Source organism: Uranotaenia lowii, chromosome 2, assembly GCF_029784155.1.
Source record: "Uranotaenia lowii strain MFRU-FL chromosome 2, ASM2978415v1, whole genome shotgun sequence".
In the NCBI taxonomy this organism is placed as follows: domain Eukaryota; kingdom Metazoa; phylum Arthropoda; class Insecta; order Diptera; family Culicidae; genus Uranotaenia; species Uranotaenia lowii.
Window position 1 is genome coordinate 407,335,621 of NC_073692.1, and position 72,089 is coordinate 407,407,709.

The 72,089-nt window shown below is 37.4% G+C and overlaps 1 protein-coding gene across 1 annotated transcript; it reads left to right on the forward strand.

Moving 5' to 3' along the window:
• Positions 1-22,566: 22,566 nt before the first annotated feature.
• Positions 22,567-42,503, forward strand: LOC129746402 (homeobox protein vnd-like). Its single transcript, XM_055740042.1, has 3 exons — positions 22,567-23,341; positions 29,464-30,065; positions 41,175-42,503. Exons 1-3 carry the CDS (start codon positions 23,211-23,213, stop codon positions 41,879-41,881), a joined length of 1,440 nt encoding a protein of 479 aa, XP_055596017.1. The 5' UTR covers positions 22,567-23,210; the 3' UTR covers positions 41,882-42,503.
• The last annotated feature ends 29,586 nt before the right edge of the window (positions 42,504-72,089 follow it).

Below are 72,089 nucleotides of genomic sequence, written 5' to 3' on the forward strand. Positions count from 1 at the left end.
ACAAAAATGACAAAAATGACAAAAATGACAAAAATGACAAAAATGACAAAAATGACAAAAATGACAAAAATGACAAAAATGACAAAAATGACAAAAATGACAAAAATGACAAAAATGACAAAAATGACAAAAATGACAAAAATGACAAAAATGACAAAAATGACAAAAATGACAAAAATGACAAAAATGACAAAAATGACAAAAATGACAAAAATGACAAAAATGACAAAAATGACAAAAATGACAAAAATGACAAAAATGACAAAAATGACAAAAATGACAAAAATGACAAAAATGACAAAAATGACAAAAATGACAAAAATGACAAAAATGACAAAAATGACAAAAATGACAAAAATGACAAAAATGACAAAAATGACAAAAATGACAAAAATGACAAAAATGACAAAAATGACAAAAATGACAAAAATGACAAAAATGACAAAAATGACAAAAATGACAAAAATGACAAAAATGACAAAAATGACAAAAATGACAAAAATGACAAAAATGACAAAAATAACAAAAATGACAAAAATGACAAAAATGACAAAAATGACAAAAATGACAAAAATGACAAAAATGACAAAAATGACAAAAATGACAAAAATGACAAAAATGACAGAAATGACAGAAATGACAGAAATGACAAAAATGACAAAAATGACAAAAATGACAAAAATGACAAAAATGGCAAAAATGACAAAAATGACAAAAATGACAAAAATGATAAAAATGACAAAAATGACAAAAATGACAAAAATGACAAAAATGACAAAAAGGACAAAAATGACAAAAATGACAAAAATGACAAAAATGACAAAAATGACAAAAATGACAAAAATGACAAAAATGACAAAAATGACAAAAATGACAAAAGTGACAAAAATGACAAAAATGATAAAAATGACAAAAATGACAAAAATGACAAAAATGACAAAAATGACAAAAATGACAAAAATGACAAAAATGACAAAAATGACAAAAATAACAAAAATGACAAAAATGACAAAAATGACAAAAATGACAAAAATGACAAAAATGACAAAAATGACAAAAATGACAAAAATGACAAAAATGACAAAAATGACAAAAATGACAAAAATGACAAAAATGACAAAAATGACAAAAATGACAAAAATGACAAAAATGACAAAAATGACTAAAATGACAAAAATGACAAAAATGACAAAAATGACAAAAATGGCAAAAATGACAAAAATGACAAAAATGACAAAAATGACAAAAATGACAAAAATGACAAAAATGACAAAAATGACAAAAATGACAAAAATGACAAAAATGACAAAAATGACAAAAATGACAAAAATGACAAAAATGACAAAAATGACAAAAATGACAAAAATGACAAAAATGACAAAAATGACAAAAATAGCAAAAATGACAAAAATGACAGAAATGATAAAAATGACAAAAATGACAAAAATGACAAAAATGACAAAAATGACAAAAATGACAAAAATGACAAAAATGACAAAAATGACAAAAATGACAAAAATGACAAAAATTACAAAAATTACAAAAATGACAGAAATGACAGAAATGATAAAAATGACAAAAATGACAAAAATGACAAAAATGACAAAAATGACAAAAATGACAAAAATGACAAAAATGACAAAAATGACAAAAATGACAAAAATGACAAAAATGACAAAAATGACAAAAATGACAAAAATGACAAAAATGACAAAAATGACAAAAATGACAAAAATGACAAAAATGACAAAAATGACAAAAATGACAAAAATGACAAAAATGACAAAAATGACAAAAATGACAAAAATGACAAAAATGACAAAAATGACAAAAATGACAAAAATGACAAAAATGACAAAAATGACAAAAATGACAAAAATGACAAAAATGACAAAAATGACAAAAATGACAAAAATGACAAAAATGACAAAAATGACAAAAATGACAAAAATGACAAAAATGACAAAAATGACAAAAATGACAAAAATGACAAAAATGACAAAAATGACAAAAATGACAAAAATGACAAAAATGACAAAAATGACAAAAATGACAAAAATGACAAAAATGACAAAAATGACAAAAATGGCAAAAATGACAAAAATGACAAAAATGGCAAAAATGGCAAAAATGACAAAAATGACAAAAATGACAAAAATGACAAAAATGACAAAAATGACAAAAATGACAAAAATGACAAAAATGACAAAAATGACAAAAATGACAAAAATGACAAAAATGACAAAAATGACAAAAATGACAAAAATGACAAAAATGACAAAAATGACAAAAATGACAAAAATGACAAAAATGACAAAAATGACAAAAATGACAAAAATGACAAAAATGACAAAAATGACAAAAATGACAAAAATGACAAAAATGACAAAAATTGCAAAAATTACAAAAACTACAAAAATGACAAAAGTGACAAAAATGACAAAAATGACAAAAATGACAAAATGACAGATCGTCGATGTTTTTTCGTGATAGTTAGAACTTTTTATTTTTTGAAGAGTGAGGTTTATTGGTTTTATTACTATATTTGGTGCCAGCTTAGAGTGGGTTGGTTGGATAATACATACATACATTGATGTCTTCATAAAAGTTGTATGTATATCTTATTATTTTAAGAGTTACGAGCGTTGTAAAAATAATACAAGTAATCTTAAGTTTTTATTTATATATTTTTTGTATACGATTAAGAAACTTGGTATTTTCTAAAGAGTTGTTTAAATGATAAAACTCACAATTTTGCCGAACATGTCAAATATATATATTCAACTATGAAATGGGATAGGTAGGGGAGAGTGGGGTATCGTGGGCCATGGGGAAACGTGGGCCACTTTTAATATCTCAGATGTGTGTTGAGATAAAAATCTCAAACCAACTGTCATCGATGTCGCTTTGCGTGAGCATATATTCCTATATGTTGTTGACTGAAATACGCATCATATGCTTTTTTTTATTTATCAAGCTTAAAAAAGTTAGAAAAATTTACTTATATAATTGAAAAAACATCCGCTAATTTCATCGATGGGGAACCTAAAGTGCATAACAAAAATATGCTCATACGCTTATGATCTTAGTTTTGTCATGATCTTTCACGTGGAAAAGGAATTTTTGATGAAACATCAATAAGTCACACAAAAGCAACCAATTTGCAAATCATAGCTTGTGGGGAATCGTGGGCCATACATCTTGAATCACCTATATTTTTGTTTTTATACACATTCAGAACTTAAAATACGTTTTACCTACACAGCAAAAATTATTTCCTGTAAAATTACGCAAATATCCTGTAACAAAAAGGAGCAGGACATTTACCGTAATTTTATAGGTCGAAAAACAAATTACGTGACATTTTATTTTCAGTGTACAACTTTTTTACGGGACATTTGCTGTAATAAGAAATGAATCTTCGTTAACTTTTAAGGAAAACAATTTAAAATTACAGGTTTTGTTAATAACAGTTTGATTTATTTTGATTCAGTGACACGTAATAGTCAGAATTTTTTTCTGTGTATCTGCAAAGTTTTGTTATGCCAAATGATGAGTTATGAAAAATATTTTGTTCATCCTGTATAAGAAATTTTGCCAAAACGTTCGCGAGCCAGGTTTTGGAATCTATGCGATCATACACAGCTCTATTTTTTATTTCATCATCTGAAGTTGCTTTTAAATAACGAAATGAATTAGGAAATCACAGTTTAGGGTCAACTCATAATCTGTGCATGTTATCTGGTCAATTTGGATTTGATGGCCCACGTTTCCCCACCATTTTTCAAAATCCAAAAAATATTGCTTTTTTTCAAACAGTCAGAATTAGGGGAAAATAACTTATTAAAAAATTTAAAAAAATACATTATGATACCTTGAAAATGTAGAAAACCATACCATTTTTTATTTTTATTTTATCTTTTATAATAAAGAAGTTATGGAACAACGAAAAAAAGTGATTGCCATGATTCCCACTCTCCCATATATTCAAAAATATCCTAAATAATGCCCTTCTTCAGCAAATTATGATTTTAAGAGTTCGGCCGAGTTCGTATAATTTTTTGGATGATACGAGTTTTATTGGTCAAGTTATTGACTTTCCAGTGATATAGATACAGTTGCGTTGAAAAAAGAATGAAATCGTGCAGAGCAACGCACAAACTTCAAAACTTTGACAGAATGCCATTTCTATCACAGTTGATAATTTTTAAAAAATTTCATGAAACTTTCCCACAAACTAGATAAACTTATAAACTCTTCATTCAATGAGTTCCGATCATTTTGCGGGCACTAGGAAGAGAAATTCAGCTGTTATAGTAAAAGTAGGGAGAATTTAGATTTCCTAACGAAATTAGTTGTAATTTTGTCAAATTTTACGTTTTCATCTCAAAACTTTGTGAGATTATGTAATAAAGTACATTCTAGAACATTCAAACTTTATGAATATAAAATAAACATTCCACCGTTTAAAATGGTATGGGAGAGTGGGGAATCATGGGCCACTTTTTTTCGTTGTTCCATAACTTCTTTATTATAAAAGATGAAATGAAAATAAAAAATGGAATGGTTTTCTACATTTTCAAGGTATCATAAGGTATTTTTTAAAAAATTTTAATAAGTTATTTTTCCCAAATTCTGACTGTTTTAAAAAAAGCTATATTTTTTGGATTTTGAAAAATGGTGGGGAATCGTGGGCCACTAAATCCCAATTGACCAAATAACATGCAATCTTTATGAGTTGACCCAAAACTGTGATTTCATGATTCATTTCATTATTTTAAAGCAATTTCAGATGATGAAATAAAAAATAGAGCTGTGTATGATCGAATAGATTCGCGAATAGGCTCGCGAACGTTTTGGCAAAATTTCATGTATAGTATGGACAAAACATTTTTCATAACTCTTCATTTGGCTTAAGAAAACTTTACAGATAAGAAAAACGTTTTTTAAGTTCTGAATGTGTATAAAAACATAAAAATATAGGTGGTTCAAGATGTGTGGCCCACGATTCCCCAAAAGCTATGATTTGCAAATTGGTTGCGTTTGTGTGACTTATTGATGTTTCATCAAAAATTCGTTTTCCACGTGAAAGATCATGACAAAACTAAAATCATAAGCGTATGAGCATATTTTTGTTATGCACTTTAGGTTCTCCATCGATGCAATTAGCGGGTGTTTTTTTTAATTATGAAAGTAAATTTTTCAAACTTTTTTTAGCTTGATAAATTAAAGAAGCATATGATGCGTATTTGAGTCAACAACATATAGAAATATATGCTCACGCAAAGCGACGACGATGACAGATGGTTTGAGATTTTTATCTCAACAAACATCTGAGATATTAAAAGTGGCCCACGTTTCCCCATGGCCCACGATACCCCACTCTCCCCTACTATTTTCCTAGTAGAGAAAATTACATCAAATGGTGCATCCTCAAAATTTTTGTTTTTTTTTTGGTAAACTATTACGAGACCTTCTGCATGACGAAGACAATCTTATGAGCGATAAGAGCAAGTTCACTAGTGTTGGGAGAAAGTGGTAGAGATTTTGACACATTTAGCACATTTTGAAAACTTTACCATGCGAAAACATTTCAAGATCTGTGGCTTCGAGAGTTTTTACAACACGTGTTGTATTCTCGCATGCTGTGATGCAAAAATAACAATATTTCTATCACATACGGCTGGAATAGAAACATTGCTGAAAAAACAATACAACGCCCAAAGACCTTGAAAATATTTTTGCATGGTAAATTTCCAAAATGTGCTACAAGTGTCAAAATTTCTACCACTTTCCCCGAACACCGAACTTGCTCTAAGTGGCCCTAGATTTCCGTTTTAAGAAATAATTCATTCTTTTTATATTACTTCCCTTTTTTTCTTTTATCGTAGATCTTTAAGAAAAATAAAATTGCGAAAGAAAATTATAATAACTATAATGAAATATTGTAATTTTCTCGGATAACTAAATTCGCTTGCAAAATATTTCTTGAAGGGGTATGACCCCGATTGCAAATTATTTCATTTGTCAAAAATATACATAAATCTTTTTTTCACCTTAGTTTGGACGTTCTTGAGTTATTTGTTTACAGCTTTATATTTATCAGCTGACAACTTTGCAATGTTTGCATTACAAAATTTCCTCCACGATGTAAGCCGCATCTGCGCTAGACTGCAAAATATTGAATATAAAAAAATTAGTCCTAGTTTGGAAGAAACGGTCTTGAACTGAATCAAGAAACACACAAATATTTGACCGCCCTGCTGAAACATTTTACCAGACGATGATACGATTAGTGGTAAGAATAAGGTTCAGCAATTGCTTCGGTGACTTTTACTTAGCTCGAAATCAAGCAAAGGAAAAGCTCAAAGCATTTGCTTAGTTTGGTATGAATGAACATTTGCTTAGCGGAACTGAGAACGGAGAAAACTTTAGAACATAGCTTTTACTTTCAAAAATAGAGCTATCCAACAAGTATAATCTGTAGTTTTCTTAAGTAAATTAAAATAAAACGATCAGGAAATTGAAAATTACGTCTAAAACAGCCACGATATCAGCAGTTCGGGTGGTGGGCGTAAGAGCGATCAGAAAGTATTTTAGGTATAGGAAAGTATGAAAATTGTTAAAACACTGTTTTAACTAAGTTCAATTCAAACTTACAACACTCAAAAAGAAAATTTATTGGTGGGTCGATTTCTGACAGTCTTTCACGAAAGACTCGTGGCAAATTAAAACCTCTTGATCTAGAAAAAAAAATTATAAGCAAATTTTACAATTGAATACTTAACCTTCCAAAGCCGTTCGCAAAATATCCGTTTCGGGGAAATTTGAGTTGTTGTTTGATTTTGTTCTCCTGGCTGTAAATGTTAACCGATTTTAATGATATTATATTCATTGAGTAGGTAATTTAGTCTTCTTACTCAACATTCCAAAATAAAGTCGAAAACTATTACCAGGTTATCAGAAACTGGTTCAGAAAGTAAAAAGTCCGGAAAATCAATTTTCTTTTTAAAATACTCATAACTCTTGATATCTTCTCTGTATTCAAGTGTTTTTTTGATGTTTGAAATCGTGAAGAATCCATCTATCCGACAATGTATAGATATGTTGGGGTCCAATGAAAGTTTTGACCGTTATCTCAGATCTTCCAATAGAAAAAAAACTTTTCTTAAAAAAACGACATTTAGTTTTGGCTTTGCTTAGCTGTATGTCACTTACCAATGAATCGATTTTCAAAACTGAAATTTTATTTTCTTGTCGTTAATTTGATCATTATTTTCATAGAACATACTTGGTTTGTCAAAATTCCCAGTTCTTCAGTATATTGGAATGATGATAAAGAGGTTTGAAATGTGCGCTTCGGGTCATTTGACCCGAACAGCTTTGGAGGGTTAAAAAAATACCTTAAAATTGCGCTGGGAAGTTCCATGATTTGTTTATTAATTATTTTGTTTATTTTGGTTGTTAATAATCTGATTGCTGTGATTAGTTGATTATCGTATTCATGAGGTGTACGGATATGACGGTGAGCGAAAAAAAGCGAAATCGTAGAGCGAAATTTGAGATTGGCGAAGTTTTTGTGCGCAAAGTCTAGCGCGAGAAAAAAATTTCAATAGTTCTGTTATAACAAGTTCACTGGTGTTGGGAAAAAGTGGTAGAAATTTTGACATTTTGAAAATTTTACCATGCAAAAATGTTTTCAAGATCTTTGGGCGTTGTATTTTTTTTACAGCACTGTTTCTATTTCAGCCGTATGTGATAGAAAAAGTGCTATTTTTGCATCACAGCATGCGAAACTACAACACGTGTTGTTCAAAAACTTGAAGGCCACAGATCTTGAAAATGTTTTTGCATGGCAAAATTTTCAAAATGTGCTAAAAGTGACAAAATTTTTACCACTTTTTCCCAATACCAGTGAACTTGCTCTTAAAACATCTCCACCGCCAACTATGTACATTTTTATTGAACATTTTCAATGCCAACCAACATCATAACCAAACTTCTTTACTTAAGTCTCATCAAATCAAACTCATAGATATTTTCGACGCATATGAAAAAGGCAAAAACATTAATACGTTTTTACAAGGCAGGCGTTGGATCAATATATGTTTGCAAAGTCGCATTTTAAGATTAAGAGTAAGAGCCAAGAGCTCTGTAAATAAACAAATAAATATGTACATAGACAGAAGACGTGTTGAAAGCTTGTGTCTCAAAAAATTCCTTCAACATACCCATGGTTGGTAGAATCCTAAAACATTATTTTTTCCTACAAAAAGGAAACATTGTATCTACAAAGTGCTCTTCCAAGTGTACTAGAACAAAAGTCACGAACGAAATGTTCCATAAATATGTAATACATGTAGGAACCGTACCCATCATCTATCTAATCTTGTCAACTCGATCTCGCTCGTTATTGTCGTTCGTAGTCGAAAAAAGCGGATATCGCGTCGCATTTCAATAGAGTGCGCTTTACTACACGACACGACACAAGAAGAAGCGTAATCGAAATTGTTTCGATGTTGCTTTTTTTTGTTGTGTTCGTTATTATTAAATTTCCCCCTGCTCGTTCATGCAATAAAAACCTCTAATGGAGTCCCAGGGCCACAACTTGCTTTCGATTTTAGCTTGTCAGCTGTAAAGCATCATCGTACCAACTTCAGTCGGTCGGCCATCGGAAAACTGCGCTGGTGCCAAGCTTCCTCACAACCCTGGAAAAGTCGCGAACCGATACAGCTCTACCTACAAGGGACCGACGGCAGGATCGCGTCATCAATTTACTTTATATGAAAAGCAAAGCAATTTCAGTCATCCAGTCTGGGATGATGGTTGTTGGAACTTTTTTTTTCTTCGTTCGTTCGTTGTTTCCAAGCTCTTCTTGCTGAAGAGACCAAACGAGAAAGGTGATTATCGTAAATGGAATCGAAAAGTGAGTGGGTCTTTCATATAAAACACATCGGATGGACGGCTGGCTCGATGAAAAGAACACAAAAAACAGTCCTGCTACTTATGGCAACTACAAAGCTGAAGAGAAAAACGCTTATAACATTGTTGGGTATAAAAAAAAGGGAGGAAGCAATCGACGTTGGGTGGAAAATCATTTCCACCACTCCTTCCGGTTCTTCTTTACTGTGATACTTCTGGTGCGCTTGTGCTCTGCACAGCTTCGAACACACATGCACAAGGGCCACTCACGACGAGTACTCTCTCACTCACACACCAAAGTAAGGAACTCTCACCAGACCTTTACATAAGTTTTAATAACGATGGTTTCGAGCAGTATCCTTATGGTACAGCTACAGCCCACAGCTACTTACACCGAACCGGCTTGAAGGACCCTTTTGTGGCACGAACAGCGGAATACCTACTTAAGCAGAGGTATACTTGAGTGTCGACGAATATTCGGAGGGGTGCGCACGAGAGGCCATGCTTGAGTTTCAGCTGTGTCGTGCGCGTGTACTTATGCTGGGCACAGTTAGTGCAGTTCAAGCTTTAGAAAATAATTTAATTTGACTTCATTACTTATCCTTTCTGAAGTTTCATCACCTTTTACTCTGTTGATATGTTATTTTCATTATTTTCTACTAACGACCACGAGAAAACTATCACACAAGAGAACCTGTATTCTTATGTTATCGCGCCAGCACTAAATACTTCGGAAGTCCGGACTTCCGACACAGTCCGTCAGTTCCGACAGCTCACCGAGGACGTTTCTAAAAAATTTATTAAAATGCACAATAAGAGAAACGACATCTGAAGCCCAAAATTCCATTCGATACAAAAAAAAACTGTCAAAATCGATTCCAATAGATCCAAACTTTCCCAGCAGAGCTTTTAGCTTTCAAGTCGGGACTTCAACCAAGGAGAGTATTGTGATTGCATTTGTGGTTCGGATGACTATTTTCGAAACTCCTAGTTAGAAAACCATCTTCATTTCTACAAAATTCAAATCATTAATACCGTTTACTGCGACCCACCGAGTATCAAATTAAATGTCTTTTCGTTTTATTTATTGTGTGTTCACTTTAGAAATTGAACATTGAGCCAGAGAACAGTGCTGAGGATTTTTTTATCCAAGTCGCCAGCGCTCAATTTTTCTTCGGAAGTCGAGACTTAACCGTACAAACTGAAATATCTATGAAATTAACAAGAAATCTAAGTCGGAAAATACCAAAATTCGGCATTCAATATCTCCGCAACCAATAAACCAAATTCTACAAATAAAATATTTTTCAGCTCCCTAAAATGTTGTAATTCATTTTGTAGAATATAGTTACATTATTAAATTTATAACATTTAATGTTATCTTTTTATGTTTAACACTCTCATGGTAACGAAAAAAACGAGATATCTCGTAGTTGGTCCGCAAAGTGTTAAGCATTGCATATAATTGAAATTTTGCAGAATGATTTTAGAAATACAAAAAAAAAGATGTGTAAAGTTTTGGACAATTTCTATCGGGTTATCAAAAGCTACGCGACCCGATCCGGAGAGCATATCAAAATTGTTGCACAAACCCATCTCAACGGAATATTATTTACTTATTCAGATAACATAGCTTCGATATAAAAATCTTCGTTTTGATTGTTTGAATAAATATATATCTCTTTTGATACAATCAGTTGTTTTTTCTGCCGGACAAGCAAATGCTTCGAAAACTTTTATTGGGAGTTTGAAGGACGCATTCCATGGTTCCCAACCTGCAGGTCGAGGTTCGAATCCTCCCGGCTGGTACCCAAACTATTCAAGAATTGTTCATGTTGGAAACAATGCATGAAAGTTTGAGTACAAGTCAGTAGGTAGTCTAACATTGCATAGAAGTGAATGCGTATGAGACAAACATTGAACACAAGATTGCATGCATTTTTGGTGGTGTCGATCCTATCTGATTGAGATATAATCTTGATATAATACCACTAATAAGCTGATATAATTCTCCTTACGTAGGAGAAAAATATTCATCGCCCAGAGTTCCTGGCGCCAACTAGCTCATCATTCCCTAAGCTTATTTTCCCGATCATGTAATGATACCAATAGCTAAATTTCGACTTTTTCGTAAATCATTCAATTTTTATTTGATAATTCGAAAATATTTTTATGAAGAGTTATGTAACTCAGTTAGTTTAAATTTTAGTTTCAATGTATCGGATCAATTCTATTCTTGTTGATAAAGAGTGTAAGATCTTTTAAAAATTTTATCCAAGAGGAAATTTGAAGAAATTACAGATGATCTAAAATGTATATTCTCTAATAAAATGCCTACACTCACAAAATCGTTCACCAGAAGATCCTTTTCTGCGATTTTTTCCTCAATAAGATAAAGAGCGTTTTGATTTGAAAGTCTTTAAATTTATAACTTTTATTTATTTGCTCAAATTAATTCTGAAAAACTGTTTAACTATAATTTTAATTTTATTATGATTTTTTTTTAATTTCACTATCCTAATAATTTGAATAGTTTCAAATTTTGTTCCTCAAATTTCAAAGCTCAATGAATCTACACGCTCTTTTTTTTAACTCAAAATTAAGTATGACCGGGGTTCAAAACATAGTTCGATTCTGTGAACTTAAAGTTAAGTACCATTTTTCCTCCTTGCGATGGATCAAAACGGAGTACTGTAGTATCGTAGCTTAAAGCCACAGTGCATTTTATACCCAATTGCCCTTTGATATTATTCATGGCGTATGTGTGTGTGTACATGTTCAAGCTTCTCTCCCAAACGAACGTAGCCCGACCGAGCCACGCACGAGGACCATTGGTAGCCAGACACCCGAGAGTAGCAGACGGTCTGTGTAGGAGCTGGTTGAGCGACATTACATTGACGACGAGGATGTTAAAACAGAATCCAAATTAGGTAAGTTTTCTAAAAACTGGACGAAATAAGAAAATTGAATGCGCTTGAATGCGGATATCGCTTAAATGCGGGTGTCGCTTAAATGCGGGTGTCGCTTAAATGCGGGTGTCGCTTAAATGCGGTTTTCGCTTAAATGCGGTTGAAGTACACATTTCTTAAATGCAGAGAAGAAAAGATTGTGTTTGTTGTAGCTTTAATGCTGAAAGTGAAGATGGCGGATTTGAGTAAAATGAAGAGAACTGTGTGAATAGAAATGGGTCAGTCGCTTAAATGCGGAAAATACTAGTCTGATTCCATTCTGCGTGAGAGCAGGGATGTTTCTTGAAATAGATCAGTCGCTTAAATGCGGACGACGAAAAGGTTCTGATCTATTCTGCGGTAGAGCAGGTGTTATCGCTTTATTGCGGAAGGCTAACCAGTTTGATTTGCGGGTGCCGTATAGTAGATGGAAAATGGAATTGCTTGAATGCAGTTAACCTTACTCAAACATGGACAAATGTAACCAAGAGAACAGGTGTTGGAAGAACAAGGAAAACGGAAGGTTCAGTTATCCAATTCTATTTGTTTTGGTTTACATGTACCTAAAGGGAGGGAACGAGAAAAAAGGCAAACGGTGTTGATTTGTTACGAGCGTACATCGAGGTAGGCTTTGGAAAAAATGCAAGAGAAGAGTTATTTCTCCGTAATATGTATTTGCAATGGCATTGCAGAAGAGTTTTGACGATGGTCTTGCATTCGCGAGTGGGAAACAGATTTCACTCAACTTTGCTCATGGAATTCTCTTCCGAAGTGTGAGATATTTGAAGTATTTGGGTCTGTGTCATTTGACGGATGAGAGTGAATATTGAGAGGAGTGAAAACCCAAATATGTATAATGTTTGACAGGATGATCTTGTCCAGCATAAGTGAGCATGAGAATGAATTATCGTTGCATTTTACATACAATCAGTTAGCGAACGTTGACATGTAGTCCCCTGGCAAATAGAGGGGTATGTTCGCCAAACATGATGTGGTTGTTGGCAAATCGGGCACTACCTGAGGAATGTTTAAGTTTACTTACGAAAGGGAACTGCTTTTCAAACAAACAATGGATTAATTGTATTGTTTTCTGATTGCGGCGTGTTGCATCAATAATTAGTAAGAATTAGAGAAGAACTATCTAACGTTCAAAGATTGACTCAATTTTGGAAGGTGTGAAGTCGAAGCAGGGATGCCATGTGTTAAAAAAAAAATCAGGGCTAATTATGAGCAATCTGGAGTAATATCTGGAAGATTGGTCAAAAGTCCGTGTTTTACTGACAAATAAGAGCACCTGGCAATCTAGAGTCGTAGGACAAGTCTTGGAAGTTGAAAGAGAGGTGAAAGCACAGAGTGGATTAAATGTTTCGAACTGGAACTTCTCACGTTGTCGATGGCAGTACGGTTGGAATATGATAGCTGCGTTTGTATCAGTAATTAAGATTGACGACAAAGTCTCGACTCAAAAAAAAAAATACGTTGGTTAAGGCGAATTTTGCACGAATAGCCTCATAGGTGTAAAGTATTACTAATAAAGACAAAAAGCGAGTTTTGGCATTTTTCTGAGCGAAATATGCGATTGAGGGTGACGAATTGTTGACAAACACTGAAGAAGAGCGCAGTAGGTTGATCCTCGAAGCTAGCCCTATCATTCTTTTAAGACCTACGACGATTGGATTAGGCGGGGAATACGTAGTATTGCAGTAATAGTGATGAGTTGGATAGATTTTTTTTGTGAGAATCTGTTTGCAGGCTTAAATGGTTGCAAAGAGTGATTTATGGTGGTCAGAGGTTTTGAAGTACTGGAGATCTATTGATATGATGAGTTGTTAGTTTCGGGATCTTTTACTTCTGTAATCAAACAAGGTGATCGAAGTGCTACATTAAGGTTGTTGTGGTCCATTTTATTGAAAAAGTAGAAGCTGCATCTGCAGTCTTAGAAGTATAGAAATTGAATGACGCGGGATATTTTGGATTATGGATTATTCTAAGGACTTTTTCTGGCAGGCAAATTAGGTTTGTGTGAAATCTGACAAGATTTGAATCGTTAACTATACACCACTAGAATGATTCAACAATAATCAATTCAAACTCATTATTGATAGCAGCCTTTATCGCCTAGTGAGTGTTTTTTATGAAGATCTAAGCACGAGTTAGTTGCCTAACTGAAGATACGTTTATACATAAAAAGGAACTGTAGAATAAGTTAAGGTGACAGAGTATTTTCAGTTTTGTTCGTATGAAAATCTATTTGAATCGACAGAAACGAATGGTGAACGCTGAGAGGTATCAGTGGACATTTTGAGTATTGGATATTTGCTAGAGCCTGAATGGTCATGAGATGAAGATTACAAATCAATAAAACCCGGCACACCGATTAAAAAAGATATCTAAGGACTGTCAAGAAGTTGTAGCAGTAGTGCTACGAATCCAATGAAACGTTGAGAAGTAACTCGGACAGCTTAAAACGAAGAACTGTTTGGGTTAGTTTATTGTAATGGCAGCATATTATTGGCAGCACCAATAATGGTGATGAAATGTTAATACCAATCAAATATTTTTCAAATAAAATAAAGGGAAGTTAACGTTCTTAGGCGAAACATAGAAACACTAATTGCGTTACTCGTTTACAACACAGTAACGCTTTTTAACGACAGCTAGAAAAACGTCTCAAATAAACATCAAAACTTGAAAAAACGGAAACGATACTATCCATATTAAAAAAAAAAAGAGTGGAAAAATAGAGTGTTTTTTAGTACGAATTATAAATTAAATTAATCGTTCTGCTCGACAATTGATGTTTTCAAGTACAGTTGCTTGTATTTGGTAGTATGAAAGATAATGCATCGATTGAATATGAAAATCGTGTTGAATAAAATCAAGAAACTAGCTTCAAGTAATACTGACGATTATCTTATCGCAGTTCGACATACAGCTTGTCAACGGTTATTAATGAGGAATTAAAATCAGTCGAAGAGAGTAACATTTTACTGGCATTCTGGCATAAGTGTCGAATGAGTAATCAAATATGTATCGGACATCTTCATAGACAACTGCAAAACAACAATTGTTTCGAAGATGCTGTTGGTGGTATCCAAGACAAATTTAATCCATATATAACTCCAACAGTGTTTAGGATGATGAGCTGAAGACCTGGTTCAATATAACAGGAGTGGCAATGAAATTAAGAGAGAGATGGATAAGATACGCAACACTTAACGAAGTCTGATACCTGAAAAAGATATACACCCAAATCAGAAAAAAAGAAGACGAATGAGTAGGCCACAATTTGAACCTGATATGAGTATGAGAAGAACAAGTGGAGATCGAGTTTGGTTTCATCAATAAAAACGATAAACGTGATGCTGCTCCCAAATCTGAGAGCACCTTATATTTAAGGAGTTATTTAAGTGACAATGGAACTTGAGACTAAGTTGGGAATAAACTAAAAAAAAAAAGAAAAGAAAAAAGTAAATGTAGTATCGTAGCTTAAAGCCACAGTGCATTTTATACCCAATTGCCCTTTGATATTATTCATGGCGTATGTGTGTGTGTACATGTTCAAGCTTCTCTCCCAAACGAACGTAGCCCGACCGAGCCACGCACGAGGACCATTGGTAGCCAGACACCCGAGAGTAGCAGACGGTCTGTGTAGGAGCTGGTTGAGCGACATTACAAGTACGAACAGCGAACTCAAAATTGACCCCTTTTTTTTTCCTTCGGCGAGGGATCAAAGCTGAGTTCGACCTTATGAACTAAAAATTGAACTCTCTTTGTTGGACTGAAAACACTTAGCGAGTTCAGTCCGAACCGGAACAGCAACCAACGAACACGTCGCAAAATTTTGTCGTTCCGGAACAATTACCGGAAGACTATGAAGGAACTTCATAATGAAATGCATGTTCACCGTGTCAGCGTAAAATTCTGCTCGTCATTGTCATCATTGTGAGCGGCTTGGAATGTCCGGAAACTTCCGGATGTTGTTTACTTCCAGTGGGAAGTAACATCCGGAAGTTTTCTTTGACCAGGATTGTCAAAACTTTCCACCGCTCTGTAATTGCAATGCAATGTACCGGAACAGCAACATCCGGGTACAACAAATTTTAATCATCCTTTAATTTCCTGAAAATCAGCTACCCTCGACAAAAAAAGAATAAATTCGAGTTCGGCTGCCGAACTTAGTATTGAGTATGCCTATCAGAACTTAGTTTTGCTATTGCCCAGTCAAACTCAAAGTTGAGGGATGCCACCGAAGTGCTGTTTTGAACCAAAACTACTTAATTTTGAGTTTAAAAAAAAGAGCGTGTAGTACATTTCAACCATCGGGACCTTTTTTTCACTGGGAGGAAAACATAACAAAAATTGAACACCATAGCAACTTATACTTTTGCACGCAGAAAAATTGAAGCAGGCTAAAAATGCTTGGAAGATATGGAAATTTCTATACATTTTTCTACGTGTCATTAGAACACGTGGAGTAATTTTTGAATGCTAGCGCCCCATCACAACCAGTGTATTAATCACTTACTAAAGGGTGATACGGTCAAAATTTGATCAATATTAACTTGACGCATTTCTTTCAATTTTGCATTTAAAAAACCTGAACACCCCTCATTTTGAAGGTGTGTGTGTGCAGAATGTTGCTCCTATTTTGATTTTGGAATTCACTCTTCAGTTGTCAAAATGCCGTCCAAGGAAGAAGGGCGTATCAAAATTTTGCTCGCGCATCGCGAAAATCCGAGCTACTCACACGCAAAGCTGGCAAAATCGCTAAAAATTGCCAAATCAACCGTTACAAATGTAATTAAACCGGTTGGGAAACGTTTGTCGACAGCCAGGAAGTCTGGATCTGGGGGGAATTGAAAACCGGAAGCCGCTGAGACGACAAAGAGAGTTGCCGGTAGTTTCAAGTGAAACCCTAACCTCTCTCTCCGAGATGCCACAAATAAGCTGGGTGTATCGTCTACAACCGTGCATCGAGCCAAAAAATACGACGGCCAAAGCGCGATCCCGGAGGCTGTACATGACGATGCTGACGAAGTTTGACTGCGTGGTAATGGACGACGAAACCTACGTCAAAGCTCGATCGGAGCTATGATCGGGGTTTTATACGGCAAAAGGAAGGGGAAAGGTAGCAGATATTTTCAAGCACATGAAACTGTCAAAGTTCGCGAAGAAATATCTGGTTTGGCAAGCCATCTGTACCTGTGGCTTGAAAAGCAGCATTTACAGCAGAAATTTACGGGAAAGAGTGTTTGAATAAACGTCTGCTGCCTTGCCTGAAGAAACACGGTTTTTCCGTACTGTTTTGGCCGGATTTGGCATCTTGCCATTACGGTAAAAAGGCATTGGAGTGGTACGCCGCCAACTACGTGCAGTTGGTTCCCAAGGACAAGAACCCTCCCAACACGCCAGAGCTCCGCCCAATTGAGAAATACTGGGCTATTGTCAAGCGGAACCTAAAAAAGACCAAAAAAAACTGCTAAGGACGAGCAGCAATTCAAGGCAAACTGGCTTCCTGCGGCGAAGAAGGTTAAGCGTAAGGCCCGGCAATTCGGATTTGGAAAAGCGGAAGCCTAACTGAATATTTTTTCTGAATTTTATACTAATTAAACTTGAAAAAGAAATTTAATTTGATTTTCTAAATAATCGATTTCACCGATTTACACGCGTTTTCCCTTGACCAAATTTTGACCGTATCACCCTTTACATATAGTTGATGAGAGCAACAAAATTTAGCTTTTTATCAATTTTTACTCCCAGATATTTGACTTGACGTACGCTTTCGATTGCACAATCATCAATCGATAGGTTTAAACAGACTCCGATTTTGCGATTTCCAATAATCATCAAGCTGGTTTTATTAAGGTTCGGACACAACTTTTGATGTTTTGAAAAATTTACAATATTTTTCAAATCAGCATTTGCTTCTTGTATGACGTGCTTTTAATCGTTGCCACTCCAATAGGAGACTGAATCATCCGCAAATAACTTTAGGCAACCATACTGTAAACATTTTTCATATCATTGATGTGTAAAGTAACAAAGGACCCAATACACTACCTTGTGGGACGCATAAGTTATTTTCTCTGTATCGCGAGTAAGATGAATCAAATTTGGTTCTGTTACCCAAATAGTCCTTGAACCAGTTAAGAACTTACTATTTTCGATCTTGATCTTCCAATGACGAAGTATCAAATTCATTGCAGATTCTGTTGAATGTTGCTTCCTGAACCCAGACTGCTCGGCAATTAGTATTTCTTCGCTCTCAATAAAGCGTAAAAACTGCCTTTTAAACTGCTTTTTCTAGCACTTATTCTTGAATTTCCATCATGTTTTTAGGGTTACGGACTTATTTTGGACCAGGGGACATATTTTGGGTCACCTTGATTATCTCTCAACTAATAATGAAAAAACACGCTTTCAAATTAATGTGTTTGGCCCTTTTCAATACACTTTTCTAGAATTTGTATTTTTCTATCAAATGTTAAAGTTATAGAAAACACAAAAAAATCGGAAAAATCATCAAATATAGTTTGAAATATGTATAATCGTTTGGCATCATAAACTCACAATCGATCATTTTATCACTTAAACCCCTTTGGTTCTAGCCTACATATGGTTCAGCCTCATCATATGTAGTTTTTAACATCTAAATTGAAAAGCTTGTACTTTCAATTAATGATTCTTCCAAGGTTATTCTATCTCTGCTTCGATTTTTTTTGTTTTTCTGATAAACAAATGGGGAAGAAGATAGGAAAATGCTTTGAAGTATTAAAAAAGACAAACTGCGTCTCATCGCGCAGGAATAAATTGGCGACTTGTGTGTCGTTTCGTAAATTCCTAAATTCATTTAAGTCGTTGAACGCTTAAAAAAGAGTTCCTTCGAACTTCAGGGACAAAAAAAAACTACATGATTTGGATGGCTTCCTCCCTTGTACCTCGATACAATCTTATGTGTTGAGCTAATTTTGAGTAATTTTCCTGTGATTTGAACCGAACGAGTTCTTTGAAATACTCCCAGCAAAACTAAAAACTCATATAATTTTGGTTGAAGTAAAATGTACTGTGAGAAGAACGTTATCTTAATGTGCCACCAGACAGTTTCAAAACCTTCAAACTTTTCACAAAATTCTCCCTTGAGTGTTCTGTATAAAGAAACTTTTTAAGTTTCAATTCTGCTGTTCAAAATTTTTATCCAAAAAACCAAAAATTTTCGCGTTTGCTAAAATATTGAAACAATGATATAGAATGTACTGAAGAAGGTTCTCGGTCTAAAGGCTCTGATTATCGTGTTGTATCTGAATCGAAGAAAGTTTAAACAGTGCTTGGGAAAAGTGGTTTGGTGTAAAGTTTATCGAAAAAAACCAATTCGATTTTTGAATCTTTTCATTCAACTTGAAGCTGCTAAAGACGAAAACTTTGAAAAGTTTGGTGGAATTACGGACGGAACGGAATGGCCCGACGTGTGATTTACTCTAACTAATTTCCGCAATTAATATGCTTTTTCAGGCTTTTTAGACTCAAGCTTTCAAAAACATTCATTGCTTTTTAAGAATTATTTACCTTTTCAAGTGATTATATTAAGGAAAATAATGGCAAACCAAATGAAAGGCAAATAAACGAGAAAAAGTAAACATTCAAATTAAAACAAATGAAACGAATGAAGTTTTTATATCGAAATAGAACGGTTTGGTTAAGATGGCCTGCATTTTTTTTCGCACCCATCCGGGTCGGACAAATCCGATCAATTTTATTAACAACCTGACAAAATTTGGGGCATATGATTTCAAAATTTTCAACCCAAAATCAGGGCAATATCCGGGCAAATTTGGTCAAAACGGAGCTATAATTCAACAAAAATTAAGAAAAACAAAACACTTGAAACATTTTTTTTTATCAAAACGCATCGGCGGAGTTAAAGTCATTCTTTAGGTTTTCAAACAACCGTTCATAATCACATTGATGAAATTTGCTTAGAAAAATTCTGATTTCGGACGCAATTACAAACATTATAATATTCCAATTAGAATTTTTTGTTTGATTTTGCAAATAATGTTAATAAATCCGGGTATTTAAAAAAAAATCCGGGCAACCGGGCTGGACCGAATATTGCCCAAATTTAGCATAAAATATCCGGATAAGTCCGACTAAATCCGGGAAATCTGGCAAGCCTAGGTTAGGTCATCTAAACTACATATGACACATTCCACCGTGACGTGAAATCGCTTTTCCGGACTTTTCTGCACTGTTATCATTCTAGAAGTCAACCAATTTACTTGAAAATACAAAAAAATTGTAGCAAACGGTCGCAAATTGAATTTCCTTCAAAATGAATATCATTTGGACATTTTAAAATTTAAGTTGTTTTTGTTGTGATAAATTACATTTGTGACGTGAATTCACGCTGGAATTACCCATTTCGGACTTTAGTACATACATCTTTGATTTCCTGTTCTCCCTGTGGAAATAGATTATCGGTGTCTTCGAATGAGTTGTAAAGAAAACAATTACCCATAATTCGATGTACGCTTTCCGATTGAACAACAACGAACGAAGTTATGCTTATTTGAAGTTGTGACGTGAATTCACTCAGTTCAAACAGAACAGGGTAGTTGACTGAATTCACGTCACGAAATATAAAGTTATACTGTGGTTATACTGAACCATTCTATGGAGTCTTCAAATTTTATGTACACTTTCAAAAACGATATTTTGTTGTTCCGACTTTTACAATCATAAATTTTCAGTATTTGCACCTAACGTTTTCCTTATTTTGGTTGGCACTTAAATAGCAACATATTGAGGGATCATATGTTAAAATTACTACTGTCTTCATTTAAAGATTGTCCAAAAAAAAATTTTTATTTTTTTTTCAATCGTTTTGTATTTTTATTTCAAAATAATGAACTCATTAAAAAAATCAACTAAATTATGCTCGATTTGTAAAAATCCGACCATCTGGAGGGTCAAAACAGCTTTCAGAGCACATTTTTCATATAGAATTTAACAAAAAATCAAATTTTGTGACGTGAATTCACTCATTCGCGCTGTTGTAACTCAGCTAGATTTCAATCGATTTCTATAAATTTTAGAGTTTTAGAATCGTCTTATCATTTTCAAAGAAAATCTCATTTTTTAATTAAAAAAAAGTCAGAGTTTTCTCGTAAAATTAAAAACTTCCCTTTTTTTGTGACGTGAATTCACTCATTTGCGACTGTTTTTGTTCGCTTTTCAAACCAACTTCATTAAATATAAACAAATTCTTTTTTCTACAAAATGAAGCCGTGTTTTTTGGCTTCTGAACATACTAAAAATATTTCCAAAAAAAAATCATCCATATATTAAAATTAATGATTTTGTAAAAGTTGTCAAAAACACCACTTTTTTCAACAAAAAAACTGATTTTCAAAATCATCTAAAACATGTGTAAAAACCCTTTTTTCACTTTTTTCCGTTTGTTTTGTGTGATTTGAATTATCAAAATTATAGACAATTATGAGATTTTTTGATATGCGAACGGATAAAAATCACTTTTGAGCGGTACAAGCGCGTGGAATGTGTCATATACAGACATACAGAGTTCTAGAGATATTTTTGACATCCAAAAAAGAAGTCCGTTCAAACGTAAGATTTTCAAAGCCTTCTTATAGAGATGGGTTTTTCTCGATAATTGTAAATATCAAAAATATATATAAGTGTTTCAAACTAACTAACCTACAGTTCACTTTCTAGAAATGATATTGTGAATTGGGTCCTGCTTTGAAGCTGCCAATCGCCGCATCGCTGTCGTTCTAATTATACTTTGAAAATGAAAACGCTCCTGTTAAAAATTGTAATCAGTACCTATGTTTTTTTTTTAATAAGTTTTTAATAAATCGCTATCCTAAACAAAATGTTTTCAAAGCCACAGCTCTGAAGGGCTCATTTGAGAGCTATGTGTAAAACTTGTTATCACAGCCTTTTATCGCAGCCGACCGCTGAGCAGAAAACAAGCCAAAAAAATCATCATTCGAAAAGAGCCCTCGAAAGGAGGGCACTCACTTTTCCTTCTATGCAACAAACGAACACACACACACTCACCCAAGAGTAAAGTACCTCTTGGGTTGGGTGTCAAAAAACCGGAATTTCCCAATCGAGTGCTCTCTTGCAGCAGCTCTTACAACACCACCCAGTCCGATTGCAGTAGTGTGCGAAAGAAAATGGGTTCGAAGCCACGCCTCCTCTTCGATTGTCGACCACTTTGAGTGAGCCGGTGGCTGGCTGGTTGCGCTAGCTATGATATGATATGGTTCGTTCTTTCGTTCCACGCTCTTGTTACTCGATGATGGGCGCTTCCGATTGGCCTACTGCTTCAGCTCACGCTTTTGTGTCCCAGGATGGATGGTTGAGGATTTCGTTCGAAGCTTGAGTGCGTCGCGTGCTTTTTCCTGTTTTTCTTCGGTGCTGTCGCTTTTCAAGTTGAGAGGAGCACTCTCGACATCCTGTGTTTGTGTCATACATTCTCATAAACTGGAAAGGAAAACGGGCACCAGCAGCTGGCTGGCTGGTTGGCCTATGAGTATGACAGGCAATGGAAGATGAGGAGCGGACGGGAGGGACCGGTTTTATGATTTGGGAAAAGTGAAAACCTAGTATGAGTGAGAGCGAGACGCAGCGATGGGTGTGAAAAAGGACGAACACGAGAACTCAGGCTCTCGTCGTCGTCGAGTCGAGTGGCTCGAGGAGGCCCGGTCTGGCTGTGGAGTGCCCACTTACCTTCAAGTGAAAACATAATTTAGTTACAGTCAAGAACTAGCTATCAACGGTTGAAGAGCATGTGTGAATATGCGCGCTTAGAAGTACTTGATAATAATAACATTAGTGTTTGATTAAGGCGATATCGTTCGAGTGTCGTCGTCGTCATCAGGTTATCGGAAAGCGATCGCCGCGAGTTGTGAAGAAGTGAATAGTTGAAAAGTTAACAAAACAGTGTCGGGTGTGTTACATTGGAAAATCGCGCCGGAAGTTGACGCAATTTGAATCAAACGGTGTGAAAAGTTTGAACGCGCCGAAGTAGGCTGTGAACCAAACCAAAAAGAAAAGTGGAAAGCAAAATTGTTTTGGGATTGTAGTTCAGGAAAATCATTCAAAGTGGCCGCGGAAAAGAAAGAAGCTGGTGGTCCTCGTGCCAGCAGCCCGGACCAAAAGTCCACACCCCAGAAGCGGGATTCAGTGACACCGCCGCCGTCTAGACGCGGATCACCGATCCCGAAAGCGGTGGCCACTTCGACGCCTTTATCGGCGTCCAACAACCACAACAACAATCGGATACCAGCACCCGGCTGCTTGGACAGCAACATGGCACCGACGGCGACCAACACGGCGCCGACGCCCCAGATGCTGAACTGGGCCCCAATTCTGTTTCCTTCGGCCTGGAATCCCGCTCTGCTTCCGGCTTTCTATCCAGCTGCGCTGCGATCGCTACCGGGGTAAGTTCCGGGACATGACATTAATCATTGTCGGGTTTTTATTTCGGTTCCAATCCTGAAGAACTTTGATCCAAGAGCGGTCAACGGAAATACAGGCTTTACTATAGGTCGATCATTCGGTCATAAATAACGCGATTATTATTAAATTTTGTTCACCTTTCTTTGGAGGATCTTCTCTCTTGGATGGACGAATAGAAAAATAAAGGTGAACTTGAATGGCTCGCGGCAGAAGCGATTGTCGCCAGAATCCGGAAGAAGTGCATCGGTTCTAATAGGCGATTAGTTGCTATTATGTTAGAACCAAGCATCTTCTCCATGGCAACATTCTAGTTTTGCCCCCAGATGCTCACACTGTGAGCGAAGGGTGCCATAAAAAGGCACATAGTTTAATTTTCGACAAACAACATCCAAGTCGGCGGGTGATGACGCTAATCTGTCCATTTGGAGTCGGCTGGAAGTGGAATCATTTTTTTTTTTTTCGTTTTTTCCTTTTCTAATAAGCTTATGCCGGAAGTTCGGTTGAATCGACGACGACTGAACCACCGAAGCGATTGATTGTCCCTTTTTATTAGCACAGTTGGTGGTCAGGAAGCGCTGTCGTTTTCTCCTCATAACTTACACAATTCCACGTGGATCAGAATTCTTGCCCAACCAATAATCAAAGTTTCATAATTTTGAAAAAGTTTTTGTAAAATTCAACATTTTTTAAACGTTTGAAGAGTTTTAAAGACGTTAAATGTGCCTTCTAAAACCAATAGAACTCAAAAAGCTAAGCGGTTTTGAAATTGCATTTATAGAATCAAAAAGACCTATATAATTTTCCTAACACATTAGGGACCGCGAAGAAATCTAAGCCGACTAACACCGATATTCGGCAGTCTCTATCTTAGAAATCAATGAAAATTCTCAAATTCTAAAAATTCAGTATTTTTGAGTTACGAAGAGTGTTTTCAATTTTGTCAAATAAAGTTTCATTGTTAAATTGATAACATTTGAATTATGTTTCTAAATGTATAGCACACGCGCTGAGCGATAAAACGAGAAATCTCGTATTTGGTCCGCGATTTGTTATTTGGTTTCTGGAAAAAATTGTCGAATATATCTTTAAAATTGATATTGACTTTTTCCAGACTAGATGCAAGTTTGACCCAGCCAAAACTAAAACAAAATTCCTTTGTGATTACATTCAATGGAAAAAACTAAAATTAACTCCATTGACATCGTGAATGCAACTTTTTGGAACTTCTATCGATTTCTATCTTTTTTCTTCAAAATAGTTCTAATATATGTTGTGAGCCTACTTGATTGAACAGTTTTGCTGAATCAAAGCAATCGAAAGATTTTTTTCATTCATAAAGTGCTTATAAGAAACTTCTTCTAAAGTGGATTAAAGTAGCTGCTTTGCAGCGATATTCAAAACAAAAATTCAAAAAACAAAAAAAAATCTGGAATTTTTATCCTTTCGGATGATTTTTCCCTAAAATTTATGTAAAAGTTTAAAGTTAATATTGTGGTTTAACAGCTTTCCCGAAAAAAACTGTATATAATGGGCTTTTCAAAATACTCGTACACAAATTTATGCTTTTTTTTGGGTAAAATCAGTATTTTTGTTATAACAGCATTTGCAAACAAAAAAGTTCCATTGGTTAAAATGATTTGGCAGCAAACTTTTGAGATTTTTTCCCTTATCATCTTACAAAATTGTTTGATTTTGATTCCTTAATCCATGTCCGATCAAACAATTTGTCGGATCCACCTGGCTATTAGTATCAACAAATCCAATCTCTCGAATCCAAGCAATCATTTTCGGTACAGCCCACCTATTCGTAGTTCCAAATTTCAAAGCCTACTCCACACCTTAAAATCTACCTGTCTCCTCGCATTCGATTTCGATGGTCACATCCTTCTGTTTGTATTGGCAGGAAATCCCCAAATTTCCGAATTTCCCGAAAAAATCTATTACCTTCTTTTTACGGGGGGCACTAAACGTTCGTTTCCTTAACGCCGTTGTATTTCTTGCTTCTCCTACCCGTCGACGTTTTCTTCGACGCACAAAGCTGACAATCTGGATCCTAGTAATGTAAACAAAAGTAGTGTCACCACCACACACCGGGGCAAGGTGTGAAAAATGTCCACCGCACACACGGACCCCGGCACTTGTGATCGGATTTTATGGCTGTCAATTCGAGACTCTCCAGGACTGGTGTACTTTATGTTAATGACATTTGCAAATACGCACGGGTCCCAGCTGGAGTTACCATTGGCAACTCAGGGCCAGCCTACTGTGACGGCTTGAAGGGAAAGCAAAAACGAGAAAAAAACACCTTTCCCGAAAAGGGACCCCAAGATTTGCATATTTTACATGACCATATTGCTTCGAATGTTTTCGACAAGTTCTCTCAATTATACCATCCGTTTGGGTGACACAGGTTATCGAGATCACAACATCAGGTATCGCTATATGCTCTCTTCGAGAAGTAATCAGCTCAGCTAGCAAGAGGATTTTTGGGGAAATACGCTACTTTTTCGCTTGTAGGAGAAGATCGATCCAACGGCTGACTGTCAAGTGAAACCTGCAGTAGGCATTCGAAATTGAGCGTACTTTCCGGTTGTAAAATCGGCAAATCTTGAGGATGAGGGGTTTTCTCGGGAAACCTGCACCGGAGAACTTCTGTTACAGCTTGGCGTGATTATCCAAATCCTTGTTTTGTCAAAAAGGCTGTTGGGCTTTGCTGCTTCAACCGAGGTTTGTGGCAATTTTTGTTACAAGAATTGGGGTAGCTGATTTTATCGGTCAACTTCTGAAAGGAAATCGGAGACAATGTTTAGCGAATCAGCTCTTAACGATGTTCTTCTAAGTTCTTATGGCTTTTAAAAAAGCAATAAAAGGAACACATACAATTTGATGAAATTTTGTACCCATGCTTAGAGAAATAAAAATAATATGTTAAAAAACAAAATTGAAATCAAATATAAAACCAACAAGTTTTAAAATAGGTTTAAAAGCGATTACGACCTGTTAGTATGTTTAGTTTACTAGTAGGTACGAAATGTAAGAAAAGAAAAAAACACTTTGGTAGATGGTTTTTGCGAAGATCGTTAGAAACGTTATCTTCTCTGAAAAACTCCTTCTAGCTTTTTGAAAGCCTTGTAGCTTTCGTAATAACACTTACAATGTGTTAAGGGTGAGAAGAATTTTCCAAAACCGACCACAAACGTAACAGCAAAAAACATGAATTTTTACTGTTTTTTAGCTGCGATCACATTCCTCCTTTTTATCGACTAGACATATAAGCTAAAGAAAGTGGAAAGCTCAAAATAATATGTTTATTGCTGTCTGACAAAAAACACATTTATAAATTTCAAGTATCCCAACAAAATTTAAAAACACTGGGGCTTATTCTGCAACTCGAGTGACGTCTTCATCCTGACTCCAGAAAATGCTCCTAAAATAAATTTGTGTATTGATGAGCTCTGAAGACTTATAACAGCTCATCCGAACGAAAATTTCGAGGCTAGAGAGGCTATATGAGCCATCAAAACGATATGGCCATCTTCAGAAAAGTTAAGGCGCATTAAAATGTTTTATGTAATTTCAAACATTACAAACAGTACAGGAAATGTGATTGATTCTGTAACATTGGTAGGTTGCATTGAATCTGACTATATTCAATGTTTTTGATGTATTTATTGAAAAAAGAAAACTATTGTTCCTCTTAAAATAAATTGTGATAATTTATTTACATTTTTCATCTCAAAAGTGAGATACCTCTTATTGAAAAATCACAATAAAATCATCGACTTAGCACCTTCTTTCAAACGTTTGAACACTCCATTTCAAAAGCCATTTCCACCGAAAATGGGAAACCATTATTACCAGCTTCAAAAATTTATGACCCACTCGAGTCGAGCCCAACGACAATGATCAAAGCGACTTCGTCGTCGCCTTAGTCGTGCGTGTCGGAAGCCACTTTTCGAAGATTACATTCGCGGCTCACAAAAGCGAACCTCTTCATCATCCATAATTCTCCCATTTGATTGGGGTAAGAGCGACGACGTGCGTGCTCCAGCTGTAAAACGTCTCAATTTTCAGCACCACTTCAGACTTTGTACGGCGTCGTCGCATAAGGCGGTAACTTTCGGCCGGTGTTATTCTACCTAGTAGTTTCCCGAAACCGGTGTCAGTTTCCTTATACTTGAAGGCGAATAAACAAATCTATCGGCATGAAAATTATGCTAATTTTTGATTGACTGCTTGAATCAAGGCATCAGAGAATTTCGCATGAAATTTCCACAGAATTTTGGCTGTACGTGACCCAACAATGAGAAACGGAGAAATCCTCCCGATTTCGACACCTGGAATTCCCGACAGTAAAAACACTACGAAACACGGATGAGCCCAAGTGTTTGGGAATTTCCCCGTACTTGTCCGGAGAGTTTTTGAATATTTTAGCAGCTACAGAAATTGTGTTCGGAAGGTGTAAGAGCAAGTAGATTCGAGATGTGACCAAAACCGAACTTACTAATTTGCATTTATTATTGTTTTTACTTGTTGCCTCGGTATGTTTCTGGAGGAATAAATTATCCCTCCGGTCCGGGGTTGCAGCATTTCTCAAATGTGGAACTCCTAAGCAGGTTCCGGGCGTTGTTGTTGATGTGATGCGCAGAATGTGCGCAGGTGTGTGTTTATGTTAAACGCTTTTTTTCTCTCGTCTGTATCTCATCTATAGATAGAATAAATTTTTAATAAGTTTTACTACTTGCTTCCTTCCATCCGAAGTACTGCACAAATGTTGCCTCTTTTGTGTTGCCTCAAAGTCCTGGGATCGATGGGAGTTCTGCTTTGTTCGAAGGTGTTAAAAGAGGAACTACGGGAAATTCCGGACTTTCCTGGATTGCTTTTTGCCTCAATCCTTCAAGGTTGTGGGCTGCCTGTCTTTGCCTTTTTTTCTATCTTCGCTTAACGGATTCGATCTTTAGGTGAAAAAAAAAACCCTAAGAAACAATGATTCGAAATCGGATTTTGCATTCCCGGCCAAAAGTCGGGTTAAAATGATGGAATTACGCCGACAAGCCTATCATTGGGAATGATCCGACCGATTAATGGGTCAAGCTTATGGTAATTTAAAGAAAACATTGCAGACTTTGACACCTTTTCGGCCGCCTTTAAGAAGCATCATCTTCCGGGCAATCTTATCGTGGGAGCTCGCATGCCGGAGAAAGATAAAACATGCATATTTGCGCTACTCATTAGCATTATCCGGGATCAGTAGTTTACAGACGGGAAATCCGCTTGCGGTTTTCGTCTTCGGTCCAGAATTGGTGGTCTGTCGTAATTGAGAAGTCACGTTTGACCTTCGTTTTTGTAACTTCTTCAATCATTCTCAAATGCTTCAAACTGATGTCCTGATTGGATACCTGAAATAAAATGGAATTATTAAAATCCAACTGATAATCAACGCCCTTTTTTCAATCCAATTGGTTTTGATTTGTATTAAAGAACTATCACCAGAGGCAGCCACATTCACGCCATCAACGCTCCGTCATTCAACAATATCACGGCTTTATTCCACCCACCTAAGTAGGCCCTAAATTCGACAGGGCCACAAAATGACAGACGAACGAAGGTCATGGCGTGAACCAGATTAACACGAAAGGTGTGGTAATAATCGTAGCAACCCAACCAAACTTTCATTGAAAGGAACCAGTGAAAAGGCGAGAAAAATAACAAAACAAAACTATACACCCAACCAAACTAAACCAAACCAACTTAAATTGAAACGAAGACGGAGAAAAACAAGCTCGAAACAGTGTACAACCTAAATCACGTTGTAATCCGATGAAAATGGGAGCACAGAAAGAAAAGTTTCCATACGTCGTCGCCCTACTGTTTGGCAACTTTCCGTCACCCAACTACCATTCTCGAATCTATAAATTGATTGACGCTAATCTAATCCGTTTACCAGCCAGAAAAAGGTGCAATCTCGGCCGCTGTCAGATGCAGTCCCTCGGAGAAAACTTCTTTCCGGCCCAAAACGACAAACCTAAACAACTAGCGCTCCAAACTAATCCAATCGCTTTAACAATTTTTCCTTCTATTCTTTTTTCCCCACAAACCCCAGATTCCTAGACAACATGAAGCTCCCGGCGTCGCAACGGACGACGGCCCACACCGGATCCGGATTCCACATCTCGGACATTCTCGGGCACAAGGAGAAGCATCAGAAGCTGGTTGCGGCGGCAGCAGCAGCAGCAACGGCAACCGCGACGGCCGCCGATGAGGAAAGTGCTAGCGAAGATGGTGGAATCATTCCGACGACGGTGCACCATCACAATCACAGCGCGGTAACGGATAACGATAGCAGCAGCAACCATGGCAACATCACACCCACCAACAGCGATGACGATAGCAGCAGCCACACGGATGTGCACAGTCACCATCACAGTCATCTGCATCAGCACCATCACAGTCACCATCACCTGCATCATCAGCAGTTGAGCCGGAAGTCGCAAGAGTCATCCTCGAGCGTGGGTGGCGATCGACAGTCGGAGCTGCTTTCGTCACCGGAAATGCTCGATTCGAAAGCTAGCCTCAGATCGGCGCTGGCCGAAGATTTGCATGCGCGCTTTACGGCGCTACCGGTGTACCCACATCATCCCCATCATCCACTGTTTCCGGCCGCTGCGCGACCTTGGCTGTACGAAACCTGCAATACCCTCAGTGGTAAGTGTCCTGATTTTGCTTATTAGAAATTTAATTCCAGTTCGTTCATTTGTAAAGTAATACTTGGCAGGGGAAGGGGTTTTAAAATTTCTTTTGAGACAATTATTGAAGTTGAACTGTAAAAAGTGTTCCAAGTCAAATGCAACAGTCTCCTCCACTGGTCTCGAAACTGTCAGCAATGACATAGCCGCTGAGTAGTAAAACGAAGGAAAAACTCAAAATGAGGTTTACATGTATATTTTTATCCGCCATGGCGAATGTAAACTCCATTACCTATCTGACAATTCAGGAAGAATTGATAGAGAAAACGAATTTAAAACTCAAAAACATGTCTAAATTATTGTTTTCGTCCGCCATTTTGAATTACTGGTTCGCGGACCGCAGGCCAATAAATAAGGTTAGTACGAAGTACGGAGAATGTATCCTGAAGAAAAGTAAGCGAAGATATATTTTGGACAGTATCCCGGATAAAAGTTCTTTAGAAAAAGACATACATCGTCTTAAGCCGAATTAGGCTTTAAAGGTTGCACAAACGCGGACAATTATTAGTTTTGCAACCCACTAATAGCAATAAAGTGTTTGGTCTGGCAACGTACACTTCAAGTCTTGTAGAACGAAATGGAAACACAGGTCGATTTTTGCTTACAAATAATGGGGTTGAATTATTTTTGTTCACGTGATTTTAATGTCAATACAACAAACGCCTAAATCGGCCAATCCACCCATCGGACTCCTTAGAACTTGTAATTACATATTTAGAGCACCTGTATCCGTGGTCTAAGAAAGGAGTGTATTGGAAAAATGCAAAACTTTGTTTTGCGAATAATTTTTGGATGCATGGATGGAAACTAATAAAATTTTCAGTAAAGCTGCCCAGTAATGTAACGTGCACGTGTTCAAAATTTGGTGACAGTCTTGTCCAATACTGAAGTTCGTTGATAAAATTGTTTGGGCAGAATCGAAAAAAATCCAGGAAAGTCCCAGCAGGAGATCCGAAAACAGCTGGAAATCAACTATTCGACCAAAGTTCACATAGACAATCGTTCGAGAAGGCTTAGAGGATCTAATAGTGAGCTTAAATTTGAATAAAAGTGATGAAAATTGATTATTTACCGACAGAAATTGCAGCACTAGTAATCTGAAACGTGGAGGAGATTTACTGATTGCAGTCAATAACAACATTACTGCGTCAAGGTTCTGTCGCAATTCCCGAATGTGATCATCTTGAACAAGTTGTGGTGCGAATCAAGAATCAGTGTCGATACATCTACCTGTGTTGGGTATACTTCAGGCCGAAAAGCAAAACTTCTATATATGCGTCTCACATGTCTGTTCTTGATCGGACAATGAACATTGCTACTCGCCAGGACATTATCGTCGTAGCTGGGGATTATAATCTACCCAATTTAAACTGGAGCTTTGATGAAGATTCGAATGGATTTTTGCCGATGAACGCCTCCACTGAGAAGGAGCTAGCTGTGATAGAATCAACAATAGCTTCTGGGTTGTCTGAGATGTGCTCGCTCGTCAACGCAAATGGAAGAATTCTCGACCTTATGTTTATTAATAGAGCTGATCTGGCCAAAGTTGTACACTAGACCGCTGCAAGCTTTGTATGAAAATTTCAGATTCTTAAATTTTTACACCTCCCATAACTTTTTTTGGTTGTTTTTGCTGCCAGAAATAGCAATAAAATTTTTGGAAGCGATCCATCCAGTCCTGAATTAGCGCAACGAGTTTTAACTTTGTATGGAAATTTGTATGGGAAAACAAAATTTTTCATTCAAAAATCGACAGAGATGTTCTGAAAGTTCCAAAAAATACAACTTTGGATGTAAAATGTTCCTTGATTCTTGCAGTACATTTCATGTGAACAAAGCACAAACCTAAATTGTACCCCAGGAAAGATATTCAATGTTTTACAAAATTTTTGTTTTCAAGATTCATTTTTTTAATTATATCGTTTTCCACTGCTTGTTTGAAAGCTGTATAACAGTATGACGGAAATAAAAAATCTCAAAAAACTGCTTTGCATTGCCAGAGAATTTATTGACATATAAAGCCTTTGCAAAAACATTTCATGCAATTATTAACAGCTCTAGCAAGCAAAGTCTGCCATTTTTGAATACTTTTCAATGAATTCAGATTTTTTATTTTGAAATGGTTATAACTTTTTTCATGAAGTTCTTAGCTGCTTGTCATGTAAGCAAAAAATGAAGCTTAAGAATAGTCAAAACTAAAAATTAAAGACCGACTTCATTTCAAGCTTATTTGAATTTTCTGGATGATTTAATGTGCAAAAATTTCTTCTTCCATACAAATTTCCATACAAAATTGAATCGCGTTGCGCTAACTCAGGAATCAACCAAATCATCTCAAATTTTACACTGATGCTTGGTGACCCAAAAGGCATCGAAAAAACATATGGGAGCAAAAAGTCATTTTTTGCAGCGGTCTATTGTACACCCACCTTGTGCAATTTTGTGCATTGACCGACATCCCCACCCGTGTGTAATGAAAGTGCGTTATTTATCTGATGAGTTTATAGACACCGCAACTACCCATCAGCAAAATTTGGATATTACGCATTGCGATACAGATCAAGATATTGAACTGTTGATGAACATGAACTGGCAGGCAGAGTTTGAAGATCTGAGTGTAGATGACGCGGTATCTACCTTCTACCATCATATGTGGGAGATTTTACGAGCGCACATAGACGTTTGCGCCGAAAAAGGACTTATAATGAACCTTGATGGTACTCTGAACTTTGGAGAAGGCGTAACGATACTTTCGAGACAAGACTGATGAAAACAAATTTGTAGTGATCCAGACTTTTAACTATCGTACCTCCCGTTTTTTTTTAGTTAGAAATCATAATGTTCACAACACCACAAATAGACGAAACAATCATCGTTTACTTACACTTTTACACTTTTTTTTTAACAATTTCAATCGCGTATTTTCTTTCGATTCACACTTTCGTCTTTTCAACGTCCATTCGTCACAACAAAATTCCTTTCTAGATTGGGGACTGAATATTCGGCAATTCGTAACGCGGCCTTTGATCAGTATATATTGAACATCGAACGTAACGTTAAACAAGATCCTTCTTCATTTTGGAAATATATCAATATATATATATATATATATATATATATATATATATATATATATGACTTGGAAATTCTATTCCTTCATCTATTACTTTTCAAGAACGGACATCGGAAAGCGTTAGGGATTCTGCTGGTTTATTTGCCAAATTTTTCAGTAGCGTGTACAGCTCATTCTCTCCAGACTGCACTGATGATTACTTTGGAAGACTGCAAAACCGTGACTTTAGACTCCCGCAGTCCGTATTTTCGGGCCAGGAGGTTCTAAAAGTATTGGTATTCATGGATGAATCGAAAGGTTCGGGGACTGATGAGATCCCAACGACGTTGGTCTCGAGAATAGCTGTATCACTTGCCACGCCTCTTAGCCTGATTTTCAATCTATCGATTTCGGAAGGTGTCTTTCCTGCTCTCTGGAAAATGGCATCTATTTGTCCAATTCATAAGTCTGGAAACGCACATCGTGTGGAAAATTACCGACCAATATCCATTCTTTGCTGCTTCACCAAAGTATTTGAAGTCCTGATGTACGGAAGATTGTATACTGCAGCTGTCCCGTTACTTCAGCACAGCTTTGTCAAGAAAAGGTCAACGTTGACAAACTGAATGTGCTATGCCAGCGAATTGCATACCGCAACACATAAGAAACTGCAAGTGGACTCAATATACATTGACTTCGCCAAGACCTTCGATAAAGTTCCACACGGAATCGGCATAGAAAACTTACTCGCTACGGCTTTCCTGTATGAGTAACCAAATGTTTGTCGTCGTACCTGCTCAATAGTAGAGGTTTTATCAACATTCGTGGTACTCACTCTATTGTGTTCAACATCCCGTCTGGTGTACCGCGGGGAGCCACTTAGGACTGCTTATCTTCGTGCTGTTTATAAACGATTTAGCAACATGCTTCTTCTATCACCAAAACTACTGTTTGCTGATGATTTGAAAATCTATCGAATCATAGATTCAACAGTGGATTACGTTTCGCTTCAAGATGACATCGACAGATTACTCGCGTGGTGCGTGGTGCAATAAACATGGAATGGAAGTCAATGGCGGTAAGTGTAAGTGCATAAGCTTCTTCAGGAGTAGAGCCTTAATCGTTTACGACTACGCTTTAAGTGGACGCTCACTTGAAAGGGTAACCTTCATAAAAAATCTTGGGGGTACTTTTGAACAAAAGCTCACCTTTGCCCAGCATGTCGCGACGACTACAGCCAAAGGCTTCGCTTTGCTCGGTTTTCTTCGTCGGAATACGTCAAGTTTTGAAGTCCCGTACGCATTGAAAACTTTATTCTGTTCGTTAGTACGCAGCGTCTTAGAATATGCGGTTCCAGTTTGGGCACCCTACCACTCCGTCCACAGCGACAGGATTGAAAGAATCCAGAAAAAAATTCTGCGGTACGCATTACGCCGTCTGCCCTGGCACGGCTACCTCCTTACTCTGAGAAGTGTGGCCTACTATCAATGACACCTTTGAGTCAAAGAAGAAACTATCTGTGCGAAAAATATTTGGACTGCTAGTTGGGAGATATTGGTGAAAATTTCGTAATGGACAGCAAAACGTACTTTCCGAGGTCACCTGGTAGGTTTTCAGCCAGAAAATTTCCGTTGATATGTCTCGCCTGCATTTTCCGGAGATAAACAAGAAGAAAAAATTTATGTCTAGTACTTGAGGAGGCAGCAAATTATTCAATGTTGCATAACGATTGACACGACGAATGGAAAAATATACAAAGAAAACTGCCTTCAAATGTGACTGTTTTCCCTGCAAAGCACTTCAGTAGCTTTAAAAAAGTTTATATTATGTTTAAGTTGAACCTAGAGTTGATAAAAAGTCAAATAAGTTTTACTTTGTGCCGAAGAAGAACAATCGGCTAAATTCGTTATAGCTTGACCAAATTTAAAATTTTGAGTTATTTTGAAGTTCAAGCTTCAGGGAACAGAGAACGTAATAAAAAATAGCCTAAAATTTAAGCCGAAAAACTTCATAACAACACCAAAATTTGCACATATGAACATAACAATACCAGGTAGCTTCGTTGAAAATTGAAATTCATCAATTTCCATTCATGCATTCAAAAGTTATTACAAAATAAAGTGTCGCATTTTTTTCGAATACACTATAATTATTCTTGAGTCTAATTTATACAAGTACTGGACCAACGAAATTGGATCCAATTCAGTCAAAAAATTGGCAACCCCATTCGTGCGGCATTACCTGTCAATCGGCTTAGAACTTCGGCAAATTGGGTCCAAATCTCATCAGTTTTGGAGCAATCCTTATACCGGATCTTAAAAAAAGTTGAGTTGAAACTTGTATAATGGACCACGGATGCGGTTGCTTTTGTCGGAATTTGGATCTACACCGGTTGTTTGGACCACGGATACAGTTGCTTTTATAAGTCCGTAAGCTTCGATAGTTCCGGACTTTCCGAAGGGTCCTCCGAAGACCGATTCCGGTCTATCTTTTTGTAATTGAACGACTTACATTCAATTCGATTGCTCACTCAGGAGCGGCTCAATAAAACCGGTAAGGTCTAGGACTGGTGTTTAGCATCTTTAAAAACCAATTGCTCTCACATTATCATCATAAAGATAGACTCGAAACTTGTTTTTTCCTGTAACAGACACTGGATTATCGATACCTCCATAATACAAGCAGGACTTCCATCAGTGAGTGGGTCGTGCCTGATTAGTATTCATTTGTGGCCTGCCAACACATCTGCCAATAAATCTCTGGACCGACCTCGACCGACCGGAAGCACCCTGGAGGAAAGGGGTTTCGATTGGTGGCGATGGCCAAATCTCTCTGTTGGGAAAATCTGATTATCACCCTCCTGTCCGTCAGAAAAACCGTTTATTTTCCCCTTCTCTCGAAAAACCTCCAAATCAGATCCGGAAAAACTCCTGGTTAGAGGCCTAATGTGTAGCAAGCATTGAGTGAGATCTATTACTGCATGCATCCGGGCGTTTCGGCCTAGCTGGAGCCAAGCAAAGGCTTCTCCTAGTGGTTTATTGACGGTTTTATTACGCTCGCTCGCTCGCTCGCTCGATTCGCCAATAATGGAAGCCTTTCCGGCAAGCGGAAGGATGTTTATTTTCCCTCTCGTACAAGGGGATTATCGGAATTGGAAAGGGAAATGATTCCCTCGACTCGGCGACGACTCGAAAGAAAACACAATTGAATTGGAAACACGCACTTTTTCGTGCTTCATCGTTTTTATTCCTCAATCGGAGGGAACTTAATTTTATTCAAATTAACAATCCAGCCACTTCGTCATCTGGGACGAAGCAATACGTCACAGCCATTAGTCGATTCCCGTCAATCGGTGGCCTTGAATTTGTAACTGTCAGTTCGTTTGTCTGCAAGGAGCAGCTGCACTTTTGACAGCACACCTCACGGTCAAATCGGAAGTGGGCAGTTGTATGAATGGACAAACATCTTCCCTCATTCGTGCTCGGACTTCGGCAAGACAACGAGACGACTAAAACAGGCAGCTGCCCACATTCACACCTAAAGTCAATAGGCGAACAACACCTCTCAGTCAGGGTGCGACCATTAGCCACATTACACGAAAATTAACCAGAAATCAGAAACCAATTTGTCCGGCCGGAGGTTCCGGGACCCTAAAATTTATGACATTCTCCTGCCCTTATTCCGATTCTTTTTGTATGACGCTCGAATCAATTACAATCGAATCGCGTCACACTTTTGTTATGTACCGTCTCATCCGGCAAATCACAACAATGGCGCGCAACGTGTTCTATCTCTACTCAATAAGTGTTGAGCAAAGCGCAAACCCGGCAGCTGTCCGCCCTGCCTTGCGCAATCCCAATTTTTTTTTCCTAAGGTTCTACACACGAAAATAAGGGCCCCGTAAACTTTCTCGGCAATGGAGGACGAATGAGGCGAGCACCATTTTACGTTACGCTCAAAGGTTCCGGTTGAAAGCGAAAAAGGACCCCGGGCCCAGGAGGTGTGATGATGTGCGGTAATAAATTGTTGGAAATGGATTTGATGCGTATTCACATTTTTTTCCTAAACGAGGGAAAACCGGAAAGAATATCGTTGCATCTGTCTAGTCCTAATAGTTTTTTTGTTGTTTGTAACTGAAAAGCCTAAATCCAACGCAATCGTTTAGAAAAAGAAGGGGTTCCTCACTCTAAAACGTCGTTGAGTTCGAGTTTTCCAGCTTGAGAGGGTACTTTGCTTTCGATAGTTTAATCCGCAATTCTAGCTTTTGACACACTCTTGTGTAATGCTGTAATTTTTCATCGCAGTTTTTCATTTCTGCTTTTTTTTTGTTCAAGAGGGAACTGACGACGCTGTTTGTTTAGTGTGATTGATCCTTCAGGAGGTTGACGACGACGCCATGTTTTTTTTTTTGCAAACCGTACGCATGGCGTTGCGAATTGAACCGTTAATTTAAATGAAGGATGCAGTATTTCGATAGAAAATAGATCGAATTTAGCTCATTAGTTAGCTTAAGTTTGAATTGGAATCAATTTTACGATAAATGCAACCAATTTTATATTAGTTTATGTTGTCGTTTGCCTATTTTAAGGCTTTTTTTTTTAATTTCACAGCCTGAATCTGTTTTCTAGTTTGGTGACCCATTGAATTCTCGACCTGAAATCAAAAATATGATTTAAAAAAATGATTGAAAACTGAGGCTGAAATCTGAATCTGAATCCAAAAATTTAATCTGAATCTGAAATCTGAATCTGAATCTGAAATCTGAATCTGAATCTGAAATCTGAATCTGAAATTTGAATCTGAAATCTGAATCTGAATCTGAAATCTGAATCTGAAATTTGAATCTGAAATCTGAATCTGAAATCTGAATCTGAAATCTGAATCTGAAATTTGAATCTGAAATCTGAATCTGAAATCTGAATCTGAAATCTGAATCTGAAATCTGAATCTGAATCTGAAATCTGAATCTGAAATCTGAATCTGAAATCTGAATCTGAAATCTGAATCTGAAATCTGAATCTGAAATCTGAAATCTGAATCTGAAATCTGAATCTGAAATCTGAATCTGAAATCTGAATCTGAAATCTGAATCTGAAATCTGAATCTGAAATCTGAATCTGAAATCTGAATCTGAAATCTGAATCTGAAATCTGAATCTGAAATCTGAATCTGAAATCTGAATCTGAAATCTGAATCTGAAATCTGAATCTGTAATCTGAATCTGAAATCTGAATTTGAAATCTGAATCTGAAATCTGAATCTGAAATTTGAATCTGAAATCTGAATCTGAATTCTGAATCTTAAATTTGAAATCTGAAATCTGAATCTGAAATCTGAATCTGAAATCTGAATCTGAAATCTGAATCTGAAATCTGAATCTGAAATCTGAATCTGAAATCTGAATCTGAAATCTGAATCTGAAATCTGAATCTGAAATCTGAATCTGAAATCTGAATCTGAAATCTGAATCTGAAATCTGAATCTGAAATCTGAATCTGAAATCTGAATCTGAAATCTGAATCTGAAATCTGAATCTGAAATCTGAATCTGAAATCTGAATCTGAAATCTGAATCTGAAATCTGAATCTGAAATCTGAATCTGAAATCTGAATCTGAAATCTGAATCTGAAATCTGAATCTGAAATCTGAATCTGAAATCTGAATCTGAAATCTGAATCTGAAATCTGAATCTGAAATCTGAATCTGAAATCTGAATCTGAAATCTGAATCTGAAATCTGAATCTGAAATCTGAATCTGAAATCTGAATCTGAAATCTGTATCTGAAATCTGTATCTGAAATCTGAATCTGAAATCTGAATCTGAAATCTGAATCTGAAATCTGAATCTGAAATCTGAATCTGAAATCTGAATCTGAAATCTGAATCTGAAATCTGAATCTGAAATCTGAATCTGAAATCTGAATCTGAAATCTGAATCTGAAATCTGAATCTGAAATCTGAATCTGAAATCTGAATCTGAAATCTGAATCTGAAATCTGAATCTGAAATCTGAATCTGAAATCTGAATCTGAAATCTGAATCTGAAATCTGAATCTGAAATCTGAATCTGAAATCTGAATCTGAAATCTGAATCTGAATCTGAAATCTGAATCTGAATCTGAAATCTGAATCTGAAATCTGATTCTGAAATCTGAATCTGAAATCTGAATCTGAATTCTGAATCTTAAATTTGAAATCTGAAATCTGAATCTGAAATCTGAATCTGAATCTGAAATCTGAATCTGAAATCTGAATCTGAAATCTGAATCTGAAATCAGTAATCTGAAATCTGAATCTGAAATCTGAATCTGAAATCTGAATCTGAAATCTGAATCTGAAATCTGATTCTGAAATCTGAATCTGAAATCTGAATCTGAAATCTGAATCTGAAATCTGAATCTGAAATCTGAAATCTGCATCTGAAATCTGAATCTGAAATCTGAATCTGAAATCTGAATCTGAAATCTGAATCTGAATCTGAAATCTAAAATTTCAATCTGAAATCTGATTCTGAAATCTGAATCTCAAATCTGAAGTTTAAATCTGAATCTGAAATCTGAATCTGAAATCTGAAAACTAAAATCTGTAACTGAAATCTGAATCTGAAATCTGAATCTGAAATTTGAATCTGAAATCGAGAATCTTAGATCTGAATCTGAAATCTGAAATCGATAATTTGAAATCTGAATTTGAAATCTGATTCTGAAATATGAATCAGTAATCTGAGATCTGATTCAGAAATCTCAACCTAGATTATGAATTTGAATATTTAAAACTTAAATCTGCAATCGTTTTGTCAATTTTAAGAAAAAAAATAACTCTTATGCTTTAAGAGAAAAAGAAAATAACCTTTTTCATCAACCAGATTGCCAGAAGCTCCTCTCGTAAGAGTTCATCAGTTTCCTCCGCCGTAGATTAATCCGGGGGCCAATTTCATTATGTGTTTGCCGCTGTAATAAATTTTCATTAACCCTTATCAGGGCACACATAAGCACACACTCCATTCCATCGTTGAGTTGAAATCGGTCTCTCTCGGAAAATCCTACTGAATTTACTCATGTCAAGGACCTCTTCTTACACAGCTAACAAACACACGTATACAAAAGTTAAAACTCAACCTTCAGCCAATCAGTCGACTGAGTCGAGTGCCACTCAGTAAGCAAGCACTCACTTCAAGTGTCAAACAAGGGAGTTGAGAACTCTCTCAGGCTGGCACGCACGCACACACGCGCGCAGCCACATTCGATTCGAGTGTGCATGGAAAGGAAAACATTTTTATCCACTCGATTCCATTCCGCATTCGACTGAAGTAGGCGGAGCTTAGTTTGTAACGCATACATACCTACACACGTGGGACAAGGAAGAGCAAACGAAAAGCGAAAAGCACAGACGACTTTAATGAATCGATGGAAACCTTGAAAGGCAACCAACCCTTCGTTTTTCCCATCTCCCTTTACATCCATCCACAAGCCACATCCATTAGGTCCGACTTCCGGTCCGGTGTCCCTTTTATCGGCGCGGCGATGTGTTGTCGTTGTTTGGTGGAATGTTCCTCGTTTTGCTTTGTTCAGCTGCTGCTCTCTGAACAGTGTTAAAGCCCAGCTCGGCGGAGGTGAATCAATCGACCGGTAATAATAAATCCGAGTGTCATTTATCAACTTCCTCGGGTAGGGACGGGATCGATGCGTGTGAGTGTGTGTCTATATCTATAGTTTTTCTCACATAACCCATACGGAAAGATAAAAGCGCATTCAGCAAAAACGAAGTCCAATTGTCGTCAATGCAGGATGAAAGACAATAAATTATCTCGCCCAAGAGCGTCCATTTCCGCTGCTCTTCCGGTTCATTGCCGCAGATGCATCCCGGGGACGCCCCGTAGCGCAATGTACCGAAAACCCCCCTGCCGAGTCGAAATTAACCTTTCTGTCTTGTTTCCTATTCCACCCGCACCCCGATATGCGAAAAAGATCCTCCATACTAATGAGATGTTTCCTTTTGTTTTTCTCTCTTTTGCAGCATCTCAAGCACAGCATCAACGGTTAGCTCAGCAGGTTAGTCCGGACAGTACCTCACCTGTGCACTCGGAACGGTCCTACCATGGAGGCCTGGCCGGTTCGGCCGGAAGTGGCATCAATGGGCATGGGTGTCCTCGAACGCCCAGCCCTACCGATAGCGAGCAGCATCACATGAATGCCGATGGCAACACGGAACACTCGGACGATGTGGATATCGAGGAAGGTTGCGACGATGAGATCGACATGATGGAGGACAATGGTGACAGTCCGGCCGATCGACTTGTTAACGGAATGGGACACAAGAAGCGAAAGCGACGGGTTCTCTTTTCCAAGGCACAAACCTACGAACTGGAGCGTCGTTTCCGGCAGCAACGGTACCTATCGGCTCCGGAAAGGGAACACCTTGCTTCGCTGATCCGCCTCACTCCTACCCAGGTAAAAATCTGGTTCCAAAACCATCGGTACAAGACGAAGCGAGCTGCCCACGAAAAGGGCTCAATGGATCCGGGAGCACATCAAGCCGGTGGCCTCCCTTCGCCGCGCCGAGTTGCCGTTCCGGTGTTGGTCCGCGACGGAAAACCTTGTCTGGCAGGAAGCAAACCTCACGAAATGATGGCCGCCGTTCAAGCGGCACATTTGCAACTTCCGCCGGGTTTCCAACATGCCAGTCTACTGCATCACGCCGCCGCGGCCAGATGGTGGCCCTAATCCTCGATCCACCTAGAAGTGTATGAATTGTAAATAGTCTGTTCCTGGATGTGTATCACGTGCGCTAATAGTTCAATTTCCGGAGGGCAGTTGCCCACGGATTTCTCGTATAGTGTTGTAGATGTGAATCAAAATCTCAGATTTTAGCCAATCAACAGAGAGCCGGAAAGATAAGGTCGTCAGATAAGAGAGTCTATTTAATTATATTTAGTTAATTTATAAGCATTTTTATGCTGCAGGGTAAAAGTTATCTAGTTTAACGTCATCGCGAAACTGGCAACACTGGCGCTGAATGTTGTAATATGTTTACCACGCAATAATTTATCTAATCAATCCAATAATGTAAAGCGTCGTCGTTCAGTTTCGATGAACAAGCACCGTAGGTTCAAGCATTAAACTTTTAAGAAATAAAATAAAATGACAAAAACATTCTCTAAAAACTAACACTCGTTGTACCCCTCTCAGTTGCTAAGTTATATCCTCCCTTAATATATAATCCAGAGACAAAAAAGCCATAAGAAGCGAAAAAATGGATCATTCTATTCTCAACAGCATATAAAATAAGTATGTGATACAAAGTACGCGAGGAAGAATTAAAATCATCAATAAAAATTCTTTCAATAGCAGTAACAAAAAAAAAGAACCCAACTTATCAACTTGACTTTCCTTTCCGTATCCGACAGAGCCCATTATTCTAATCAAGAGTCACCCGCTGCCTCAATAAACTTTTCAATGGTCTTCCCCGAGAGAGGAAGACGGAAAAAACTAATACTTCCGCCGGCCGATCGCCCTTTCTCTGTGTGATTTCTAAAAAGTCACAAAGTCGATCGAAACCGGATGTCATTTCAATCCAATAACGAAAAAAACCGACCGTGTCCGAACCTAAGGAGGAAATCTGATTTCCTCCTCCACCACCGAGCCGGGGTAGTTCCTTTCGCAGTCGAAAAAAAAAATCAACAACAATTAGGATATCGATTCGGTTCGGTCGGTCCCGACTACTCTGAGGAAAAGACCAATTCATCTCTCGGGATTCCTGTGTTCTGTAGACGAACTACAGAAAAAAAATTGGCCAACAATGGAACGCATCGGAACAAAACACACCCGATTGTAGTGCGATAGGTACTTCCCTAGACTGCCGACGAGACGTAGCAGCAGCATCGGGAGAGGAAATTCTCTCGGTCGAGTACAATGTTGAAAATGCTTACAAAACTAAACTAAAGCTGAACAAAACAAGAAAGGGGACCCTGCACAGCTTCTTTTCTCCCTGTCTTGAGCTCTCGTCGTTTTTTTCACTCGTTTTTGATAGAAGCGTCCAAAAGAATCTGATTTTGGGCAACATTGTCCAAGCAGTGCGGTGAGTCCGTGTGGGAAAAGTGACTCACTGCTGGCCGAGGAGAGTTCAGCAAGAGGTTATACGGTGGTGCGGTCATAAATACCTCTAGAGTGTTGTCCTTTTTGATTCGGCTTGACAGTTTGGTGTAATTGTTTGTTTTCATTGTTGGAAGATGTGTATCTCTGCCCTTAAGAATCTGGAACGGGCAAGAATATCCACTCAAGAATAAGAACCTTGTGTTGTAGGAACACGAAACTCATTAAATTGGCCGGCCCAATAATTTGGAGTCCTTTGGTCCTTTATCAAATCTCAAAAGTAATGTTTTGGTTTTGTACAGGATTTCGTGGGTTGAGTTTTGTGACTTTGGACTATAATTATTCATCCCTGGTGAACTGGGAAATGCTTAAATCTGAAACGTTATGGATTTCCAGAACCACACCTAACCTAGAAGTACCCTGATTTATACGAATAAAGTTCGGATCAGTAATCGAGTTGGTACACACTAAGACTACATTGATTCCGCTTGGGGCATGATCTATGTGAGCACAGGAAAACCTCTCAAACGTGACGAGATTCGCTGAAAATAGCAAGTTTTTTTTAGATCCAGGAAGATGTCCATCCGAATCTTCTATTTATTCTAATGGGCAGAGTCAAATGAAACGAGTGTGGTTTTCATAAGGATGAGGTAACATCATAGTACATGGAAACAGGTAGGCCATTGCGCTTAACCTCACTCGAAAGCTCCGTGTATGTACACAGCATGCTTGCATAAACAAAAATAGTTTTAGTTTTATTAATTAGATCCTAGGCTTCAGCCCTTTATCTTATTCTATAATATAAATGACGCTTAATAACTACAGTAATTGTTAATTTGTAAAAGAGCACTGCACAATTCTACTTTTGATTTGTTCTCTGGACATGCTTAGTTGAATAATATCGACGTTTGTGTTGTAAAATGCCATCATTCGGTACATTGGTTCGTTTCTGGCGTAATTCTGGATGCGATTAGCTAGTTGAAACGGCCTTACGCTTCGTAAACTGCTGCGGCCTTCGTACGGAGATATACAAGATAAGGGGCCGTTCAGATACCACGTTGACAGAAAAATGAGATTTTTGATCCCCTCCTCCCCCTCCGTGGACAAGCGTGGACATTTGGCAAACCCCTACCCCCCTCCCCGGATGTCCACGTGGACACATTTGAAAAAGTTTTTATTTTAAATACCTATAATTTGACAGTTACAAAACACAACTTTTTGCCTTGTTGTTATAGAAATGGCTGATTTTAAAACCGAATAAGAAATTCCTGATATAAAAAAAATTAAAATTTTAAATTTCCTTATTATCATATTTATCACTTGCTTTCAAGTAGCTACTTATTGTTTAAACTCAAACTGGAAAGATATGCCATTTTAAGATTTTGATTTAAACATCTTAATATTTGTATGTCCACGTGGACATGACCAAAACCCCTACCCCCCTCTACGTGGACAAGCGTGGACATTTCCATACCCCCCTCCCCCTCCTAAGTTGTCCACGTGGTATGTGAACGGCCCCTAATAAATACGGCGAGTAATATCTTCCACAGATTAAGTCCTTTAGAAACAGTGCGTCGATCGATTTTCTTCGGGTTTCCAGCGTTTCCAAACCTACCAGCATGCACAAGACTCGATACTCCGGCATTTCTGCTTGCCACCCAAGGTTTCTCAAAGCGTATTTCAAGAACTTCTTCTGAACTCTCTCTAGTCTGTTGTTGTGTATGTTGTAGTACGGTCGCCACACAATGCCGGCATATTCAATGACGGTCCTAACTAATCCAGTGTAAATAGAAACAATCGTGTAGGGATTATCCAGCTCGTGACAGATTCTACTAACCATTCCGAACATAGAATTGGCCTTTGCTACAACTTTTTCGATGTGTTTTGAAAAAGTTAACTCCGCGTCCAACTCCACTCCTAAGTCTTTTACTGAGCTTTGCCGAGCAATGATGAAATCGTTTTCTAAGCGGTATTCATAAGTGATATTGCTTATTTTCCGGGAAAATGTTATCACGTTGCATTTCGAGGAATTGATCTTTAGGCCGAATCTACTGCAACACTCTGTGAATCTGTTCAAGGCGTTTTGCAGAGTCACGCAATCCTTCGGGTGACGAATAGGTAAAAACATTTTCAAATCATCGGCATAAATAGCGCGAACACATCAGTCAGCACTTCAGGAAATTCGTTCATAACAGCGATGAAAAGAAGGGGTCCCAAGTGACTCCCTTGTGGAACACCACTGTTGACCGAGAAAGTACTAGATCTCACGTTCTCCAGTTCGACGTATTGCGTTCTTTCGATCAGGTACGAACGAATCCATTGGAGACAGGATCCGGTTATTCCATTCTTGCATAATACCGACAGTAGAGCGTTTATATTGATAACATCAAAGGCTTTGGACATGTCAGTGTATATTGCGTCAACTTGAAAACCTTGCATCATCCACTGCGAGGTTCTCGATACAAACTCTGTTAGGTTCGTTACGGTTGAGCGTTTCTTGAGAAAACCATGTTGAACATCCGAAGTCTTCGTTTCAATCCACGGGTAAATCTTATCGTATACAATACTCTCGAAAAGTTTGGGTATTGCAGAGAGAATTGCAACACCACGATAGTTTTCTACGGTGAGCCTGGAACCGTTCTTGTGTATCGGTATAACATGCGAGATTTTCCAAAACTTCGGGAATAAACCGGCACGGATCGATGAAGTGAAGAGGAATTGTAAGGGCTCTTCGATTCCACTCACACATTTCTTTAAAAATGAGTTTGGTATTCCATCAGGGCCACAACTTTTCGATTCGTCGAGCGATAAAATCTTTCGTCGTATATCAGATGCCGCTATGGTGAATTCGGGTAAGATTTCTACTGGTGATTGGCGTTCTTGTTCTATTTCTGCGTTGCTCAAACGATACACGCTGTGAAAGTATTCGGCAAAGAGCTCGGATGCATCTTCCAAAGATTCGGCTTTGTTGTTGTTGTAAGAAACATTTTTTGGTATCAAGTTAGACTTACGTTTCGAGTTGACATACTTCCAAAATCGTTTTGGTTCAGATTGTATATTTTGTTGAAGTTCGTTCAAATAGCTGCATCGTTGGGCTCTATGCAAACTATTGAATAAATTAGCCGCTGTTCGGTATGCTGTTTTATCATGCTCAGATTTACTTCTGCGGAATTTGTTATGCTTCTTTCGCTTGTCTTTTAGTAGGCGGATAGTGTCGCTGTCAAACCATTCCGGGTATTTAGAGCGAGACGATTTTACTCTGATGGTTCTACAGTGATTGAGTAATATTCCATAAACTACGGTGTAAAACGACAAAACATTGAAATCCAGGGCATTTCCTATTGAGCGATCATTTTCGCGAATGTTGTCGAAAATCCCTAGGCTATTCAAGAAATCCAACATAGATCGTATACTCGAACTAGCAGTTTCGGAAATATCTTCGTTATGTAGAAAAACCGTATTCCATTCCACTTCCAAAAGAGCTTGAGAAACAGCGTCAACGTCAAAATTTTTCATATCAATCGTTACTTTGCTTTCCTGAGCTGACAGTGCATCTGCATATTGAAGAATATTTAGACATACGTTTATCCCCATGGCCTTGTGATGCACCTCATGCTGAATTATAGGTAAAATCTCATCAACTTGACAACTTTCCTCGTCATTAGTGAATATAAGATCAAGAAACCGGTTATTATGATTAGCGATTCCACAAACTTGCCGCAAATCGAAGGCGGCCATGTCGTCGATAATAATCGATTCTTCAGGCAAACGAACGTTGTTCGGCAGAAAGTGAAGATCACTAGCTTTATCTCGATACCAAGTAGTATTCTTCAAGTTGAAATCACCAATTATGATCACTTTGCTGTCGGGTGATATACTTTTAACCAAAGAACCCACATTTGCAGTATGGGAAACGTGTCTTTGATAGCCTGAGGCCGGAGGTATGTAGATACAGCATATGAAAATCTCGATTTTGTCTATGACTAGTTTAACTGTGACTTCTTCATTGCAATTTGATTCATTGATCAGAGTGCTCGTAAAACGATTGTTTACAGCGATCAGTACACCACCACCAGAAGTTTTATCAGAATTTGTGGGCGATCGGTCACAGCGGTAAACTGAGAAAGTTTCGGGAAAAATCATTCGGTCGCTTATTGATGCATCAAGATTTGTTTCGCAGAACGCGATAGTTATGAAAATTTAACAGTTTTATATAGAATAGCAATCAAAATTAATAATTTCCCCGTCGATAGCCATTCGATTGTTTTAAAAAAAGCTTAAGATTAAAGATATATTCTTCAGGCTCATCGGAAACTATTTTTTGCATTAGATTTTCGGATCTGAACTATAAATAATGAGCATTCAAAAGTAATTTTCATCGTCGTTCCTCTTTTTTGCGAGCAAGCAATGTAATATTTTCATCTGTCTATGTTAAACATTTGATAAATGATCTAAAATACTTCATATTTCTGTGATAAAAAGTCAATTTGTTTGAATTTTTATTCAAATCACAAAAGAAAAAGTCCACACAAGGCAAAAATATCACCAAATTTTAGTTTTAAATCGACAAAAAGCCCATTGTATATTTCATTTAGCGGCATTTGCACAGTGCATTAGTATAAGTAAGCCGTTGGGCAAACAAAAGTGACAGCTCCATGTAAAATGAATACGACTCGACGGATGCAAGTTGATTTTTCAAGTAATTTACGAAAACTATTGAAAGTTATCTGTTTTACAGCACAATATAAAGAAGCCAGTATATTTTTATACTTTTTTGTAAGTTTTGTTTGGGATTGCGAGAGAGGTTCGCTAAAAAAATTAAGATTTTGTGATGGATTCGATCAATTTCAGTGGAGGCAGTCCAAATATTGCTTAAGTTTATTGATAAATTTCACGACGGAAGCCCTTAACTTCATCCTACGGGTTGAAAACTCTATAAGATAGACCAGAATCTACCTACTGGGGCAACCGTTGCTAGTGTCTTACATAGACGGTTGAGGTTTTTAAAATTTAGCTGTGCTTGATTCCGGACTATTCTTCTATTAAATATCCACAAAATCATTTCCACTTTTTACCAGATTCTCCAAAATATGTATACCAAATGACTCTTTTTTAGAGAAAATGCGCATACATTCACGGAAAATACGAAGTTTTAGTTGAATTTTGCCTCTGCTACATATAAAAAACCGTTGATGTGTGCCCAACAGACCTCTTGTATGTGTGGGTAGCAAAAGCCCTATTGATTCTTCATAAGCACCCAATGTAGGGGGAAGTGTTCCTAAATGCGCATGTTGGGTAATATGCGCATACAGCCGATTGACGATATGGCTGGAGATTCAACGTATCTAATCAGTGCAGTTTGAGGGAAATACGCTTTTGAAACATGGCATGAAGAAATTTCATGGTTATGTAAAGCCAAAAAAATTAAAAAATTCAAACAAGATTTTTGTAAGTTTTGTTATAATATATTAAACTTTTATTATCGTGCGTACAGATTCTGTGAACAAAAAGTTTAATGGTTTTTCTTTCTTATTCATCTGGAAATCAGAAATTCAACAAATTGAAGCTCTTGGCAAAGTTGTAAATGATAAGATATTGGAATAAGAGACAGGTTCTGAATGCCCATATCAAGGCAGGTTAAATGCTTATATCAAGAAAAATAGATTAGTCTTATAAATTTTTTACTTTTTATCATTTAAACATTGAATCTACGCTCAAATTACGATCTTACAGCGAAAAAAGAAGAACTTCATACTGATCCAATAAAAATACGATATGAACAAAATATTACCATGAAATATGGCCATATGGCATACTTAACTATGTTTCATGCAAAAGAGCTAGTGATGTAAAAAATTTCAGCAAAATTTCAGCCTTGACGTATGCTTAACATCCGTTTCTACCATTTTAAATTAAATAATATCAAAATATTGCAAGTGTTAATGAAATATAGCTAAAAACATAAATATGCTCATTAAGCCCGCCAGTTTCGGAAATCGGCTATTTTGACTTTTTTTATTATAAAATTATTTTCACAAAAACTGTAAGAGATTTAAACAGAAAAATTGCTCTAACGTATATAAAACAGATGTCCGCTCATGTGTATATAGTTTTCAGACTCCTATCTATTGGAATATGGAAGAAAATGAGTGCTTTCCTTAATATGCGCATATAGCTCGCCTCTCCCCTACTTGAAAAACCTTATTGCTTAGATAGGAAAACTTTTATCTTCCTCCTTAAAATTCTGAATGCTGCAGACCCAGAGCACTTTGAAAGAAATGCATCTTCTCCTGATTCATTGGTTTCTGAAGAAGTTTTCCAATCGAAGCAATCAGGTATTCCCAAGAACACTGGTTGCTATGAAGACTCAATAAAATTTTCATTATGTTACTTGCCCTTACGAAAACCACACGCGTTTTATTTTACTCTGCCCATTAGGTTATGGGCCCAGAGAAAGTAACGATAATCAGGAAGTTTTTAGCAAGTAGTAAAACAGCATGAGCACAACGAGAAGAGTTGCTGCTAGCCAAGGCGGAGGCGGAGATGGTGCACAAGCTCGGAATCAGAACTTTGCCACACAGGGCCACCCAGCAATAGAGCGGCTGGTCGGTCGGGAGAACTGGAGGACCTGGAAGTTCGCAGTCAAGACCTATCTGGAAGTGGAAGATCTCTGGGACGTGGTGCAGCCAACTGCCAATCCGGACGGTTCTTTGCCTGCTGTGGATCCTAGGAAGGATCGAATTGCGAGAGGAAAAATCATTCTTTTTCTCGACCCCGTAAACTACATCCACGTGGAAAACGTGAACACTGCTGCTGAGGTTTGGACGAAACTGGTCAACACATTTGAAGACACCGGTCTGACTCGTCAATGGGCTCTTCTACACAAGCTCATTTCGACGAATTTATCAAGTTGCGGAACCATGGAAGCGTACGTGAATCGGATGATTACCACCGCCGATCAACTGATAGGAATAGGTTTTCCCTTGGACGACAGGTGGATTGAAATGATGTTGCTGGCGGGATTGCCGCTGGAATATCGTCCGATGGTCATGGGTCTTGAGAATTCTGGCATTGCAATAACTGGTGACGTTATAAAAACAAAATTACTACAGGAGATCGAGATGCCCGAGGTCAATCCCACTCAAGCCTTTGTTTCAAGACGTCCATTCAAGCCGAAGAATCACAACTCCAAGGTATCCCAAAATTCGTCAGGTGCTTCGAATAAAGCGAAAGGGCCCCAATGTCGTCGCTGCGAAAAATTCGGGCACATCGCCAAGGATTGTATGGCCAGAGAACCAACCAAGAACAAAGTCGACAGGAAAGGTGATGCATTTTGTGTTGTACTGTCTGCATTGGATTCAACCGAGGACAACGAATGGTACTTCGACTCCGGAGCGGTGAAACATTTGACCAAAAACGAAGCCCTTTTGGAAGATATCAAGGAATCGACGGGGAGTATCATCGCTGCCAACAATCAGTCCATGAAGATCGTTGGCGAAGGCACAGCGAAACTTCAACCAACCTGTAACAAATATTCCATAGACGTCAAGAATGTTGAATTCCAGATTTAGCCGTAAATCTTCTGTCTGTCGGAAGAATCGTGGAACAAGGTCACACTGTCACATTCGACCAGCATGGATGTGAGGTTCGAAATTCCCGAGGCAAACTGATTGCAGATGGTTGCAGATCTAACGACTTGTTCAAGCTGAATCAAAAGAAGTCATCTGTCCTGGCGTGTCCAACTCGAGATTCTGTTCGATTGTGGCACAAACGCATGGGACACATGTGCATCAAGAATTTGAAGCTGCTGAAGGATGGTCTCGCGAATGGTATAAAATTCAATGGTCAAGAATGTGGAGATGGCAAGGTGTGTGCTGAAGGCAAACTAACTCGATTGCCGTTTAGCCAAGTCGGAACGCAAGCTACTGGTATTCTGGATTTGGTCCACTCCGATATATGTGGTCCGATGGAAGAGGAGTCGTTGGGAGGTCGGCGTTACTATTTGTCCTTCATCGATGACAAAACCCGCAAAATTTTCATCTATTTTTTGCGAACCAAGAGCCAAGAAGAAGTTTTACAAAATTTCAAGGAGTTTAAGAGTATGGCCGAGACTCAAACCGGAAGGAAAATCAAGACATTGATAACGGACAACGGCAAAGAATATCGCAACGCAATGTTCGAAACTCACCTGAAGAAATCCGGAATTAAGCATCAAACAAGCGTTGAGTATACCCCCGAGCAGAACGGACTCGCTGAACGAGTCAACCGCACGATAGTCGAGCGCGCCAAATGTATGCTGTTCGAGGCGCATCTTCCGAAACCGTTTTGGGCCGAAGCGGTCGCTGCTGCTGTTTATTTGGTAAACAGATCACCCACGAAAGGTATCGACGTTACGCCGGAAGAGGCGTGGACCGGGCGCAAGCCGAACCTGCAACACGTGAGAGTGTTCGGCACTACCGTGATGGCACATGTACCCAAGTGCAAGCGCAAGAAGTGGGATAAGAAGGCGATCGAATGTATTCTCACTGGTTTTGATGAGAATTCGAAAGCGTACAGATTATACGACATCGCCAAGGACGAAATTTTTAAATCCCGAGATGTTTCGTTCATTGCTGAGGGCGAAATCAACCGAGCTCAACCAAGCGTTGCTGAAGGCAGAGGAGCTACTACGTTAATCAGGTTGGACTTCAATGAATTAGTGCCAATGTCGTCAACATCAGTTCAAGAAGAACCCGAAATCGAAAACGAAGATGAACCTGATGAAGAAACCGAATCGGAAGCAAGTTTTTTCGAGGCAAACGATACTTTGGTCGAAAGTGAGGTTCCTGTCTTTCCCACGGTGAGGCGAAGCAACAGAGAACGGTTCATTTCAACGAGATACCGCAATTATAAGCTCGATTGCACTGGTCTAACTTCATCAAAGTTCGCTGATGGTTCATCGCCGATGATTGAAACAGGATCGGAATCCGGGCGTATCAGCACTGCGCCCCCATCGCCTTCGTCGAATGAACAACCAGGTGACAATGAGGTCCCAACACGGTTGATGCTCTGCGATCGGGGGCGCCTCCCCCAAGGCAAGTATAATTCATTACTTTCCCTTAGTTCAATTACTGGTTCCGATGTTTCACAGTTCCTGCAGGATGATCCCTTGTCACATCAAGAAGCGTTGGCCCGTGACGATGCCGAAAGCTGGAAAAGTGCGATGCAGGAGGAGCATGATGCTCTTATCTCGAACGGTACATGGGAGCTTTGTGAACTGCCCGCAGGACGAAATGCAATCAAATGCAAATGGGTGTACCGAACCAAGCTGAACGATGATGGCAAAATCGATCGACACAAAGCCAGGCTCGTCGTCAAAGGATATTCGCAGCGAAAGGGGGTAGATTACCAGGAAACCTACTCTCCAGTTGTCCGGTATGGTTCGCTTCGTTATCTTTTCGCGCTCGCTGCACGCTGGGACATGAAGGTCGATCAAATGGATGCCATTACTGCGTTCCTTCAAGGAGATTTGAGGGAGGAAATTTATATGGAGCAACCACCATGCTTCATCGACGAGAACAACAGATCCAAGGTATGTCGTCTCAAGAAAGCTCTCTATGGACTCAAACAGTCAAGCAGAGTCTGGAACAAGAAGCTTGATGTCGCTTTCAAGAAGTTCGGCCTCCAACGCGCCGATTACGATCCGTGCGTGTACATCAAGGTTTCCGGAAACAAACGATTATTTGTAGCTGTTTACGTTGACGACTTACTCATCTTTAGCAATTGCGATCTGTGGAAAAAGGAGATAAAAAGAAAGCTGAATCAAGAATTCAAAATGAAGGATTTGGGTCCCGCCAAGCATGTGCTGGGAATCCGAATCACCCGGAGCACAAATCAAATTGCTCTGGACCAGGAACAATACGTCGACGGATTGCTGAATCGTTTCAACATGGCCAACTCCAAGCCGGTCAGTACTCCGATGAACTCGATGGTGAGGTTGTCTCGTGAAAGTTGCCCAACGAGTGCTGAGGAAGCTGAGAGGATGAAATCCGTTCCGTACCAGGAGGCGATAGGTTCGTTGATGTATCTGGCTCAATCAACTCGACCAGATATTTGCTACGCGGTCAACATCTTAAGTCGTTTCAATTCAAATCCTGGAGAACGACACTGGGCTGCGGTGAAACACTTGTTTCGATATTTACGAGGAACATCCAAAATGCGATTGACGTACACGAAGACAGGCAAACCAGACATCGATGGATTTGCGGATGCTGATTGGGCCGCCGATCAAGAGGATCGCAAATCAATTACTGGATATGTCTTTACCGCGCAAGGAGGAGCTATTTCCTGGAGCAGCAAGCGTCAGCAAACCGTTGCTTTATCCACATGTGAGGCCGAATACATGTCGTTGTCAGCTGCGGTGCAAGAGGCTCTATGGTGGCGACGACTGCGTGGAAGAATTGAGGAGGAGAAGGCTGTTGTAATCCATTGCGACAACCAAAGCGCTATTTTCGTTGCCCAGAATGGTGGATATCATGCAAGGACCAAACACATTGATATCCGTCATCATTTCATCAGGGATGCATTGGAGAAAGGCGAAGTTGCTGTGGACTACATCTGTACGGAAAAGCAAACTGCTGATGGACTGACCAAGCCACTGAATCGAGAGAAGATACATTCCTTTCAAAGTGCTCTCGGTCTGCAGCATCCAGAAGTTTGAGAAGAAGTGAAGAAGTTTTCCAATCGAAGCAATCAGGTATTCTCAAGAACACTGTTTGCTATGAAGACTCAATAAAATTTTCATTATGTTACTTGCCCTTACGAAAACCACACGCGTTTTATTTTACTCTGCCCATTAGTTTCGTCAGTCCATTAGCATTTAGCTTCCCTGTAGAGGAGAATGGGGATACTTGATCCATTTTTCTGATTTTCATCATATCAGTTTGAAATAATCTTGCAGATTGTCGCCTTTTGCTTTTTCTGACAGCATGTTATTTCAAGTTTATATGCTGCAAAAGTTAGATCGATAAATGAACCCGTAGATGAACTAGAAACAGTTTTGTAATGTATGTAATTTTTGTATTTTTTGTCATTTATGTCATTTATGTCATTTATGTCATTTATGTCATTTATGTCATTTATGTCATTTTTGTCATTTTTGTCATTTTTGTCATTTTTGTCATTTTTTTCATTTTTGTCATTTTTGTCATGTTTGTCATTTTTGTCATTTTTGTCATTTTTGCCATTTTTGTCATTTTTGTCATTTTTGTCATTTTTGTCATTTTTGTCATTTTTGTCATTTTTGTCATTTTTGTCATTTTCGTCATTTTTGTCATTTTTGTCATTTTTGTCATTTTTGTCATTTTTGTCATTTTTGTCATTTTTGTCATTTTCGTCATTTTCGTCATTTTCGTCATTTTTGTCATTTTTGTCATTTTTGTCATTTTTGTCATTTTTGTCATTTTTGTCATTTTTGTCATTTTTGTCATTTTTGTCATTTTTGTCATTTTTGTCATTTTTGTCACTTTTGTCATTTTTGTCATTTTCGTCATTTTCGTCATTTTCGTCATTTTTATCATTTTTGTCATTTTTGTCATTTTTGTCATTTTTGTCATTTTTGCCATTTTTGTCATTTTTGTCATTTTTGTCATTTTTGTCATTTTTGTCATTTTTGTCATTTTTGTCATTTTTGTCATTTTTGTCATTTTTGTCATTTTCTTCATTTTTTCATTTTTGTCATTTTTGTCATTTTTGTCATTTTTGTCACTTTTGTCATTTTTGTCATTTTCGTCATTTTCGTCATTTTCGTCATTTTTATCATTTTTGTCATTTTTGTCATTTTTGTCATTTTTGTCATTTTTGCCATTTTTGTCATTTTTGTCATTTTTGTCATTTTTGTCATTTTTGTCATTTTTGTCATTTTTGTCATTTTTGTCATTTTTGTCATTTTCTTCATTTTCGTCATTTTTGTCATTTTTGTCATTTTTGTCTTTTTTGTCATTTTTGCCATTTTTGTCATTTTTGTCATTTTTGTCATTTTTGTCATTTTTGTCATTTTTGTCATTTTTGTCATTTTTGTCATTTTTGTCATTTTTGTCATTTTCGTCATTTTCGTCATTTTCGTCATTTTTGTCATTTTTGTCATTTTTGTCATTTTTGTCATTTTTGTCATTTTTGTCATTTTTGTCATTTTTGTCATTTTTGTCATTTTTGTCATTTTTGTCATTTTTGTCATTTTTGTCATTTTTGTCATTTTTGTCATTTTTGTCATTTATGTCATTTTTGTCATTTTTGTCATTTTCGTCATTTTCGTCATTTTTCTCATTTTTGTCATTTTTGTCATTTTTGTCATTTTTGTCATTTTTGTCATTTTCGTCATTTTTGTCATTTTTGTCATTTTTGTCATTTTCTTCATTTTTTCATTTTTGTCATTTTTGTCATTTTTGTCATTTTTGTCACTTTTGTCATTTTTGTCATTTTCGTCATTTTCGTCATTTTCGTCATTTTTGTCATTTTTGTCATTTTTGTCATTTTTGTCATTTTTGTCATTTTTGTCATTTTTGTCATTTTTGTCATTTTTGTCATTTTTGTCATTTTTGTCATTTTCGTCATTTTTCTCATTTTTGTCATTTTTGTCAAAATTTGAAAATTTCAAAACAGGATTCCACTCAATGAGGTACACTTTTACTAAGGTGGCGCAAAGGAACGCACACTATTGCACGTCGGAGAGAAAAAAGAAAAATAAACATAAACAAGCCCTGCATCGCGACGCGTCGTTGTCAGGGAGCTTCATTTATCGTAGGCAAAATGCGTCGCGAAAATGGTCGGTAGTGACGTCACTTCTGTCATGGTAACTATGTTTACGAAGAAAAACCTTTACTTCTACTTTTGCAATGTATCTTTCTCATCACCTCTCTTTCCACCACATTGGATTCCACTCACCCGTTAAGAAAAGAATGCTTCGAAATGGTTGTACTCTTTTGGACAATTTTCCTTGCGATCCAGCCAGGAAGTTGAATGAATTCAGTGTGCAACTGCAATACCTAAACCATCCCGCAGGATACGGGAATGCGACGTCATCGGCACGTGCCCGGAAGCGCTCGAATCAATTAAAACGCGAATCAACTTTAAAACTCAATTAGCCGTGCGTAAAATTACCACACCAGTCTGCCAGCCGGCCCGGCACACTCCCTCGCCTTTCGCCTGCAAAGATTGCTTCCAGCCAGTGTGACTTTTCGGCATCTGAGTAGCATATCAAATTCAGTCTATCAAAATCCGTACGAGTGAAAGGAACGGCGCTTCAATTGAACATGTTTATGTTGACAAACTTATGGTGTTTGCTGTGGGAGTGATCGAATCAGCTATGCTGAGCTGATATTCATTTGATTAGTGCATAAATGGCTGCGTGCTTACTTTTAGAGGTGAAGCATTCAGTGGTTTTCAACACAAAAACGAAAAAAAATAGGACTCACTATCAAGAGTTAGAAGATGAAAGTTTCTTTCGTATAAAAGAATGATTTGAATGTTTTATTTTTATCATTCCTACCACCAGTAAGTGTCGTACATATTTCAGAAAACACTATCAAAGTATCGAAAGTATCAATTTATATCAGAAAATGACTAAACTCTTCCAAGAAGGGAATTATAACTTGATCTAGATCCTTGAAAATCGGTCACCCCAAGTCCAGCTCCTCGTGACGTATCGATTATGATTCATGACCGATCCGCCGTTTCATTCAACAAAAAATCCATTAGGCGAGAGCTTCCTGGTTAGCAGCAAGATAGGAAAAAAACCCGGAGACGAAGTTGCGATTTGGTATCTTGTCTATTATTATACCCTCCATCCGGTCGTTTGCTGATGGGTGTCTTACTATTATTGTATTATGAAGTCATCTATCTACATACCCGACACGGATGGGCCGCAGATCGATCGCCATATGGAAATGACTTTATGAAGTACCCGGTCACGTGCCACACTCTCCGGGTGGCGTCGCGCCGGCTGGCAACGAGCATCGATGACTACGATGACGACGAAAAAGGACGACGGCGGGTGTTGATGCGCATCTTACTGCCTTTCGCGTAGCCTTTTTTGACCACTCTATCGAGGATGATGATATGTAAGTGGCGTAGGAGAATTTCCCCCTATTGTTTTCACGTATGTAGAACACATCAATTTGTGAACGCTTGGTCAAGGATTGAATGAAAGAAAAAAAACACGGTGTGATTATCATCACGGAATCAGCTGCCCCGGAGTCATTCATGGGAAGGGATCTTTTGTGTTGTTGAGAACGAGGTCAGCCTACAGGTTCAACGGAACGTCGTTCCATGGTGATTGGGCGATTGCTATCGATAGCAAGAGTAATGAGTGGTGTTATGAGTAAGCAGAACATTCATGTGAAAAATGTATTCAGTGGGTTGTCGGGTTGACCAAGAAAACCACTAATTTTCGAAAATATTTTTACCGTTTTTTAAGTACGAAAAAAAAAAAAACTTCAAACATAATAAATATATATATTCTTGTTGTGTCCGTTGAATCAATTTTTGTTGGGAAGTCTACTCAAACTCGATTTTGTTCTATAAAGTCATAAAAAAATTGGAGCAACACGATGGAATCATTACTCTTGCCGATGGAAATTCCATTTGGCAGCTGAAAATGTAAAGGATGATGATGCATTTTTATGTTTCCAATTTTGAGAGTCCTAGATGTGTTGATGGTGATTTTGAAAATTCATCGCGCACTGATAATAACTATCATGAAGATATTGACTCAAAGACCGTCAAAAATTTGATGAGCGAGTTTCAAGGTAGCCGGAAATTGATTTCTGAAAAAACTTTGCTTTGTTTCTCGAACAGAGTAAAATAAGAAAAACTGAGTTTCGGTTTATTTAAAATTCAAATGAAGAATAAATGTTCTTGGCAAAGCCCATTTCTTTATTTGAAGTGACGGTATCTTTGCTATAAGGAGAGTGACGACCAGTGATGCCACATTCAAATCGGTATTTTTGAACCCAGAAAAATCTTTTTTCGGTATGGAAATCCGAAAATTCGGTATAAAAATCGGTATTTTAAGATGATTGAAAATTTTTCGGTAGTGATTCTGAAGTCTGTTATTTAATACTTTTTCTAATAAATGCCTTAGGGGGAAGTCGTCTATGGCCGGACATCGCCTACACGCTCTTTTTTTTAACTCAAAATTAAGTATGGCCGAGGTTCAAAACATAGTTCGATTCTATGAACCAAGGATGGTCTGAATCCACTCGTTCACTCAATCGCGATGCACTCTTCAACGATTCACTCAAGCGCTCTTTCGGATCTCGCGAATCTTTGTCTGAACCGAACGCTGGGGGAAAAAGAATAACGTTGATCGAATCTGATTGTGAGTGCTGCTGGTTTTGAACGTTGAGCGCTTGCATACGGGCAGGTTTGAATCATGCAATGATGCAATCATCGACTTTCCTGGCTCCAGATATTCGTTCGCTGATCCGATTCAACTGGTTCAACTGAAAGAAGGAATCGAATCGGCAAATGATTGGCCCGCCGTTCGTTCAGATATCTTTCAATCGCCGCACACAGTATTTAAAAAAAAAATACTGCGGCCAAACGTTACACGGTAGACATTTGAATTCTTCGCAACATATTCATATTTTTTTATGATCTTTCTTATTTTTAAAGAAAAAAACTGATTTTATTGCCAAGGGGTATGAAAAATAAGTTAAAACTTTGATGTACCGTAAACTGGGGGAACTTTGATCAGCGGGGTAACTTTGATTAACATGAAATTTTTGCAGATAATCGTTCATTAACTTAGTAAAAAGTTAAAATATCTGCAAACTGTTTACTACGTTTGAAAGCCTATGAATTGTGCTACAAATAAGCTAAATTTGGTTTTTATTAGAAGATTTTTTATATTACTTAAACTATAATTTCAAAATCTCAAAATATCTCGTTATTTGAAGACTCACAAACAAACATCTCTTCTGATCAAATTTTAGCATTTAGGAGCAGATGGGTTGGTTAATGCAAAAGTTCAACTTTTTTCTTGTTGTAAGTTTAGTATAAGTGTTATTTCTATGGTCATTTGATGATAGTTTTTGAATATTAAAAAAATCGGTCATTTTCCATGAAAAAGCCGGAGAAGAAAAAATGGCTAAAATCCTATCAAATGGTTAAGTTTGAAGAAAAAAATGAACATGGGAACAGAGCGAGGATTTAGGAAATTGCATGAAGATAAAATTTCGTTTGTTTTTAAGATAAAAAAAAAATATTGAGAATTGTTTATATTTTTGCCCCTCAATGTATGCAGCAACATTGTCCATCTTTTGAGTATATTTGTTTCGAGATAAAATTTGAAAGCATGTTAAAATACATTAATCAAATTTGGGAACTTTTTTGGCAGTAATAGAGAACACTATCAAAATTTTTTTCTGAAAATTAAGGTTTTAAGTCAATAATCAACTTTCCCAAAGACCGCTAGAAATTTTGACTTTTGAGAGAAAAGTTATTGAAGTTTTCTTTTAGAAAATTTTGTCCAAATTTGCAAAAACGGGTATTGAAAGTTGTTGAATGAGCTCAAATATTCATCGTCAAATATTTAATGACTTCCATGAGTGATGTGAGGAATAGTTGTAATCAAATCTTTTGGGTCTTTTGCAAAATTCAATTTTTATTTTAAGTGATGTATCTCTGAAACAAGAACATTCAATGAGATATTATTAATTGATTCAAAATAATCTTTCCATGTGTTTCCATGTACGCTTGTTTGTTTATCAGTTATGAAAAATCAATTTTACCCAAAACTGACCAATTTTAAAATTTACACACGCCATTTCACCAAAACTAGAGGTGAGAGACTAAATTTGACAAATGTTTTGAATTTTAAGACGCAAATTTTTTCCAAAATCCGTTTTTGAAACAAAGGTACCAAAAATGCTGTTTCCCTGTGTTATTTATTAATATAAAAATGAAGATTAGTTTGGATTAAAATTTGTTCAAATTTGAAACTAATCATGAGTTTTATTTCATCATAAAAGGCTAAATTTTGATGAAAAAATAACAACAATATGAACATAAATTGGCAAATGTGGTAAATATATGAATAATAAATGTATGATGAAAACATTATAAACTTATGATTAAACCATCGCAAAGTTTAGACAAAAAAATTACAAAAAAAAACAAAAATATTGAAAATTCTATTAAAACTGCGCCACAGAAAACCATCACAGAAGTTTTGGTTCAAATCACAGAATTCGAGAAATTTTTTTATCAAAAACATAGTTATTTTTTGGAAACCTTGGGCTTGAATAATCAATAGTTTCTTGTCTTAAATCATTCTAGATGAAGCTTTGAACTTGCTTGAAGAATTGAAACATTTTTTTATAATTTTTCATGGATTTTTCAATACATGTTAACAAAAACAGTCGAAAAACGGAAGAATACACAAAAAAAGTTATGAAGTATTTAAAGTTAATAATTGAAGATATTATTTTAATAATAAGATGAACAAGTTGTATAATCTCTTTTCACCGATAATGAAAATGGATACATTTCTTTTTTCACTACATTTATACCCATCATCTCTTAAGTTGATGTATACACATTTCTTAAAATCGAAAATGGGTAATATTTTGCTTTAAAAACGGTTTTTGATAAAAGTAGTTTCTGAATTATCAATTTCATAATTCAAACAACAAATCAAATGTATTAATGAGACTACTCATCATAAAAAAGGATCCACCTAATGCTGACGCTCGAGCTACTTTCAGAAGCGCCCGAACGCAGGCAACCAAACTGTAGCAAAACCAAATTTGCGAGCAGAACGAATGATCGGATGCGGTCGAAAGAATTGCAATCATCAATCGCTCGCTGATGATATTCGTCTGCGATTCTTCTGTGCAGAATCATCTTCCAAAGCAATCGCTTGATGATTGGATTATAGCATCGCAGACAGGCAACCCAATCGCCTCCTGAATGAACTAAAGACGTTGGCTGGAAAGTCCGATTGGTTCGCTCACTGAGTGCCATCGTGTGTAATTTTTTCGAATGCGTTCGGGGAATGGGTTACCTCAAAGAGTGAGAGAATCATTTTATGTTCGTCGATTTATTCGCCAATCACCATCCTTGCTATGAACTTAAAGTTAAGTACCCTTTTTTCCTCCTTGCGATGGATGAAAACGGAGTACGAACAGCGAACTCAAAATTGACCCCTTTTTTTCCTTCGGCGAGGGATCAAAGCTGAGTTCGACCTTATGAACTAAAAATTGAACTCTCTTTGTTGGACTGAAAACACTTAGCGAGTTCAGTCCGAACCGGAGCAGCAACCAACGAACACGTCGCAAAATTTTGTCGTTCCGGAACAATTACCGGAAGATATGAAGGAACTTCATAATGGAATGCATGTTCACCATGTCAGCGTAAAATTCTGTCCGTCATTGTCATCATATGGTGAGCGGCTTGGAATGTCCGGAAACTTCCGGATGTTGTTTACTTCCCGTGGGAAGTAACATCCGGAAGTTTTCTTTGACCGGGAATGTCAAAACTTTCCACCGCTCTGTAATTGCAATGCAATGTACCGGAACAGCAACATTCAGGTACAACAAATTTTAATCATCCTTTAATTCCCTGAAAATCAGCTACCCTCGAAAAAAAGGATAAATTCGAGTTCGGCTGCCGAACTTAGTATTGAGTATGCCTATCAGAACTTAGTTTTGCTGTTGCCCAGTCAAACTCAAAGTTGAGGGAAGCCACCGAAGTGCTGTTTTGAACCAAAACTACTTAATTTTGAGTTTAAAAAAAAGAGCGTGTATGACCGGACAACATAGATTTTTCGAAAACACAATATCCTAATAATGTTTTAACACCATGAAAATGAATTAAAAAGTAGCCTGATATGGTGTTAGAAATATGGTAATCCAATCTGAAAAAATAAACCAATGATAGGCATTTAAAGCTTTTGCCTAGTAGCACGGAGAGGATCGCCTTTACTTTGCATTTGAATTGTGGTCAGTTTTTTCGACTTGTAAAATTTGAACTGCACATGAACGACATCGTCGATCTTTTATCTTTCGGCTACAGTAGATATAAGATAACAAAACGGAAGTTCAAACGAAATATTATGAAAATTAAAAAAAAATATGCGATTTTTCTATGACCGAACACCAAATTGTTGTCTATGACCAGACAAAAAAATATTCAAAATTATAGATGATTTCAACTTAAATCTTTCATTTTATGTCTATAGCACCCTCAAATGGTTAACAGAAAAGAAGGATTCAATAACGAAACTATTTTGGTCTTCTGAGAAACTTTAAATTTAGCTGTTCGGTCATAGACAATTTTTCTTTAGTTTTTTCAAACGATTGTTTCATTCTGGTTTGTCAAAAAAACTTTTATGACCGGCTTCATAGAACGTTCATTATTGGAAAACACACATTCACAAGACCTGTGCAAGCGATTTCAGTCATTTTACTACGTTTTTGTGCCATTGGTGACAACTTTGGTGAAGTAATTCGTAGTGTCCGGTCATAGACAACAGTTTTGGAAATGAGTGAAAACTAACATGAAATGATTTTTCTTACCTCATGAATATGTTTTAAATTTTTTTTTCTAATATAGTTAAGGGATCATAGTATTAGGTAATACTCTTCAAATCAGTAGAAGAACCAATATTTACAAAAATCTATTTTTGAAGTTATTGCATAAAAACCTTAAGTGTCCGGTAGTAGACAATTTCCTCCTATAGTATTTTCTGTGCTCGGTTTGATTTTGTTTTGATACATTTTTATTCGTTTTTAAGAGTTCCTAGAAGGTTTTTACTGTTCTTTCTTCTCTATTATAATTTTTATAAACTTTGAATTTTCATAATTACTGCATTGATGCCAAAAAGGTGTATGAGTGCAAGTGCATAAAAGCGAGTTTCGAGAAAAATCGCTTTTAAGCAGTTGTGCTTGGCAATTTTCCATTCGTTTTAAAACAATGTGTATTTTTCTTCCGAACATAAAGGTATGAAAATAAATTTCTAAAAATCTGAAGAAATCACGAAACATAGTTTGAAACATGTAAAATCGTTCTGTATTATTAACTCATGGATCATTTGCACTTATATTCTTTTGGCTCTGTGGGCCCTAATAAAAAAAAATCGCATATTGAAAAGTTTTTGTGGAATTCTTTATCAAAAAAAAATCCTGAAGCTTCCTTGTAATATTCTCAATCATAAAATTTCTTCATGTTTTCGATTAACACATGATTCTTTATAGGTGTAATCCTTAGGTGTACAATTTGTTTATGTTTTCAAAATTCTGAAAACTCATACATCTTCAACCTCATTAGATAAATTTCCGCTGGCTATCTTGGCGCAATTATAAATAACTATCATAGAATCTGTTATAGAAAACGACAGTTTTCCAACATTCTCAATAGAAAAATTACCTCCAAATTCCAAAGGATAGTTAAAACTTTCGACTTTCAAAAACAAAATGCTTCTTTCCTTTAAAATTTGAGAGTTTCGACTGAAATATTGAAAAACGTGCACTTATCATAAAATCTTCAAGTGTTTCTTACTTAGCTAACGCCAAATAGTATCATTTGGTCTTCTTCAAATTAACAGAAACCCAATATTTTCGATAGTCTTGCTAATACTGAAATAAATTTTACATTTTGTATCAAAATTTCAAAAATCGGTATGAAATCGGTATGTTTTGCCAAAAATCGGTATTCGGTATATACCGATTCTTGGATAAAAATTTGCCCAAAAATCGGTATGAATACCGAAAAATCGGTAGGTGTGACATCTATGGTGACGACATTCTATCCCGAACAAAATAAATGTCTTTGGAAAGAATGAAATTTACAGCTGGTAGTACTGGTTCAGTTTAAGCCTTCAAGTGACTTTTACGAAATGATGTTTTTGTTTACTTTTCGTCATGGTTGTCCATTTATCCCCGAGCGGCTTGAAAAATGCAACTCAGTGAACTTTTCGTTCTGAAACACTTGCCCTGCTCTGTTAAGACGCCGGGCGTGCACCCAATCAAAGAGCAGAGAACTCTTCGCCAGGGTGAGAGCAAGAGAAAAATATCATCACATTAAGTGTAGGGGAGCAGCGCTAAAGCAACTCAGTAGGCTTGGTTCTTTCCCAACAAGAAAAGGAAGAAGAAGAAGCAATATCGTATCGTGCAGTTTGTTTGCCTACTGTGGTAGGAAGAGAAGGAAAAAATGCACTTCAGTTGTGTGTTTCGGGATTTCTCCTGCTCACACAGTAGTGTTTTTATTGGGGCACCGGTTTTGCTCGGCACTTGGCTTCGGCTATACTGCTCTACAATTCGTAGAAAATAACGGTGCGATTTACACAGCGCACTGTCGGATTTGAGAAGTGCGGACCAACCATGCTTTTCGTTGTACTTGTCGGTTTGTCGGATTGTCGGTTTAGTGGTTTATTGCGTCTATTTTTAGTGAGAAAGCATAAGAATTTGTTCGAAACAATGAAGTGTTTTGCTAAATATTGCACAAATAAAACAACACGGGATTCAAGAACATTGGATTCTTTCGATATCCAGCGGATGAAGACCTGAAAGTTGCATGGAAAAAGTTCTGTGGATTCCCAGATCATTTCGAAATTACAGCTAGTTGTCGAGTGTGCAGCGTAAGTAAAAATCGTTGACACATATTTCAGGAGCTAACTAAATATTTGCGAAAAACAGTTTCACTTTCTGCAGGAGGATGTATATTTTGCTTCCGGCAAAGGAAAAATTATGCGGCGACGTACGGCAGTCCCAGTGTACGATTGCGATCCACAGATTGCCAAATTTACTCTCGAAGAAGATGACCTAAGCAAAATAGACTAGAAGCAGGACAAACTCTTTTCGGCAGTAGTTTGCAAAACATCCTATCAATATCAATCCTATCAATTATCAATAAAATAATTGGCGATCATAAAAACATTGAAATTATAATGAATTTATTTACAGTAATCGAGCAAAAGGATAAAAACAGTTACAAACATTTTGCTGTTTTGAAAACAGAATGAGCACAATACTCGCAATTTATTTTTCTTCTCAGGCTGAATTCGACAGGTCATTTGTTCGTTTGGAATGACACTGACAGCTCATCCGCTATTCCAATTTTGACATTGGCGTCACTCTTCTTATAGGCACTCTAATTCAAGTGAAGTAAGCGTTGTCATTTTTTGTCGTTTTCGCGAAGAAATCATAAAATGCGTGGCATTACTCCCAAGCAAACAAAACGGATTGTTCACAAATGGAGCACTGCGAGTGGTCTTCCAATCAGAAAACTAGCTAAGGAAGAAGGTGTGAGTGTCGGAGCAGTTCAAACAACGTTGAGAAAGTATGAAGGACAGCGTACTTTAGCAGATTCCTCGAGACGCGGTAAAAAACCTGGCCCTACTGACCCTACAATGGGCAAGAAAATCAGGGATTACTTCAAACGGCATCCTTCGGCATCAGTACGGTATGTGGCTAAGAATCTTGGTACCCATCGGAAGCAAAAGCAGCCAAAAACAATCCTACAATCTTTAGGTCTGATCTTGCTTCGTGCCTCTAAGGATGCAATTAAGTGGTATGAAGTCAACAAGATCACACCTTTACCGAAAGACATGAACCAACCAGACTGTCTAGAGATTCGTCAAATAAAAACTTTCTGGGCTTCGATGAAGGCAACACATGAAACACATGAAACCAGCATACAGTGTTGAAAAATTTATGAGAGATTGGCCTTAAAGGGAAAAATTGTCGGAAAAACACTGTGCAGAAGCAGATGAGTAGTGTTAAGAGAAAAGTAAGAGAACTCGCCTACCCTACATAAACTGATGCCAAATGAATTATAAATTGAAAGAAAACTCTATTTTGTAGTTTATTAAAAAAAATGTTTAAAAAAATCATTGTTTCTTTTATTTAAGAAAGAAAGTGTATTTTTTGGAAAAGTCTATGTATTTGACGATACTTTTGGTCGGTTGGGATTGTTTTTCTCCTGCAACATTGTATCTAAATATAAATTTAAAATACGAAATAATACACCGCTACGTTCACATAAATATCAATGTGAACTACACCTCTTACCCCTATACGCTTCTCGGGTTTCGACACCAGGACGCATCGTTCTGAGCCCTCGGGAGACCCCTGAGCCCTTCGTCTCAGTCACGCTGCTTCCGCCTTCCGACAGATGCAGCCAGCTAAACACTCCTGACCTCGGAAATCCGGCGTTTTCTACTGGGCCTCCAGCACCGGGACGCAACGAATTAGGAACCAAGGAGACCCCGGAGCCCTTCGACTCAGTCGCGCTGTTTTCTGCCTGCGTCATCAGTCGTCCCCCAAGTAACACAGATCAAGCTAACTAGCATTTCAATGTTTTATTATGGTTTTATTATGGCTTTTTTTGTGCAGCTCGTTTTATGATGGTTTTATTATGGTCATGCAAAATGCTTATATTTTTGAATCGACCATCTGTTTTTAGATAGTTTTGAAAACGCTTATAAATCTTCCATTAAACATACTGTTTTAGTTATTTAGAAAGAGTTAGGAATGCTTTGTTAAAACTATAATAAAACACAAACTTAGAAGTTTGCTCCAAGCTTACTTTTGCATGTTCTATAATAGCACTCAGTGCCTGATTATTAAACCGCCATAAAACTTAGTGACAGTTCTCGATCAAGATGTCAAATCAGGACACGCTCAGATTAGATAGCACATATTTGAATTAGATTTCCCATTTTTACACATTTTTGATAAGTTATGTGTGTTGATTTTGAGTTAAAATAATAAAAAATTATAAAAATTTATGAAAACTTCGAATTACCGGAAGTGGAATGAATAACTCTACAATATGAGTATTGAGTGAAAGAGTTCAAATAGGAGGAACAAAATTTGTTGCTTGACGCCATCATTAGTACAAGATGGCGGCTTCCGCTTTTATTTTCAAAGTTGTAAATAACTGAAAATATCATGAAACCTTATTAAAATTGTTATTAGGTGAAAGTAATAAACGAGTAGAAGTCGAATTTCGTTGTCCGTCGCCATCTTAAATCCCAAGATGGCGGCTAACACTCAACTTGAAAATACTGTAAATGACTGAAAATCGCCTCAAACCCTTACAATATGGGTATTAGTTGAAAGAAATGAACCAGTAAAAGTCGAAGTTCGTTATTTGACGCCATCCGAATTCAAGATGGTGGTTTCCACTGAACTTTAAAATGTTGTATATGACTTATAATCGTATGAAACCTCAACAATATTGGTATTGGGTAAAAGGGCTAAACGAGTAGTAGTCGATTTTCTCTTTCCGCTTTACTCTGAAATGCTGTAAGTGACCCAAAATCGCACAAAGCAACCACAATACAGACCCCGGGCGTTTTTGGCAACATTCGATTTTGGAAACATCCGATTTTGGCACATGTCCCTAAATCAAACAAATAACAGAAACAACATAACCTTATAGTTTTCGCTTTAATAGGACCAATACAATTTAGATTTATTAGCATGATAGACATAATACAATGACATAAATAGCAAATGGCAAAAAACAAAAACTATCGACAAAACAAGAAAAGTGCTAAATGCATCAAAAACATGATAAAAAATGTAGTACAAAGAAAAAACAAAGTTGAGGAAAGAATCGTTCGATTTGAACAACACAAAATGTTCGAGCGGGTTGCCAAAAACAATCAGGGTCTGGTTCTTCTAGTTTATCCCTTTCAACGAATACCAATATTGTAAAGCTTTCGTGCGGTTTTAAGTCATTTGCAGAATTTTAAAGCTCAGTGGAAGCCGCCATCTTGGATTTCAAGATGTCGTTTGATAGAAAACTTCGACTTCTACTCGTTTGGTCCTTTCACACAATGCCTATATTGTGGGAGTTTCATGCGATTTTCAGTGTTTAACAGCATTTTAAAGTTCAGTGAAAGCCGCCATCTTGGATTTCGAGACGCACCTGATAGCAAAATTTGACTTCTTCTAGGTTAGCCCTTTTAGCCAATACCCATATTGTGGGTGTTTCATGCGGTTTTTTAGTTATTTACAGTATTTTAAGGTTCAGCGAAAGTCGCCATCTTGGATTTCAAGAGGATCTGACAGAGAAATTCCACTTAAACTGATTAAGCCATTTTACCCAATGACCATATAGAGTTGTTTTTGACATTTCTCACGCACATTAACTAGCGTCCCACTGGTGTGTACGGATGAGAACGGGACAATTAACCTCCAAAAATGTCAGTGCAAAAATCGTACAGCCGGCTGACGAACACGGTCGTTTTTGAGGTTAATGTTCCCAAAATGAAAAAGTGTTAGTGGAACGCCCTGAATTGTGACACGAATACTACTAGTGGCAAATAGGACTATTGTGGGAATTTCTAGTGACTTTCAATGATTTCAATCATTTTATAGTTCAGTGGAAGTCGCAATCTTGGATTTCAAGATGACGCCTAATTGCGAGATTTGTATTCTACTCGTTGATCCTTCTCAACTTATACCCATTTTGTGGAAGTTTCATGTGATTTTCAGTGATTAACAGCATTTTAAAGTTCAGTGGAAGCTGCCATCTTGGATTTCAAGTTGACGTCCGATAGCGAAATTCGACTTCTTGTAGTTTAGCCCTTTCACCAAATACCAATATTGTGGGCCTTCCATGCGATTCTCAGTGACTAACAGCATTTCAAAATTCAGCGGAAGACGCCATCTTGGATTTCAAGATGGCGTCGAAAAGAAAAAAATCGGCTTCTTCTAGTTTAGCCCTTTCAACCAATACCCATATAGTGGTTGTTTAATGCGACTTTTGGTCATTTACAGCATTAAAAGTTCAGCGGATGCCGCCATCTTGAATTTCAAGATGGTGTCTGATAGCGAAATTCGACTTCTAATCGTTTAGTCCTTTCACTCAATACCTATATTGATGGGATTTCATGCGATTTTAAGTCATTTACAACATTTGAACGATCAGCGAAAGCCGCCATCTTGGATTTCAAGATGGCGTCAGACAACGAAATTTGACTTCAACTCATGATTTATTCCACGGGTGATTAACAACCAATCCGTTTTTATTTAAAATGTCTGTCCTCATTTACTGTACTAAGGATTAACAACTCAGAAATGAGGAACTCATCCTTAGCGTGTAATTGGTTGGCTTGCGAGAGAAACGTCAAATCGTAGCTTTTTTGGGGTCATCATTAAACCATAATAAAACTATGAATTGACTCACGCCATGTTGGTTGCAAAATCGAAGGGCACAAAATGACGCCATGTTGATGGATTCACAATGCAAGCATTGGAAAATATTTTTTCAAACCCATTTTCCATCAATTCCATCATGATTGACCATCAGATTTGACGAGGCGCATTTATTTTAAGATACTATTTCATACACATTTTACCTAAAATCTTGACTGGCAGTACAAAAGAGGCTCATAATATGCACAGCAATTTTTTTTTTGCTGGAAACCAGCAAAATTTTGCTGGTTTTTGTCCCGCTGACTTTCCAGCAAAATTTTCAGCAATTTAAATTGCTGGAAAAAACAGCAAACGTTGATGCTGGTTTCCAGCAATTCAAATTGCTGGAAAATCAGCAATCCAGATTGCTGGAAACCAGCTATTTCTTTCAAAACAATCGGCTGTATTTAGTATCAAAATTATATTTCATTCAAAATTAAATATTGAATACTGGCTGTGCATATAATGGGCAATAAGAAACAATTACTTTCTTCCATTTTTCAATAATGTTTGTATTTATTTCCAAAAACATTTTCTAAAAATTTTACAACACCGGCTCTAGAGTGGCAGCTTTGTGCCAAAGTGTTGATCATTCGCCACCTGAGAAAAGAATTCTGATTAGTATCTTTTATGAAATATCTACATGTTATATAAAAACTCACCCTTGATTTGATGTCTGGTTGCTAGAATATAGAGGAAAATAAAAATAATTATATTAATCTAACCAAAATTCGTAAAATAATCTTACCTTGCATCAGCATACGAAAACAAACAGACTTCAATTTGACAACTCGATTGCTGATTTTCCAGCAAACTATAGATCAATTGCTGGAAAGTCCAGCAATTTGAAACCAATTGCTGATTTTTCAGCAAAAATGACAAGAACACAACCGAATGCTGAAAAATCCAGCAATTCGAAAACCGATTGCTGGTTTCCAGCAAAATTTTGGATTGCTGAACGTTTCCAGCAATTTTTTTTGCTGGAAATCGAGGCAAAAATTTACAGTGTGGTTAAAACATTGGTATTTTGGCTATTAATTTTACTAGATCATAAATATCTCAATAATGCAATCATCATTCATCAACCATTATGGTTGCTGAAAAAAAAAACTCCGAGAACTCATAGAATCGAAAAAAACAAAAATTCCTAACATGTTTTATAATAGCTTTTTAAAAGCTTTGGTGACCAGAATTGATGACCAACAAAGATATGTCATGATGACGTTTCTAGGGTAGGGCCAAATAGCCTAATTTTGGCTTTATTAGAGTCCAGGTGATGTTATAGAATGCGCTTTAGCTTTTTATGAAGATTAATGCTATAGTCCAAACGAAATTTTGCTGACCATAATAAAGCTAAAATTGTTACTTGGGCCTGGACCTGAGTTCGTTGGAGGCGATGGGGTTCTCCAGATCAGAGATGCCATTCTCTACCGAGAAAGACGGAGAACGGTTTCGAAAGCAACACACACCTAATTTCAATAGCTCCTGCCTGCGACAATTTGTCACCGTAGAGCACCCCGGTGAAAACACAGAACCGACTGGTTCAATCCACAAAAAAGCAAAGACAAAAACAAACACGATGGTGTGCATAATAATAGCATCAACAAACGATGAATGTTTCGGGCCAGTAGTTCAGCTTCGTATGTATTGGTAAACGCAACAAGCCAAGCCAGCTGCCGTCGCTGTCGCTCTCCGTGGTGAAAACATTTTTTCACTGTAGTGTGTGTTCGCTCTGTCGTGTTGTTTTTCAGATTCTCTTCAGAGGTTCGGTTAAAAATCTCTGCGGTGCGTTTCAGAGAATCTCTACCTAGAATCAAAAACCGAGCACTTCGGTGATTCTCTGTAGAGAAATTGAAAGCCTGCTTCAGATCACAGTTTCCGCTTTCCGACAGATGCATCCAGCTAAACACTCCTGATCTTGAAAATCGAACGTTTCTTACTGGGCCTCCAGCACCGGGACGCAACGAATTAGGAACCACGGAGACCCCGGAGCCCTTCGACTCAGTCGCGCTGTTTCCAGCCATCGTCAACAGTCGTCCCAGCCCTGAGTTCGTCTGTGGCGAAGGGGTTCTCCAGCTTGCGCTATCAGGCAGTCGCTGAGACTTTTTCGAACATTCTGAACTACATTATTGATCGCCATGTTCCGAAACGTAGGGTAGCTAAAAATCTACGGGCTCCCTGGGTCACTAAAGAACTGCGGCGACTGAAGACGGCCAAGAAACGTGCACTACGAAACTACAACATACACAAATCCCCTTACACTAAGGGAGAATACCGCAAACTAAACTCTGCTTATAAAAAAGTCAGTAAGCGTAGCTACTTGAATTATCTAAATCGGTTACAAAGGAATTTCAAGACCAGTACGATATCTTTTTGGAAGCATGTAAAAAAATCAACGGAAAGAACCAGGGCTTCCGTTCTACATTTTCCTTGACAGCGACACAGCAAATTCTGATCCAGAAATTTGTGAACTTTTTGCCGAGAAATTTTCTAGTAATTTCACAACTGGGCGAATTTCCTTGGAGCAACTGACCAGAGCTGTCGGAAATATATCACCCCTAGGGTCATCTTTGAATGGTATTCTGGTCGACGAGGCAGCCATCCTAAAAGCGACAGCGAAGCTAAAAAATTCATCTTCTACAGGCCCGGACGGT

What these genes read in the sequence shown, in the direction of transcription:
- LOC129746402 (XM_055740042.1), top strand. Translation starts at nt 23,211, where the DNA reads ATGGCACCGACGGCGACCAACACGGCGCCGACGCCCCAGATGCTGAAC. An exon ending in GCGCTGCGATCGCTACCGGG is followed by an intron (nt 23,342 to 29,463) that starts GTAAGTTCCGGG and finishes CACAAACCCCAG; the next exon opens with ATTCCTAGACAACATGAAGC. An exon ending in AACCTGCAATACCCTCAGTG is followed by an intron (nt 30,066 to 41,174) that starts GTAAGTGTCCTG and finishes TCTCTTTTGCAG; the next exon opens with CATCTCAAGCACAGCATCAA.